General features: G+C 54.4%; 1 protein-coding gene and 3 pseudogenes across 1 annotated transcript; 1 reads left to right on the top strand and 3 right to left on the bottom strand.

The window, feature by feature from the left end:
- Positions 1-31,122: 31,122 nt before the first annotated feature.
- On the bottom strand, positions 31,123-54,794 carry LOC137465771 (zinc finger protein 420-like; annotated as a pseudogene).
- LOC137465773 (olfactory receptor 14I1-like) lies at positions 39,033-40,014 on the bottom strand (annotated as a pseudogene).
- Positions 48,044-49,934, top strand: LOC137465766 (olfactory receptor 14I1-like; annotated as a pseudogene).
- Positions 54,795-66,743: 11,949 nt separating the features above from the next.
- Positions 66,744-68,451, bottom strand: LOC137465770 (zinc finger protein 391-like). The gene is given in 2 exon segments (XM_068177796.1): positions 66,744-67,724; positions 67,726-68,451. Coding segments are annotated over 2 exon segments (549 nt in total). The 5' UTR covers positions 67,936-68,451; the 3' UTR covers positions 66,744-67,385.
- Positions 68,452-70,581: the final 2,130 nt, after the last annotated feature.

Here is a 70,581-nt window from a genome sequence, read left to right as displayed (position 1 = left end):
CCTTGGCACACTGCAAGGCACATCTCTTACAAAAACACTAATGATCATCCAATTCTCTTCTTAACCTATTTTCAGCCTTCCAGCTTCCATGTCTTCTCTGTTAAAGTGTTCAGAGCAGTTCTATCGCTGTACTAGACAGAACTGCACGATACCTATTTCTAACAATCTCTCTTCACCAGTTCTCTTCTGACTTTATAACCAAGTGCCCTTAATACCAAAATTGTCCTATTAAACACAGGTCACTGCTGAATTCTCCCCAGCTCCTCTTCACAGGGATATTCCTGCTTTCCTTTCTGCCTGTTTTAATGTAATTTCTGCATTTCTACTAAAACTTAACAACAAAAGCAGAATCAGCTCTAAACTTAGATTTATTTTACTGGTAACACACCTACTTTACTCGTCTTAGGCATTTGTTGAAAGTGTTCACATTCCCCAGCTGTATTTCCTTTTGCTTATCCCATCTTTGCTACAAAAGCTTTGTCCCCAGTCCATCTGGCTGCTGTCTCTCTCTTCACTACAGGTTATACAGAAAAACATATGACCTGCTTCTCCTTATCAAAGGAAAACATCAGTCTCCAGTACTTTAATCATAATTCTCTCCAGGACTCCTCAGCCTTCTGATATACTCATCCAAAAGCAGAGAATACCAGGTTCTCTAATCCCAGTGAGAGCTCAGAGCCTTCCATGCCTCCCACAAGGCAGCATCTCCACCTCACAACCCAAGAGGAAACGAAGGCATCACTCACCTTGCATTTGCTCATCTCCAGGGCCTGTGTTCGCAGACCCAGCTCCTTCTCTCCCGTTCCAATGCTGCTCTGCAGTGAGTGTTCCTTCTCCTCCAGTTTACGCACAACCTGCAGCTGGGCATCCACCTTGGGAAGGGAGACAGAGGGAACAGAAGGAATTAATGTATGCTCTGTGGGTCTTCAGAGCTGCCATTCAAGCTGCAGGCTAAAACTACCCCTGCTTCCCCATCACCAGGGAGCACACATTCAGCTTGCCTTTTTCTCCCTGAACAGCTGTGCCTGTATCCAAAGAGCTGTACCCAGATCTCTATGCTCAACACTTTAAAGCTTAGCAGCCAAATATTTGCAACAAAGATTTCTTAATTTTTGGACAGCGGCTTAAAGACTTGCTGCAAGGCAGCGAACGGTTCCAAAGTGGTTCCAAGGACGACAGGATACAGAGTCACAGAATGGCCTGGATTGGAAGGGACCTTAAAGATCATCTAGTCCCAGCCTCCCTGGGATAACTTCCTCTAGGGCATGTGTTGTAGATGTCGGCGAACCCAATGGGAAGAATGATGATGTCTGACTTAGTTCAGCAGGCTGAATGATTTCTTTATTATAATTATGCTATGATACATTAATATACTATCTAAAAGAGGATACTAAAAACTACATGCTACTCTCTCTAACCATCATATCTCACTCCCTCACAACTCGTGACCCTGTTCTCCAGAGTCCAGACACAGGTGGATCTGATTGGCTATCAGGCCCAAACAATCCACCATGATCCAACCAGGCATTCACTCTAGGTAAACAATTCTGCAAACACATTCCACAAGAGAAAAACAAGGAGCAGAAATATAAACTGTTTTCTCTTTCACTTCTCTCTGTGCACCTTCATAAAAATCCTGAGAGAGAGAGAAATGTGCTTGCCCCATTTTGGGGTCTCTGCTGAGGTGTGCAGTGATCCCTCATGAGGCACACAGGGATGTTTTGGGGTCTCTACTGAGGTGTGCAGTGATCCCTCATGAGGCACACAGGGATGTTTTGGGGTCTCTACTGAGGTGAGCAGGGATCCCTCACGAGGCACACAGGGATATTTCTGGCCTCTCCTAGGGTGTGCAGGGATCCCTCATGAGCTGTGCGTCAGGGTAAATGTGAGGGTTTTTTTTTACTCTTCTCAACACAGCAAAGGGACACTTGGCCAAGGTTTTGCAGGGCTGGGAGAAAGCCTCTTGCAAACCCTTGGGCCCAGAAGGCTGCGGGCACAGCGGGCGGGCAGAGCCCGTCCCCTGGGGCCAGGCCGGGCTGCTCAGGCCGGGCCGGACCAGGCGAGGGCCCCGGCAGGGAAGGGCCGCTTCCCCGGGCTCTGATGAGGCTGCTGAGCTCCGCCCTGGCCCTGAGCAGCAGCCCAAGACATTTACAGCCAGGGCCGTGCCCTGGGGCACAGGAGGCACCGGGGCTGCAGCTGAGGCCGCGCCCTCTCACACTGAAGGGGGCTGGCTCTGTTCCTTGGGAGGATGCAGAGCCTTGTGCCTCGGCCTGATGGTGCAAAAATCCCCCCAACATCCCTCTGTTTGCAAAAAGAAAGGCTTAGTGCTCATTAATAGGAAAAGCTGTGTGGGTGGCCTGCAGCTCCTGTTCTTTTGTTGCCTGGGCCCCAGTCAATGTCAGCAGGCAAAAGAAAGGATTTGCTGAGGAATGATCTTGGATCAAGCCAAACATTTACAGGCAGGGCAGTCCATTTGTATAGATGGGGGCACACTCTGGGGTGCAGCTAAGGCCATGAGGTCACAGCAGGCTCTGGGGTCACAGCAGGCTGAGGTCACAGCAGGCTCTGAGGTCCCAGAGGTGCCAGAGCCCCGTGCTTGCACAGCACCCCTTTTAGTTTTGTTGTTGTTGTTGACCCCCTGGGAGCGCTTGTAGTTCTCCACCCGGCTATTTTTAAATTCATCCAATTGCTTTCTCAGGGGACACGGGTTAACCCAGTGCCCAAGGTTCTTACAAAGCAGGCATGGCTTTGTGGGGTCAACCATTGCTGGTCCTCGCTGCTGCCCAGTGTGCCACTGTGCTGATGGAATGGGCGCTGGGCTGGCAACGGCGACTCTCTGTGGTGGTCTTGGCAGCAGCTTTGGTCTGGTGTCCTGAGCCACACTCCTCAGAGGCACTTTCCTGTTCCAGACTAGAAGCACATCTTTTAGTGTAGGGGGGGTTCTAAAGGTAAGCTCAGAATTGCAGCTGACCCTGTTCATTCACATTTGCAAATGCCATTTCCTCTAAAACTTCTTCCCTTGCATTTTCTTTCCTATCTTTGATTCCAAGACCTCTAGTTAACCTTTCCACTACTTTCAAAAAAGGCTCTGATGGTAGCTGTGTGATCTTACTATATGGCTCGAGAAGGCCGTCAGGTTGAAGGGCAAAGAAGGCTTTTCCAGCTGCATCTTTGACTCTCTCAAGGACTTCCACAGGGATTACTGCAGCTTGGACTGGGGCCAGAGACCCTTGGCCCTCACCGGGGAGATGCTCAGTGGTAATTGGCACGCCACTGGCATCCTTTGCTGTGTTTGGATCAGCATGCAAGTCTGGGAGGGCCTCTTTCAGCAGTTGTTTCCATGCCACTTCCCACAGTTTGGATTCTGTAGAGGTCATGAGGCACGAAAAAAGCTGTTTTAAATCATGTGGGACGAGTACAGTCCTCCCCAGTTCGGCCTTTAAAAGGCCACGGAAGCGTGGGCTCTGTGGGCCATACTGTTGGTGTGTTTTGCACATCTCTCTTATTATTTGCTGTGCAAAAGCTTTCCAATTAGCAGTTGTGGCTCCTGCCCCTTGCCCTGCATGCTGATATGTGACAGGGGCGAGTGAGAAATCGGGACCCTGCATTGGGTCTGCAGTTCCCTGCTGCTTTTCCCTTGAGCGGGAAGCATTGGGATCACTGGTGTGGCTACAGGGACGAGCAGTGGGCGAGCCCCCACCGTGGGAACCCGGGCAGGGGGCGGGGCCACCGTGGGAACAGGGGGCGGGGCCGCCTGGTGACCTCACGTCGTCAGACGCCCCCTGGGGGAGAGGGGCGGAGCTGAGGGAGTGCCAGGTAAGGTGGGGGGAGGGAAGGTGTCACGAGGATCGGGGGGGGGGGGTGAGGGGAAAGAAAGGATTTTTGGGATGCTGAGGGGAACCGTGGGAAGAAGGAGACCAGGTAGGGCGCGGTGCCACCTGGCATCCTCCATTTTCTTGGCTCTCTGGGGACTGGGAGCTTTTTTGGTGGTCACTGTTCTCCAAAAAACCAACACGTGCTCGGGTTTTCTGAGCTGGAGAGACAGGGGAGGGAGAATTCCACGCGGTCTGGCCAGGACTTTGTGGACAGTGGGACTCGGGCACTTCAAGATGCTCAGGGAGCTGGCTTCCCTGGGTGTGAGCAGAGTCTGCTCTCCTTAAAATACCGAGTTTTGGGGAAGAGGGTTCAGAACTGGGGTGGGGAGAAATTAGGAAGAGCAGAGGTACATTCCTTGTTATTTGGCTTTTCCTTCACTTCCCTTTGCTTGAGTAAAGTTGATTGAACTTGCAAACTCCAAAACACAAATTCGGCTGAAGACATGTCCCCAGACCTTCCCAAGGTTCTCAATTTGTGACCCACTGTGTCCCAAAAGTGGGTATTGTGGACTTGTTCAGGAGAAACTTGCGGGAAGTGTAGGAAAAGCCACCTTAAAAACTGTTTCAATTTTCCCTTAGAAAACTATACATCTCCACTAACTAGCATTCCTATAATCTGATAATACACGCCTTTCTGTGCTGTGCTTAGTTTAGCCCCCATTTTAGATGTAAAAGGCACAGCCCAACCTCACACCGACAAAAAACAAACCCAAATTCGGTACCGATTTCCAAACACCGCGGTTAAGAAGCGAAAACACCCAGCTTTTAGCCCTGCCCAGCGCAGCAGCCTGTGCGGCTTTTAAAACTGCCGCCGGCAGCAGCAGGGATCCCCCGCGCCATGCGGAGGAGCCGCGGCTCAGCGCCGCCCACGCCCAGCGAGAAAGCCCGAGCCATGGTTCTGCCCCCGCTGCCCGCGCCCTCCCGCCGCTCCCGGGAGCCACCGCCGCCGCCCGCTGTGCCGCGGGAGAATCCGAACGCCCCGCACTGCGCTGAGGGGGCGGGCAGAGCCCCCCGCTCCCCCTGAGCCAGCGGCGCTGCCGCTGCCACGCGGGTTTTAAAAACGGCAGAGCCGCGCCGTCCGGGGCTATCGCTCCCGACCCCGCGGGGCTGCGCAGCCTTGCCGTGCTCGAAAGAAGAGCGAAAAAGAACAAGTCCCTCGTCAGGGACGGTTTCTGAGCTCCCCACCCCGCTATGGAGCGGGGATACTCACCCAAATCGGTGTCCTGGTCCGGCGGGGTCTTCTCTTCACCTCAACAGGACTCCTCGGGGCAGGAGGAGCTGCCCTGTTCTTCCTCTGGGAAGGTCTGGCTCACCAAAAAGGAGGTGCGCTTCCCAGAGGTGCAGGACATCCACAAGTATTCTGTGGATAAAGCCCAAAGTCTCTCCTGGAGAGCTATGTCCTCAAAGCTCTGCCAGTGGACGCCAAGCTGCCTTAAAGTCTCTTCGTGGTCTTGTGAGGCTCGGAGAGCTCCGGAGTGTCCCATCGGTGCGGCAGGGTCGGGCCAGCCTCCACGTCAGGTTGCCAAAATATTGGTGTTACCGATATCGAGGACAGGATGTGCCTTGGCTTGTCTGGCCCTGCTGCTGAACCGAATAGCAGCCACCGCGCTGTTTCACCCCAGAGACACTTTTGCCCGGCTGGATGTTGCAGCTGGGAGCATGGAGACAAGTCCAGACATGCCAGAGCTCCGGTGGCGGCGGGATGGAGTGAGTGGAAGCACACTGGGGGCAACTGGGATTTACTGGGAGAGACCAAGAGTGACTGGGATCACAGAGGAATCATAAAGGAAGTTACTGGAATAATACTGAGAGTATCTGGGAGTGACTGGAATCATACTGGGTGACTTGGAGTGACTGGGACCATACTGGAGGCAAATGGTAGCATAATGAGAGTGACTGGATTCATACTGGGATCATACTGGGAAGGACTGGAACCATACTAGGAGTGCCTGGAACTATTATAGGGGTAAATGGAAACACCTGGGAACATGCTGGGACCATACTGGGATGATACTGGGATCACACTGAGTGTAACTGGAAATGACTGGGACCATACTGGGGGTGACTGGGAGCCACAGGGCCCATGCTGGGAGTGACCTGGGGGGAACTGGGGGAACTTGCCCAGCTGGGGCTCACAGTTGTTTTCCCCCAGGGCTGCCCCAGGTCCTGCTGCCACCCCTGGCCCCACAGAGCTTAGGGACAGGGACAGGGGACAGCCAAGGGACAGGGCACAGGGACAGGGGACAGGGACAGGGCACAGCTAAGGGACACGGGACAGCCAAGGGACAGGGCACAGGGACAGGGCACAGTTGAGGGACAGGGCACAGCCAGGGAACACGGCCTGGCCGAGGGACACTGAGCTCCAGCACTTTGGGCTGTTGTCCTTGGGCTCCCAGCGCAGGCCCAGGGGCAGAATCCCCTCCAGAAACTGTTGTTTGCTTTCAGCTCTGCTCTGGAACATTCCCCAGGAGCCCTGCAGTGGCTGCAGCCTGGCCGGGTGCCCGGGGCCACCAAAGCTGCTCCGGCAGTGCCCTCCTGCCCCGGGCAGGGCACACAACACCCAAGGAAAGGCTTGTGCTGGGCTCAGGGCAGGGACAGGGCACTCCCCTGGCACTGCCCTTCCACTCCCACACCCACCTTTGTGCTCCAGAGCCTCCCGACCATATCTGATGTATTTTGGGGGCCCTTCCACACAGGTGTGTCCCAGGTAATGCTTCATCTGCTCCACCATGATCCCTTTGGATTCCCAGCACCTCTGGGTGATCCAGGCGGCACCGTCGGACACTGCAAATCTCCTGGATCCCAGCTGGAAGCAGATGAAATCCCAGCCCTCGTAGCCATACCGGTGGGATCCATGGACACTCCGTTGGACAGGAGGAGGTCACAGCTGGAAACCACCTGCACCCTGTGCAGACCTGGGAACAAGGAGAGAACGGACCCATGGAGTCGTGTCCAAGCCACAGGGAGCCCCTTGAAGCTCCCTGGATCCCCATCCCAGCCCCAGAGATCCCCCCCATCGCCAGAGATCCCATCCCAGCCCCTCAGAGTCCTCCATTCCCATAGATCCCAGCCCAGCCCCTGGTTCCCCCCACTCCCCCTGCTCTGGTTTTACCAGCCCTGTCTCCAGGTCACTGTCGGCCACGGGCCGGTTCCTGTCTTTGAGCCGGATCTGGCTATCCCAATGTCCCACCTCTGTCTATCCCAATATCCCAGCTCTGGCTATCCCAATATCCCAGCTCTGGCTATCCCCATATCCCAGTTCTGGCTATCCCCATGTCCCTGCTCTGGCTATCCCAATATCCAGCTCTGCCTATCCCAATATCCCGGCTCTGGCTGTCCCAATATCCCAGCTCTGGCTGTCCCCATATCCCAGCTCTGGCTGTCCCCATATCCCAGCTCTGCCTATCCCAATGTGCCATCTCTGGCTGTCCCAATATCCTGGCTCTGGCTATCCCAATATCCCAGCTCTGGCTATCCCCATGTCCCTGCTCTGGCTGTCCCAATGTCCCGGCTCTGGCTGTCCCAATGTCCCGGCTCTGGCTGTCCCAATATCCCAGCTCTGGCTATCCCAATATCCAGCTCTGGCTATCCCAATGTCCCGGCTCTGGCTGTCCTAGTATCCCAGCTCTGGCTGTCCCAATATCCCAGCTCTGCCTATCCCATTGTCCCAGCTCTGGCTGTCCCAATATCCCGGCTCTGGCTATCTCAATATCCCGGCTCTGGCTATCTCAATATCCCGACTCTGGCTATCCCAATGTCTTGGCTGGCAGAGCTGGGAAGGAGGTTCAGAGGCTCAGAGCCAAGGAAAGGGGGTGCAGGGACTGGGAGAGCTGGGATGGTTGTCCAGGGAATCCTGTGCCCAGGAAAGGGGGTGCCAGGGCTCCTGAGTGTGAGGAAAGGAGGGGCTGGGGACTGGGAAAGGCAGGAATGGGGGCCCAGGGGTTCCAGGTCAGGGAAAAGGGTGGGGCTGGGGGCTGGGAGAGGCGGGGGGCCGGGAACAGGTTGGGTTTGTGCCGGATAAGGAGATGCAGGGGGTCTGAGTGCTGGGCAAAGGGGTAAAAGGGTGTGTCAGTTCTCAGGAATGGGGGTGCAGGGGGGTCTCAGGGTCACAGAAAGGGGGGGCAGGGACGTGGAGAGGTAGAAGGGAGTTCCAGGGGGTCCTTGAGCCCAGGAAAGGGGAGTCCAGGGTTTCCCAAAAAGGGGGTACCAGGTACTCCTTAACCCCAATGCAGCATTAAGAAGCAGTATTCTTTATTCAGCCGGGTGCACGGGGGATAGCTCCTCCCAAAGCCAATTTATCATCTGGTAGCATGAGTTCACAGAGTGGGCTATGGCATCATAGAGTGGTTTATGTGAGGTCATTGAGAAGCTATGGCATCATAGACTGTCTCTGTGACATCACAGAGCCAGCTGTGACATCATGGGACAGAGATCTGAAATCACAGAGCAGATTATGACATCACAGAGTTGGCTGTGACATCAGAGAACAGCTGTGTGACATTAGAGAATGGGCTATGACATCTCAGAGCAGTCTGTGGCATCACAGAGGGGCTGTGTGACATCCCAGGACAGCTGTGTGAGGTCACTGGGTTGGTCACTCCGCCCCAGCTCCCCCTCACAGGTTCTCCCAACAAGTCCAATGCTGTTCATGCCCTGCCAAGGTCCCTGTCCCCCGGTATCCCCCCGGTCCACCTGGAGCCACAGCCCCCACCAAAGGATGTTCCACAGGATCCACCCCTGAGCCTGACATGGGGAAAAGGGGCCAGGGCTGTGTGACCAGGACATCCAGGACGTGGATTATCCAGGTCCCTGTGGCCTGGGTTGGGTTCCTCAGGGCAGGAAAGATGTCTGGCAGGTGGAGCAGGGTTAGGGCCTGCAAGGTGGGGCTGGAGCTCTTGGGCTGTGAGCAGAGGCTGAGGGAGCTGGGCTTGTCCAGCCCCGAGCAGGGAAGGCTGAGGGGCTCCTCATCCCAGCCTGGCAGTGCCAGCGAGGAGGGGATGAAGAACACAGAGCCAGGCTCTTCACCGGGGGCCTGGTGGGAGACAGAAGCCAAAAGCAGCCTGACCTCCCTTCTCCATCCACCACTGACAGCTTTGCAAATCAGGAATTCTTTGAGCTGTTTTGCCTCCACTCCAGGATGAGCATCCTGATACAAGAACTTAATTGTGTTTATATCTATCACAGAACCACATTTGTCTAAAATTAGTTTTAGTATGCAAGTCACTTGTGGATGGTGGACTCATCAGACCCTGCTGGGATGTTGCACATAGCTCAGGGAAGAGCGTGATTGTTATTAAATTGTGTCCTGTTCAACCATGGTCTCTTGGCCATGAAGAGAAACTTTCTGTGCCTCTGACTTTCACCAGTTTCCAACCCCCAAAGGACACAAACCTGATGAATTGTGGTTCCCACTCCAGTGGCTGCACTTGGACATCCCTCCATCCCCAGAGCAGAGCTCCCTTGTCCCAGAAAGTCCCTGGCAATGCAGGGATGAAGGAAACAGGACAGGCTGTGGGGATCAGGGGCAGGGCAGAGCCAGAGAGAAGAATGACTTTTGCATTTGATGGAGCTGTGCCTTCCGTTGGCTTTGTTGGCTGAGAAGAAATGAACATCCCTCTGTGTCTTGGGCAGCTCCTTCTCCAAGGAAAGCAGGGGGGAGTTGGAGCCAAGGAGCTGAAACCTGCAGGTGCAGCCTGGGCTGGAGGGAGCTCAGATTTGCACAAGGCTGCTCTGAGTGCCAGGGCTTGGATGGGGGAAATGGTGGGGTGGGGGTAGGAACAGAGTCTGATTGATTGTCAGCCATGAAGGATCTTGATTTTCATATCTATCCAAACTGCATGAGGAGGTACTTGGATTCAGTGTCAATTGGAGATTGAATTTATCAAGGAATTAACAGAAAAAAAAAAACCCTACAGGACCTAAAGAACCTTTTTTCACTGTCTTTTTAAATATAGTGTATTCACTTGGAGTAGACTTCTGAAATGGGTCTAATTAACCACAAAATATTTGAACACTTACATTATTCCCAGAGGCTTGGCTTGTTAATCTGTTCTGAACGTTAATGAGCTCTGGGACACTGAATTGCTGAAGTGAAGAGCTGAAGGCTGAAGAAGCCTCTGGAGCAGTAAAATTCAGCAGCAGCCTCCAAGTTGCTGAGGATGTCAGCAGCCCCCACTGAGGCCATCCCTGCCCAGAGACCGTGGGGGAATGGGCAGACAAGGAGAGCGTCCCTGGGGCTGGGGCAGCAGAACTCAGAGGCACCAGCGGCTCCAGCTGGGAAATGGAGTGTGGAAAGGGGCTGTGAAAGCCCTGCCTGGGCTGTGCCAGCAGGACACACAAGCCCTGACTCCCATCCCCCAAACAACTCTCTCAAGGAGACAATTAAAAGGAATTACAATTCTTTGTGTCCTTTGAGTTGGATGCACTGGAGAAATACCAACAAGAGATTCTCAGGAGCTCCAAACAACAAAACAGCCTTTACTGGGAACTTTAGAAAATCAGGGAAACTTTGGCAAAAGGTTTAATTTGATAATCAGTCAACAAAAAACATTTCTCAAAGCATTACCTTGGCCCATTCAACATCACAAACTCTAAACCTGTTGAAATTTAAGGTAATCCAAATTTGGAAGAGGAAAGAAATAGAAGAAGACACAGAAAGAAAGACAAATATGATTTAGAGAAGCATACACAGAGCCACCAGCTCATGGATTCCAGCAGTGTTCTGACAGAAATTCCAAGAGGAGGTAGAGTCAAGATGTGTGCTTGCCTTGTGCTCAGCCTTAAATACCCCTTGGTGTTCCTGGGCCCTTCCCCCAGGTGGGACTTGGGGTCATTTGGTCACTCAGGAGCTGGGCTGGGGGCTCCAGAGGTGGCTGTGGAGCATTGCCTGTGCTGTGCCAGGGACTGGCAGACACTGCTGGGCTGGGATAGAGGCTCTGGGGGGATTGGGGTTCCAGGGCTGGGCAGGGCTGGGGTTCCAGGGCAGGGCAAGGCTGGACCTGCCCCTTCCTCCCCACACACGAAATGTTTCCAGCCAACAATCTCCTCCAGTCTGTCACAACAGGCAGTGTTGGAGGTGAAATCCCAATTCTGGCCATGAGCACCTGGCCAAGAAGGACAGTTCTTTTCCATAGGAAGGAAAGCCCCAGTTATCAGCTCATTTCTGGTTTGATTGCCTGGATTTTGTTTGGTTTTGTTGTTGCTTTGTTTCCTTGGTGTGCCTGAAGTGTCCAGTCAGGAGCAGAGTGACTCTTGCCAAGGAACTTTGTGGTGCTGTCGCTTAATATTAAATCTGGTTTTTGCTGATCCCTTGCTGGGGATTTTTTCAGTGCTCTCAAGCCCTCATTAGTAACAGGGTGAAGGAGCCCTGGCCCAGGCTCTGGCCCTGGGGGACACGGGGACACTGCCAGGGGGTCCCTGTCCCCCTGTTCCACCCCTCAAAGCCCCAGCCCCTGTCCCCGTGTCAGGCTCTGGGGTCGATCTTGTGGAACATCCTCTGGGGGAGGCTGCGGCACCGGGGGCGGGGGGACAGGGGACCCCGCTGTGCACGAGCAGCGTTGGACTTCTCTGGGGGAACTGGGAGGGGCGTCTGGGATGGAGTGACCTCCCCAGTGACCTCACACAGCCCTGGTGAGGTCACAGAGTCCCTGTAATGTCTCACAGCCACCTGTGGTGTCACACAGCCCACTCTGAGATGTAACAGGCCACCTGTGATTTCATACAGGTGTCCTGTGATATCACAGCCTGCTCTTTGAGGTCCCAGTCTGCTCTGTGATGTCACAAAATCTGCCCTGTGATGTCACAGCCCAGCCTCTGATGTCACAGACACACTATTATGTCACAGCCAGCCCTATGATGTCACAGCCACCTTTGTGATGTTATGCAGCCTCGCTGTGATGTCACAGCCTGCTATGTGATTTCACAGTCAGCTCTGTGATGTCACAACCCACTCTCTATTGTCTCAGCCTTCTCTGTGACATCACACAGCTGCTCTGTGATGTCACAGAGCCCTTTTCTATGATGGCAGAGTCTTCTCTGTGGCCTCACAGCCCATTCTGTGATGTCACACAGCCAGCCTGTAATGTCACAGCCAGCTTTGTGACATCACAACCTCCTCTGTGATGTCACAGCCTGCTCTGTGATGTCACAGCCTGCTCAGTGATGGCAGAACTCACTTAACATGTCACACAGCACCTCTGTGGGCTCACAGACCCACCCTGTGATGTCACAACACCTTCAGTGATGTAACACAGCCACCCTATAATGTCACAGCACACTCTTTGACCTCACAGCTTGCTCTGCTCTGTGATGTCATAAGGCATGCTCTGATGTCACAGCCTGCTCTGTGATGTCACATAATAAACCAGTGATGTCACAGCCAACTATATGATGTCACAACCTGGTCTGTGATGTCACACAATCACACAATCACAGAATTGCTGGGTTGGAAGAGACCTTCGAGATCATCGAGTCCAACCCATGCCCTAACACTACCTCAGCTAAACCATGGCACTGAGTGCCACATCCAGTCTTTTTTTAAACACATCCCAGGATGGTGACTCCAGCACCTCCCTGGACAGACAATTCCAGTACTTTATCACCCTTTCCATAAAAAAACTTTTTTCCTAACATCCAACCTAAATTTCCCTTGGTGCAGCTTAAGACACTGTCCTCTGGTCCTGTCAGTTGCTGTGAGGAGAGAGAGACCGACCCCCAGCTGACTGCAACCACCTTTCAGGAATCTGTAGAGTGATTATAAGGTCACCCCTGAGTCTTCTAGCTAAAAACCCCAGCTTCCTCAGTCATTCCTCACAGGACTTGTGTTCCAGACCCCTCACCCGCCTTGTTGCCCTTCTCTGGACATACTCCAGCCCCTCCATGTCCTTCCTAAATTGGAGGGCCCAGAACAGGAAGCAGCACTTGAGGAATGGTGCCAGTACAGGGGAAGAATGCCAAGCACACCAGTGCCAAGTACAGGGGAAGAATGACCTCCCTGCTCCTGCTGGCCACACCATTCCTGATCCAGGCCAGGAGCCATTGGCCTTCTTAGCCACCTGGGCACACTGCTGGCTCATGTCCAGCCTGCTGTCGACCAGTGCCCCCAGGTCCCTTTCTGCCTGGGCACTGTCCAGCCACGCCGTCCCCAGCCTAGAGCTGTGCAGGGGGTTAGTGTGGTCAAAATGCAGGACTGGGCACTTGGATTTATTAAACTTCATCTTATTGGACTCTGCCCATCCCTCCAACTGTTCCAGGTGTCCCTGCAGAGCCCTCCTACCTTCCAACAGATGGACACACGCTCCCAGCTTAGTGTCATCTGCTGATTTACTAATGAAGGACTCAATCCCCTCATCCATGTGGTCAATAAAAATATTGAACAGAGCTGGCCCAGCACAGAGCCCTGAGGGACAGCACTGGTGACTGTCCCCACCTGGATGCAGCACCGCTCACCACCACTCTCTGGCCCGGCCATCCAGCCAGTTCTGAACCCAGCACAGAGTGCTCCTGTCCCAGCTGTGGGCTGCAGCTTTTCCAGGAGTGTGCTGCGGGAGACAATGTGAAAGGCCTGGATGGAGTCCAAATACACAACATCCAAAGTCTTTCCTGCATCCACCAGGAGGGTCACCTGGTCATAGAAGGAGACCAGGTTGGTCAAACACGACCTAACCCTTCTAAACCCCTGCTGGCTGGGTCTGACACCCTGGCCATCCTGGAAGTGCTGTGTGATGACACTCAGTGTGAACTGTTCCATGACCTTACCGGGTACTGAGGTCAGGCTGACTGGCCTGTAATTACCAGGATACTCCTTCCCACCCTTGCTGTGAATAGACATCACATTGGGCAGCTTCCAGTCATCTGGGACTTCACCAGTGATCCAGGACTGCTGGTAAATGATGGAGAGCGGCTCTGCAAGCTCATCTGCCAGCTCCCTCATCACCCTAGGGTGGATCCTCTCTGGTCCCATGGATTTATGAACATCCAAGCAGCTCAGCAATTCTCTGACTGCCTCCTCTTGGGTAATGGGTGCACCATTCTGCTCCCTGGCACCATCAACCAGCCCAGGAGGACAGTTGTCCTGAAGGCAAATTGTCTTCTTACTAAAAACTGAGGCAAAAAATGGCATTAAGCACCTCTGCCTTCTCCTCATCTGCAGTTATTAAATTCCCTTCCACATCTAATAAAGAATAATGGTTGGTCTTACCATTCCTTTTACCATTGATGTATTTGTAAAAACATTTTTTATTATCCTTTAGAGAAGCTGCCATTTTAAGTTCAAACTGAGCTTTGGCTTCCCTAATTTCTTTCCTATATACCGTAGCAAGCCCTCCTAAATACTTCCTGAGAGACCTGACCCTCCTTCCAAACATGATACATCCTCCTTTTATTCCTACGTTCCTTCAAAACCTCCTTTCCCATCCAGACTGGACGTTTGCCTCGTCAACTCATCCTTGGGAACACAGGGACAGTTTGTTCCTGTGCCCTTGAGATCTCTGTTTTGAAGCATGCCCACCTTTCCTGAACTTCTTTGTTTTTAAGGGCTGCTTCCCAAGGAACTCTCTGAATAAGTCTCCTAAGCAGGCCAAAGTCTGCCCTCCAGAAGTCCAATGTAAAAGTCTTATTAGTGTTCCTCCTGACTTCACCAAATATTGAGAATTCTATAATTTCATGATCACTGTGCCCCAAGTGACCTCCAACCACCACATCTCCCACCAGCCCATCTCTATTTACAAACAACAGATCTAACATAGTCCCTCTCCTGGTGGGCTCACTCACCAGCTACGACAAAAAAGTTGTCCTCCACAAACTCTAAAAATTTCCTGGACTGGCTCTTTTCAGCTGTATTGAGTTCCCAGCAGATGTCCAGCAGGTTGACGTCGCCTACAAGAACAAGGGCTCATGATCCAGAAACATTCTCTAGCTGCTTATAGAATGAGTTGTCCACCTCTTCTTCCCGGTTGGGTGGATGATAACAAACTCCCAGTAGGATGTCAGCCTTGTCGGCCTTCCCCGTAATTCTCACCATAGAAATTCAGCTCCATCATCATTAGTTTCAACATCCGTAGCATCAAAAGCCTCCCTAATGTAAAGGGCCACCCCTCCACCTCTTCTCCCTTTCCTGTCTCTCCTAAAGAGCTTGCAGCCATCCAGTGCAGCGCTCCAGCCATGTGAGTTGTCCCACCCTGTTTCTGTGATGGCAATGACATCATAGCTCTGCTGCTGCACCATGGCCTCCAGCTCTTCTTGTTTGTTACCCATGCTGTGTGCATTGGTGTACATGCACCTCAGCTGGGCTGCTGATTTCACCCCTAGCTCAGGCTTACCGTCCACGAGCCTGCTTCCAGACAACCCAGCTGCATCCCCTTCCGCTTCAGACCTAGTTTAAAGCCCTCTCAACAAGTTCTGCCAGTTCATGAGCTAAAATTCTTCTGCCCTTCACAGAAAGATGGAGCCCACCTGGTCCAAGCAGGCCAGGTGCTGTAAAAGTTTCCTCATGATTAAAGAATCCCAAATTTTGTCGATGACACCAACCCTTGAGCCACTCGTTGATAATGTGAGCTCTCCTATTGCTTTCAGCGTTTTTCTCAGACTCCAAAGGGACTGAGGAAAAGACTGTCTGTGCCCCTGTCCTATTAACCACCTGACCCAATGCCCTAAGGTCCCTTTTAATTGCCCTGACACTCCTCTTTTCAATCTCATCTCTGCCAGCCTGGGGTACCAGCAGTGGGCAATAATCAGAGGGCTGAATCAGCCCAGGCAGTGTGTCAGTGATATCCCGTACCCGGGCCCCAGGGAGGCAGCAGACCTCTCTGTGGGGTGGGTCTGGTTGAAATATGGGGCCCTCTGTTCCCCTCAGGAGAGAGTCACCCACCACTATTACCCTTCTTTCCTTTTTGATGTTAGAGGTGCTGATCTGTCTCGCAGATGAATCATAATTGGGAGGCTCACTGGGCATATAATTTTCTTCTAAACCATCTGGCTGACTCTCCAGATCCAGGGGATCATACCGAATCTGAAGTGGCACCTGGCTTGGGAGATGGCTCTGGGAGGGATTTTTATTATTACCTCCTCAAGTAGGTACCCACTCCCACTCCCCTTCATCGGCCAGGTGTCCTTCTATAGCCTGACAGTGGGAGGTGTGGGAGACACCTGGAACCAAGGAGAGCATTGATGCCCTGCCAGACCTCATGGAACCAAGGATCCATTGTGACACTGCAGGGCCCTGGGGCACCATGGTGCCATTGTGACACTGCAGGGCCCAAGGATCCAAGGGACTTTGTGACACCAGAGGGACACTGTGACACTGGGAGGCCTCATGGAATCATGGAGACGATTGGGACACTCTGCAGCCTCATGGAACCGTGGTGACACCAAGCTGGCGGGGACGGTGGATATGCTGGAGCTTAGGAGATCTCTGCAGAGGGACCTGGACAGGCTGGATCCAGGAACCAAATCCAACAACGTGAGGTTTAACAAGTCCAAGTGCCAGGTCCTGCACTTTGGCCACAACAACCCCTGCAGCGCTACAGGCTGGGGACAGAGGGGCTGGACAGCAGCCAGGCAGAAAAGGACCTGCAGGGACTGATGGACAGCAGGCTGGACATGAGCCAGCAGTGTGCCCAGGTGGCCAAGAAGGCCAATGGCTCCTGGCCTGGATCAGGAATGGTGTGGCCAGCAGGAGCAAGGCAGTGATTCTTCCCCTGTGCTGGGCACTGGTTGGGCAGCACCTCGAATGCTGTGTCCAGTTCTGGGCCAACCAATTTAGGAAGGACCTGGAGGGGCTGGATCGTTTCCAGAGAAGGGCAACAAGGCTGGTGAGGTGTGTGGAGCACAAGTCCTGTGAGGAGCGGCTGAGGGAGCTGGGGTTGCTTATCCTAAGGAAGAGAAGGCTCAGGGGACACAAGGCGGTGTCAGGGCACAGGTTGGACTTGATGATCTCCAAGGTCTTTTCCAGCCTTGCTGATCCTGTGATTCTCTGAAACCACCCTGGGAGCAGTTGCAGGAGGAGCCCTGGGCCTCCTCTTCAGAAGCTCCAGCAGCCCAGGTCCCTCAGCTTCTCCTCACAGCCCCAAAGCCCATCCTGTCAGTCCTGCAGAGCCTCTGCAGCCTCTCCTCATTGCCCCGAACAGGCAGCCCCACAGCCAGACACAGCAGCCCAGATTAGCCCCCCTGGCCTGGGGTGCCTCTGGCAAGGGAGCAGCACGAGGCACTGCAGGAGCCTGCAGACAATTCCTGCAGCACTTGTGGGATGATCCTGCTCTCCAGGGGACGTTCCCATGGTGCCAAGTCAGGAACTGCAACAGGGAGTGGGGCCAGAGAGGAAAGGGCAACCACGGATGGGCTGTTTGCAGGGGAGGGAAGAGGGGTGGGCAATGGGAAAAAATCTGGACCAGGGAAGAGTAAAGAAAGCAAAGGAGAAGCCAAGGAAATGTTCAGGACAGTTTGGGGGTGGCTGCCAGGCAGTGCTGGCTCTGAGCAACAGCATCTGCAGTGGGAAAGGAAACTCCCAGCTGATAGGAACAAACTTTGTGGCTGACTGCAGAGGCCAGGACAAAGCTGAGTGGTTTCCCTGGCGTCCCCCAGCCCTTCCTGGCCCCAGGGGCTGCTGGCATTTGTGCTCACTCAGGTTCATGTCCCCACAGCAGCAGCATGGGGGTACTCCCGCCTGCTGTGTGCAATGCAAACAGGGGCTCCTAAGCCAGTGCTGCCGTGGCTGTGCCTGCAAGGATGGGGCACCTGTGTGAGCTGGGGGAGAGGCCAGGGCTGCAGAGGGGGGATGTTGTTGGCAGCTCCATGAGGACGCTCTGGGACGCTGCCCTGGGCTGTCCAGCGCACTGGGGAGGGATCAGCCCCTGCTCTGCTGCTCCTTCCCGTCTCCCCCAGGGCCCTTGCAGAGCACCAGCCATGCTGTCTGCCCCCAGCCTGCCCACGGCCAGCCTGGGGCTGCTCACGGGGGTTTTCTGTGCTGAGCATTGGCCTGGCCGTGTTCTTGAGAGAGCCTGGGCAAGGAGCCTGCAGCCCCCAGGCCCTGCTTGAGGCGTCAGCGCTGCCCCAGCAGTGCCCATGGGCTGTCCCTGCTGCAGCCCCGGCACTGCCACCCCCAGGACTGTGCCCGGCCCCGAGAGCACTCAGGCCCTGCAGCAACACCAGGGCCACCAGGGCAGCGGGGCAGGGCCACGGGAGCAGCACTGGCAACACCAAGTGCTGCTGCTGCTGGGTACAGCTGCTGTGCCAGCACTGATCTGCCCCAGCTCTGCACACAGACATTGCTGCTGCCGCTCCAGAGAAGGCAACAAAAGGGCATCTCTGCAGAAAACTTTGCTGGGACATCATGTAGTTCCTTTAAAGCCACCAAGAGCACAGCCCTTCATTGACACAGTCTGTGGGCACAGGTAAGGTGGAGAGAAACAAAATGAGAAATGGCACAAAAATGACATTTATTGTGGACAATATGAAAAAAGTAAAACAAAGGAAAAAAATCCCCAGAACTAAACCAACAAGAAGTATCAAAAATGACTTATATTTCAATTGATTCTCAGAAATTGCCCAGTTTAATGTTCCTGAAGGCATCCAGTCATCAGTCTCCACAGTGCAGCCTTGAGCTCCTGGTTCCTCAGGCTGTAGATGAGGGGGTTCAGGGCTGGAGGCACCACCGAGTGCAGAACTGACAGGGCCAGATCCAGGGATGGGGAGAGGATGGAGGGGGGCTTCAGGTGAGCAAATGTTGCAGTGCTGAGGAACAGAGAGACCACGGCCAGGTGAGGGAGGCAGGTGGAAAAGGCTTTATGCCATCCCTGCTCAGAGGGGATCCTCAGCACAGCCCTGAAGATCGGCACCTAGGAGAAAACAATGAACACAAAACAGCCAAATACCAAACACACTAGCCACAATGAGCCCAAGTTACCTAAGGTAGGATTTGGAGCAGGAGAGCTTGAGGATCTGTGGGATTTCACAGAAGAACTGGCCCAGGGCATTGCCATGGCACAGGGGCAGGGAAAATGTATTGGCCGTGTGCAGCAGAGCATTGAGAAAGCCACTGGCCCAGGCAGCTGCTGCCATGTGTGCACAAGCTCTGCTGCCCAGGAGGGTCCTGTAGTGCAGGGGATTGCAGATGGACACGTAGCACATGATGGTCAGGACGGATGGTCAGGAGCTGGCGTAGCACATGATGGTCAGGATGGAAAACTCTGCTGAGATGAAGAGCATAAAGAAAATGAGCTGTGCAGCACATTCTGTGTAGGAGATGGTGCTGGTGTCCCAGAGGGAATTGTGCATGGCTTTGGGGACAGCGGTGCAGATGGAGCCCAGGTCGCTGAAGGCCAGGTTGAGCAGGAAGAAGAACATGGGCGTGTGCAGGTGGTGGCCACAGGCTACGGCGCTGATGATGAGGCCGTTGCCCAGGAGGGCAGCCAGGGAGATGCCCAGGAAGAGGCAGAAGTGCAGGAGCTGCAGCTGCCGCGTGTGGGCCAGTGCCAGCAGGAGGAAGTGGCTGATGGAGCTGCTGTTGGACATTTGTGGTGCCTTGGCATCGGGATCTGCAAAAAAAGTGATCATGGAATAGTTGGGTTTGGAGAGGACTTCAAATATCCCAGCACAGCCTGGGGGCACCTTCCCCCCAGTGCCTGCCCAGGCTCTGCTGCCTGGAGCTGGCCCTGCCAGCAGCTGCTTCCCTGTGCCCAGGGCTGGGCCCTGCCAGTGCTGCCAGAGCCCAGCCCAGCCCTGGGGGCTCAGCTCTGCCCTGCAGACCCCTCCCAGCTCTGGCTCTGCAGGCTCTGATGGCAACACCAGAACAACCCTGAGGAGGCTGGAAAAGCGACACTGATGCTGCCTGTGAGGGGCCCTGTGCTGATTTCTGTCATTGCCTGGTTTATTCAGATCTGAGAGAATTTTTTTTTTATTTTTCTCAGCCTGAACTGAGAGATGAATATCTGTGTGCAATTTCCCATCCAGGCAACACAGAGCAGTAAATTATAAAAAACAGGATTTTCCCTTTTCTGCAGCCCCTGACTTCCTGTGCTCCCGGTATAATCTGCTTGGAAATGTTCTGGAGTTCAATGCCATGCTGGGAGCAGTCCTGAACAAGGCAGCATCCTCACCACACAAGGAGAATATTTCCAAGCCTTATCAGCTGTCTCCTTCCACCCACATCTTGTCCCCCAGCGCTGGGAGCAGCTCCCCGGGCCGGCTGAGAGCTGTCCCTGGCAGGCAGCAGAGTCCCAGCCCCAGCACAGCGCCCTGGGCTGCAGGACTCTGCTCTGCAGGACAGCCCTGGGCGGCTTTCAGGTGTTCCGCGGCGCGGGCGGGCGGGCTCTGCCTGGCCCCTCGGCGTGGCGGCGGCTGCTTCCAGCAGCGGGGGAAGAACCGCAGCTCTGGCTCTCTCGCCACGCGCTTTCTAAGGGAAAATTGAAACAGTTTATAAGGTGCCTTTTTCTACACTTCCCGCAAGTTTCTCCTGACCATGTCCACAATACCCAATCTTAAAATGCCCGAGTCCCACTGTCCACAAAAGTCCTGGCCAGACCGCGTGGAATTCTCCCTCCCCTGTCTCCCCAGCCCAGAAACCCCGAGCACGTGTTGGTTTTTCGGAGAGCAGTGACCACCAAAATAGCTCCCAGTCCCCAGAGAGCCAAGAAAATGGAGGATGCCACGTGGCACCGTTCCCTACCTGGTCTCCTTCTTCCCATGGTTCCCCTCAGCATCCCAAAAATCCTTTCTTTCCCCTCACCCCCCCCCCGATCCTCGTGACACCTTCCCTCCCCCCACCTTACCTGGCACTCCCTCAGCTCCGCCCCTCCCCCCAGGGGGCGTCTGACGACGTGAGGTCACCAGGCGGCCCCACCCCCTGCCGCCCCTTGTCCCCGCGGCCTGTTTCCCACGGTGGCCCCGCCCCCTGCCCGGGTTCCCACGGTGGGGGCTCGCCCACTGCTCGTCCCTGTAGCCACACCAGTGATCCCAATGCTTCCCGCTCAAGGGAAAAGCAGCAGGGAACTGCAGACCCAATGCAGGGTCCCGATTTCTCACTCGCCCCTGTCACATATCAGCATGCAGGGCAAGGGGCAGGAGCCACAACTGCTAATTGGAAAGCTTTTGTACAGCAAATAATAAGAGAGATTTGCAAAACACACCAACAGTATGGCCCACAGAGCCCACGCTTCCGTGGCCTTTTAAAGGCCGAACTGGGTGGGACTGTACTCGTCCCATATGATTTAAAACAGCTTTTTTCGTGCCTCATGACCTCTACAGAATTCAAACTGTGGGAAGTGGCATGGAAACAACTGCTGAGAGAGGCCCTCCCAGACTTGCATGCTGATCCAAACACAGCAAAGGATGCCAGTGGCGTGCCAATTACCACTGAGCATCTCCCCGGTGAGGGCCAAGGGTCTCTGGCCCCAGTCCAAGCTGCAGTAATCCCTGTGGAAGTCCTTGAGAGAGTCAAAGATGCAGCTGAAAAAGCCTTCTTTGCCCTTCAACCTGACGGCCTTCTCAAGCCATATAGTAAGATCACACAGCTACCATCAGAGCCTTTTTTGAAAGTAGTGGAAAGGTTAACTAGAGCTCTTGGAATCAAAGATAGGAAAGAAAATGCAAGGGAAGAAGTTTTAGAGGAAATGGCATTTGCAAATTTGAATGAACAGGGTCAGCTCCAATTCTGAACTTACCTTTAGAACCCCCCTACACTAAAAGATATGCTTTCAGTCTGGAACAGGAAAGTGCCTCTGAGGAGTGTGGCTCAGGACACCAGACCAAAGCCGCTGCCAAGACCACCACAGAGAGTCGCCGTTGCCAGCCCAGCGCCCATTCCATCAGCACAGCGGCACACTGGGCAGCAGCGAGGACCAGCAATGGTTGACCCCACAAAGCCATGCCTGCTTTGTAAGAACCTTGGGCACTGGGTTAACCCGTGTCCCCTGAGAAAGCAATTGGATGAATTTAAAAATAGCCGGGTGGAGAACTACAAGCGCTCCCAGGGGGTCAACAACAACAACAAAAAAACTAAATGGGGTGCTGTGCAAGCACGGGGCTCTGGCACCTCTGGGACCTCAGAGCCTGCTGTGACCTCAGCCTGCTGTGACCCCAGAGCCTGCTGTGACCTCATGGCCTTAGCTGCACCCCAGAGTGTGCCCCCATCTATACAAATGGACTGCCCTGCCTGTAAATGTTTGGCTTGATCCAAGATCATTCCTCAGCAAATCCTTTCTTTTGCCTGCTGACATTGACTGGGGCCCAGGCAACAAAAGAACAGGAGCTGCAGGCCACCCACACAGCTTTTCCTATTAATGAGCACTAAGCCTTTCTTTTTGCAAACAGAGGGATGTTGGGGGGATTTTTGCACCATCAGGCCGAGGCACAAGGCTCTGCATCCTCCCAAGGAACAGAGCCAGCCCCCTTCAGTGTGAGAGGGCGCGGCCTCAGCTGCAGCCCTGGTGCCTCCTGTGCCCCAGGGCACGGCCCTGGCTGTAAATGTCTTGGGCTGCAGCTCAGGGCCAGGGCAGAGCTCAGCAGCCTCATCAGAGCCTGGGGCCGCGGCCCTTCCCTGCCGGGGCCCTCGCCTGGTCCGGCCCGGCCTGAGCAGCCCGGCCTGGCCCCAGGGGACGGGCTCTGCCCACCCGCTGTGCCCGCAGCCTTCTGGGCCCAAGGGTTTGCAAGAGGCTTTCTCCCAGCCCTGCAAAACCTTGGCCAAGTGTCCCTTTGCTGTGCTGAGAAGAGTAAAAAAAAACCCTCACATTTACCCTGACGCACAGCTCATGAGGGATCCCTGCACACCTCAGCAGAGATCCCAAAACATCCCTGTGTGCCTCATCAAGTCCAGGCACAGATGATCCCACTGGAGGAAATGTGCCCTCAGCCCAGGGACGTTCAGCATGGGCTCCCCCAGCCCCTCGGGGCCCCACTGCTGCTCACAGCGGCCCCTGCCTGGCTCCTGCCTGCCCTCACCGTGGGCATCCACGGCTGCTCCTGGCCATGGAGCTCAGCCAGTGCTGCTGCCGGGTGGGCTTTGCTGCTGGTACCACCTGGACATATCTCTGACAACTCTACTTCTTTATTTGAAGGGAAAATGTGGGCCAAGCCCTGCCCTGGCAGACAGGGCCTGCCCACCTTCAGTCGTGGTTGGGGAACAGGACCAGGGGGCTCCGGGGCAGAGGGTCTTGTTGTGGAGGGTGAGTTTTGGGAAGGGCTCAAGATGGTGCTGCAGCTGTGGCAGGGCAGATGGGGACAGAAGTGAAGAGCTGGGAACACGGCTTGAGTTCTCTCTGCCTGAGTTGTTAGGCTCGTCTTCTGAAGATGGGCAGGAGAACCGTTGGAGAGAGGAGTGGCTGAAGCCCCAGCTGCCAGTGGCACGCTGGGACCCTCCTGCGCAGCAGGGCCCAGAGCTGGCAAGGCTCCCCAGCACAGCTGGAGCTGCTGGCACACCTCAGCCCATCTGGACAGCTGCCCCTCAAGGCCCTGGCGAGCAGGGGACGGCTCTGGGCCGGCTCCCTGGCCAGGAGCGGGCCCCAGAGCGCCTCTGCCTTTCAAGGGCAATCTCGTCCCCGCTCTTTCTCCTCCCCACCTTGCTTTGCCTCTGCCCTGTGCTCCTGGGGCTGCTCAGAACCCCGAACAGCAAAGGGGAGGGAGCAGGGACGGGGAACTCCTGGGAGGCTTTTTCAGGGCTGAATCTTGGTGTTTGGGAGGTTTTTATGGAGCCCAGGTGGCCAGGGACTTCTAGAGATGGACTTGGGCAGAGGGACCTTCAAACTCACTGTGCTCAGCCCTTGTTTTCCCCAAACCAGGATTTCCCATTCCCAGCCCCTGGGAGGCTGCGAGGAAGAGGAAGACCCTGTCCTTGTCCTTCCTCCCCCAGAGCAGGAGCTGAGGATGGAGAGCAGGGAGGACAAATCCTCGGCAGAACCTAGTGGAAGAGGCTGTTTTGAGCAGCTCCACGGCGCAGGAACCCAACGGGGAGGAAAAGCCCCGGAGATGCCACATGAGGAGGAGCTGCAAATGCAGAATGCGGGGGTCTGAGGAGGAAAACCCACCCTGGGCTGGGAGGCAGCCGGAGATGTTGTCAGAGCTCGCAACTGGTGGTCAATGAGCAGGTTGATGATGGGGAGAAGCTCAACAAGTTCTCGGAATGTGGGAAGAGCTTCAGGTGGATCTACCAGCTGATCCAGCACCAGAGGATCCACACTGGGGAAAGGGAAGGGCTTCAGTGATAGGTCCGACCTGGTTGTCCACCTGAGGATCCACACCGGGGAGAAGCCCTATGTGTGTGCCAAGTTTGGGAAGGCCTTTAGATACAGGTTGATTACCCACCTGAGGATCCGCACTGGCAAGAAGCCCTGTGAGTGTCCCAAGTGTCAAAAGAGGTTTCAGACCAGCTGCAGTCTCCTCAAGCATAAGCGGATTCACACCGAGGAGAGGCCCTTCCACTGCCCCGACTGCGGGATGGGCTTCAAGCTCAACTCCCACCTCGTCAGGCACTGGCGCATCCACACCGGGGAGAGGCCCTACGAGTGTCCCCAGTGTGGGAAGAACTTCTCCAGGAGCTCTCACTTGACCAGACACCAACGGAGGCACAGGTAAGGAAGCCCTGCGAGTGCCCCAGCTGCAGTAAGAGCTTTTTGCACTGCTCCAACTACATTCCCCCATCAGAGGACCCACATTGTTCAGAGCCCTAGTGACCCACATTCCCAGTGATCCCTGCTGAGAAGACAGCTGGCTGGTGGTCTCCACGTCCTCCTTGATCTCTATAGGCACCTGGATGAACGCAGGGGCAGGAACATCCATCAGGACTCTGATCTATACCGGTAATTCATTGGGAAGAAGTGATTTGTTGACTTTACACCCCATAAAATCTCACCTGCTCTGTCCAGTTATTTCTTCTGGTGGCATCAACGAAAACTGGGGTGAAAATAAAGAAACTAAACAAAGAGATCGAAAGCTGCACCCTTTACTGGGATTTGGGGGGTGAATTTGGGGTTGGTTCAAGGCAATATTTGGGTGAATTTGGGTGTTCTGAGGTTGTCAAAGCCAGAGGACATGGCCATCATCTCATAGGTGTGTAAGAGGGCGTCTCAAGCCCCCACATTTGCCTACCGATTGCCACGAGGAGAAACCCCTTCCCACTGCAGTTCCAGCTTGGAGAGAGCAGCAGTGCAGGTGCAGCTGCTGCACCGTTATATTAGCTGTTCCGAACAAGGACTTGGCAAGGAATCGGCAAGGACTTGGCAAGGAATCGGCAAGGACCTGGCATGTACCCAGCAAGGAACAGCCTACTGCATCTTTGCCCACTCTCCTCCTTTAAGCCAAATGAACTTTTGGGGTGACTCCCGTGGTCCTTCATTGAAGACCCCTCACCTGCCTCGTTACCACCGTGACAAATGGACAAATACTGGGAACCCTCCTCCCAAGGACTGAGACTGAGACCCCTACTACAGGGAGGAGGGGGAGAAAAAGGTGGTCTGACCACTACTGACATGACCTGCTTCCCTTCAGTGATTTCAATTGACTTATTCTTCATTGTGTTCGCCTTGCTTTGGTGGTTTCAGTGGACTCACCTGTTCCCCCACAGCAATCACAATGGACTCTCATTGTCCTGCATGTTCCCCCCTCTTTCCTCTGTGGACTAGAACTGGACCCCTGAGTTGACCAGAACTTTGAAGACTTCCCCGACACGATAGACGGATCCCCATCGTCCGGACCACTGAGGATCTCGCCTGTGTTGGTAGCTATTCCCATCCCCCTCTTCTCTCTCTCTCTGTATCCTTTTATCTCCTTTCAGATCCCCACTATCGCATTTACTGTTTTGCCCCTAATAAAGGTGCATTCTTTGTGATTCACTGATAGTCCCTTGTTGTTTGCCTTTTTGCACTTTCAGGATCGGTGAAAAGAACCATCACAACACCCCGCACAAGCGGATCATGACAACAGGGTGCAGTAACACCACTGCTTTTTAAACTGCAAAAGAAAGCAGAAGGGAAGAACATTAGGTGCTTTGGGTGCAGTAAAATCGGACATGCCAGGAGTCAGTGCCGCTCTGCAGCAATGAAAAAGTTTTGTTCCATCTGCAGAAAAGATAATCACAATACTAAAGAATGTCGGTTCCAGGGAAACGGACAGTGGAGTGCGGCCCCGCGTGCGAAGACACAGGCTCGGGGAGCTGCATGGATAGCTCAGCAACCACAGGAGGACTTTACTCGCTCCAGTCAGCAACTTCTGGAAGTGCCAGAGTGGACATGGAACCTGCAGTAGATGTCACCATCACAGACTCTGCCATACATCTGATAAAGACTAATGTAAAGGGACCCTTGGGGAATGGGCTTAGTGCTTTCCTGTTAGGGAGATCATCTGCTAGCTAAAAAGGACTGGATATAATTCCTGAGGTTATTGATGCAGACTATCAAGGGGTTATCAAAATTATGGTTAGGACATTTTTCCCTCCTGTATCTATTCCTAAAGGATCACAAATTGCCCAACTTGTTCCTTTTAAGCCTTGTGTCCCCTGTACAGGATTAAAGGAGTGGGGAACAGGTGGCTTTGGTTCTACAGGTAACCCGAAGTATATTGGGCCATGGACATCACAAGAGGTAAACCAGACAAACAGGTAACTTTGACACATCCCAGTGGTAATTCCATTACTAAGAAGCTCACAATCGATACCGGAGCAGACGTAACCATGATTTCAAACACAATATGGCCTAAGAATTGGCCAGTGGTTAATCCTGTTCTAGGCATTGCAGGAATCGGAGGGAGCCAGGCAACTCAGCTGAGCAGAGAAGTAATTACCTTTACCTTCCCAGATGGAGTAAGTGTCTCCACAAGGCCTTGTGTCATGCAAACTCCAGGTAACTTGTTGGGTTTACTTGGTAGGGATTTGCTAAGTCGATTAAAAGCTACCATTGTTACACAGCCTTTTTAGCAGCGGCCACTGGTGGGCAGCCAATCCTCAAAATTAGCTGGACCACTGATACATCCATGTGGGTTGATCAGTGGCCGCTGGCAAAGGAAAAGCTGCATAACGTCCAACAATTAGTACAGGAACAACTTGATGCAGGACACATAAAGCCATCACCTAGCCCATGGAACACACCAATTTTTATCATCCCAAAAAAGAATGGGAAATGGAGCTTGCTACATGATTTACGTGCTGTTAACGCAGTAATGCCAAGTATGGGTGCATTGCAACCTGGCCTTCCGTCTCCTACAATGATACCCGAGTCATGGGATCTATTGATCATTGATCTTAAGGATTGTTTTTTCACCATTCCCCTGCATCCAGAAGATACTGATCATTTCGCATTTTCTGTTCCTTCCATTAACAAAGCAGCGCTGTACAAAAGGTATGAATGGACAGTTTTGCCCCAGGAGATGCATAACTCACCCACTATTTGTCAGATTTACGTTGCCTGGGCATTAGAACCAGTTAGGCAATGATTTCCTGAGTGTATCAGCTATCATTATATGGATGATATCCTAGTGGCTGGGAAACAATTGGACTCCGTAACTGTGTTGGCAACCATGACAGCTTTGTTAGAGAAAAGGGGATTAAAAACTGCCCCTGAAAAGGTACAAAATTCTGCTTCTTGGAAGTATCTTGGGTGGCAGATTGATCAGTCTTTAGTGAGACCACAGAAAATCACCATTACTTCTGCAATTAAAACTCTACATGATGTCCAGGAATTGGTGGGAGATATCCAATGGATTAGAACTATTTGTGGAATAACTAATGGAGAACTTGAACCTTTAATACAGTTATTAGGTACTTCATCTCGGGCAGATGAACGCCGGACCCTAGAGAAGAGACAACAGCAAGCCTTGGATCACATAGCCTCAAAGGCTGCTCCAGCACACGCACATCACCTGATCGAGGATGTTCCGGTCCAATTGATGATCATCAATCAGAGTAAAGACGGTGACCAATATGCTAAGCATCCTTTTGCCTTGATTTGTCAGTGGACACAGACACGGGCTAACCCTTTAACTATTTTGGAATGGGTATTTTTACCTGTGAAACAGCCTAGAACTATTAGCACTCGCCTAGAACTATTTGCTCAATTAATCATGAAAGGCCGGGGAAGGGTCTTAGAAATTTGGGGTCAGGAACCAAATACAATTGTAGTACCGTTAGCTAATTGGTATTTGGAATGGGGAATTAGGCATTCTGTACCCTTACAAATAGCTCTCACTGATTATGGGGGAAAGGTTCACAATATGTATCCATGGCACTGGATGTTATCCTGGTTGGAGCATCAAAGTCTGGAAGACAGACCATGGAAATCTGAGAGTCCAGTGTCTGGACTGACAGTGCTTACTGCTGCAGGTAAAGGGTCAAAAACTACCCGCCCACGTAGGATGAGGGAGGAAAGAAATGCTGGAGGAGTTGCCGTGACACTGGCAGCATGGTGGGGGCAGGTTGTGAAAACAAAGACCCTGCCCCCCCCCACCACCACAGGGTCTGGGCTCCTTGGTCCACCCACCCGGACTGGGTCCCTCGCCCCGCCCAGCACCGCAGGGTCCTAAGATCTGCCACTGCTGCTGCTGGCCATTCTGAAAAACAAAATAGAAAGGTGGAAAGAGCTACCACCTCAAAGTACTGGAAAGCCACGAGCTAGCCTCAGCCCAAGTGGTTGAATTAAAGGCTGTGGCCATGGCATTCCAGAGATTTTCTCAGTTCTTCTGAATCTGGTGGTGGCTTTTGCACAGAAAAGGTATTTCTGCAAACCATCCAATTAGAGCTGGGGCTGTGGCCAGGTCCTGACTCCATCTGGGTGGGGGATGGTTGATGATGAACCCAGATGTTTTCTGCATCCAAATCAATGGGAGTTTGAGAATGATGATCTGGAGGTGATTTTCCAACTCTGCTGATTTGAGGTTTATCAGCAGTTTGTTCTGGTTTGAAAGCAAAACCAGTGAGAGTTGACAAGTCAGAAATACAACTTATTGGAAAAAGGGAAAGGAAACAAAATACATGCAATTAATACAAAAGGGAGACCACTGACAAAGTCAGAATACAACCTGACACCCCTTTGGCAAGTGTGTTGGTAGCAGACCAAACTGGAGTGGCTGCAGTCCTCTTGGAGTGGCAGATGTGGTTTCTGTTGGAGCAGTGGTCCTGTAAAAAAAGTGTAGTCGTCCAGTGGAAATCCCAGCTGTGTCTTCTTGGAAACCTTTGGGAAGTCTGCCTGCCTGTCCAAAAATCCCAGAATATATCCAGGTGGGAATGCTTAGCTCCTCCCCCCTGGGCGGAGCATCTCACAGTGAGCTGATGTCATTCCCAGTCATGCAGTGGGTCCTTGATCACCTGTTAAACAGAAACTGCTCCTGGAGGGAGTTATCTCTGAGTCGTGTGGCAAGACGTTGATGGACCATTAACAGGAGATAAGGAAAACTGCCCAGAAGACAACTGCTGCACAGATGGCAATAGAAAACATCCTGCTTCTCAATCCTGGACACTGTTGCAGACTCTGGGATGACAGTCAGTGTTTTAGTGCTTGATAATTATATGATGTCACCTCAGATTGATTTCTAATAGTTGTTGGACTTTCTTAAGCAGTTCTCTGTTTCAGGATTTAACCGTTCTCTGTTTCAGGACTGAGAAGGACCTTCAAGGATGTCAAAGATCAACATCTCCAGTCAATGGACCTTCTCCTGAGACTCAGCTGTTTGGACTTTGAAACATGAGCATTCTTTGCATTGTTGTTTGGGTTTCTTATACTGTAAGCCTTGTTTTAGAGATTTGATAGAAGTAGATGTTCTACAGGTAAACTATCTCCTTGATCATTCTACATCAGCACTTGATTGAGGTTCTGATTGACAACCAGCAAATTGCTAAGGGAACCTCTGGAGATGTGTTTGCTCTCTCTTCTGCAAGGGCCCTGCAGAAGAATTGCAAACGCAGCTCCTTCCTTTTTTTAATATAATAAACAAAGGGAGATGTGGCAATCACATTCTCTGAACAGAGAGACATAATTCTCTCTCTCAGGATTTTTCCTGGAGAAGCACAGAGAGAACAAGAGGGAACAATTCTTATCCGCTCCGTTTGTTTGTGCTCATATGGAATGTGGCATGGAGATTGTATGCCCAGGGTGATTGCTTGATTGGATTCTGGTGATGGTTGTTTGGATTCATGGACCAATTGGATCCAACAGCTGTGTCCAGACTCTCGGCAGGGAGTCACGGGTTTTTTGTATTTAGTGATAGCTCCTGTCAGTGTAATATAGTTATGGTATATTATAGCATAATAAAGTACTTAATTAGCCTTCTGAAATCATTGGAGTCAGATGCCAATCATTCTTCCCAGATGGGGATCGCCTTTTTACTGATGGGGGGGTCACACATGCTCTGGGGGGGACACACACATCCCCTGGGGATCCCCCTCACCTTCTCCTGCAGCACCAGGAGGATGAACATCAACATGGGGACCCCAACCCCTGGCAGTATCTTGGGGGAGTGGGGTCTGGTGGCTGCTTTGGGGTTCTGGGGGGTCACAACCACCCAAAAAACCCCTCCCAGCCCCACAGCTACTCCCAGACACCTCAACCATCCCACAGCTCCCAGCCAGGACACCCTCAACCACTCCCTGCAAGATAAATGACCCCAAGAACCAGCCAAACCCCTTTCCCCAAAGACCCACCCAAATTCTCTCCAAGCCACACAGCCTTGTCAGGGACCCAAACCTCCCTCACAGACCCTGCCAAGCCCCTTCCCAGCACCACAAATGCCCACAAGATTGACAGAAGCCTTTCCCAGTCCCCCCAGGAGCCCCTAAACCCCCTCCCACCCCCCATGGCACTGACCAGGAGAGGTTGGTGGACAGGAACATCCACAGCCCACAGCAGCTCAGGCACTTGAGCAGCAGTTTGGGCACTTTGGGAGGGCATCTCAAATGGAGAGACCCAGGCCAGACACTGGGACAGACAACCAGAATTCCTGGAGAACAGCTGGTCTCAGGTGGGCATGTTCTGCTGGCACACCTATGAGATGATGGCCATGTCCTCTGGCTTTGACAACCTCAGAACACCCAAATTCACCCAAATATTGCCTTGAACCAACCCCAAATTCACCCCCCAAATCCCAGTAAAGGGTGCAGCTTTCGATCTCTTTGTTTAGTTTCTTTATTTTCACCCCAGTTTTCGTTGATGCCACCAGAAGAAATAACTGGACAGAGCAGGTGAGATTTTATGGGGTGTAAAGTCAACAAATCACTTCTTCCCAATGAATTACCGGTATAGATCATAGTCCTGACGGATGTTCAGGAGGACATGGAGACCACCAGCCAGCTGTCTTCTCAGCAGGGATCAGTGGGAATGTGAGTCACCAGGGCTCTGAACAACGTGGGTCCTGCAGTGGGGGATGGAGCTGGAGCAGCGCACGAAGCTCTTCCCACACTCGGGGCACTCGCAGGGCTTCCCTTACCGGTGCCTCCGTTGGTGTCTGGTCAAGTGAGAGCTGCTGGAGAAGCTCTTCCCACACTGGGGACACTGACAGGGTCTCTCCCTGGTGTGGATGTGCCGGTGCCTGACGAGGTGGGAGTTGCGCTTGAATCCCTTCCCGCAGTCGGGGCAGCGGAAGGGCCTCTCCTCGGTGTGAATCCACTGGTGATTAAGGAGAATGGAGCTGGTCTGAAACCTCTTTTGACACTTGGGACACTCGTAGGGCCTCTCCCCGCTGTGCATCTTCAGGTGGGCAATCAGGCTGGACCTGTAACTGAAGGCCTTCCCACACTTGCCACACTCGTAGGGCTTCTCCCCGGTGTGGATCCTCTGGTGGACAATCAGGTCGGACCTATCTCTGAAGCCCTTCCCACACTCCTCACACTCATAGAGCCATTCCCCAGTGTGGATCATCTGGTGACGGACCAGGTTGTAGCTCCTCCTGAAGTTCTTCCCACACTCCAAGCACTCGTAGAGTGTCTTCCCGTCATGAACCTGCTCACGGACCACCAGCTCTGAGCTCTGGCTGGAGCTCTGTCCACCTGCCTGCCCCAGGGTGGGTCTTTCCTCCTCAGATCCCAGCGATCTGCGTTTGCAACTCCTCCTCGTGCGGCATCTCCAGGGCTTTTCCTCCCCGTTGGGTTCCTGCGCTGTGGAGCCGCTCAAAACGGCCTCTTCCACGAGGTTCTGCTCCGGGGATTTGTCCTCCCTGCTCTCCATCCTCAGCTCCTGCTCTGGGGGAGGAAGGACAAGGAGAGGATGGGATTTGCCTCCGTGCCACAGGGAAGGGCAAGGAGATCCCCCCAGTACGTCCCCGGCAGGATGGCACTGGCAGCGGGGCTCTTCTGCAGCCGGGGGTCATGCTGGGCTGGGAGATGGAGCAGGAGAGATGGGGAAAGGGGCACTGACTTCCTCCTCACCTGCCTGGGTGTCCCAGGGCTCCTTCCTCTTCCTCGCAGCCTCCTCCTCCATGTGGGGAAGGTCTGGGGATGGGACATTTTCTTTTCGGAAGAAAACAAGGGGTGAGCACATTGAGTTTTGTACTGGTTTGGGGCAAACCAGGGGGGGAATTTATGCCAGAATTACAATTTAATAAGAAAATCAAGGTCAAGGCAATGATACAGAAATACTGACTTAATCTGGCAGTCAGGATATAACCTGACACCCCTTTGGTCAGGGTGGTAGTAGCAGTCTGATGAAATGGTGGCTGCAGTCCTGTTGGAATGATTACGTGATTCTGTCGAAGCAGGGATCCTGTGGAAGGGTCTGGTCTTTCTCTGAATGTCCAGTGGTTGTTATGGAGCTCTTGTCCTCTGGGAATCCAGTAGGCAAGGTGATCCTGGTGTTGCAAGGGTGAGATTTTATCCAGGTAGGAATGCTTGGTTCCTCCCCCTGGGCGGAGCATCCCACAATGGGATGATGTAATTTTATCAGTCCTGCAGTGGCACTCAATGGCCCATTAACAGAAGATAGCCCCTGGAGGGCGTTATCAGGGCTGAGTCATGGAAGAGATAAAGAACACTGCCCCACGTGTTTATCACAGTTTATGAAGATGGTGACTGAAAACATACTTTTGGTTACATCTTACATTGCACCCTGAAACAGTGAGGCAATCCCAGCTCGGGGTGGGGGGTGAACACCACCCCCCTTTCCAAACTGGCTCAGGTGTAAAACCCCCACCCTGGGAAGTCCCCACACACAGGGGACAATGTCACACTTGCCCACCTCAGGGGAGGTCTCTGTCCCTGTCACTCTCTTGCTCTCCCCTCTTTTCTCTTTCTTCCATCTCTCCCCCTGCCTCACATTTACTGTTCAATAAAATCCACTTTGGATTTGGTCTCATTAGCCTTAACCCTAATTGGGGCAGAGGCATCTCTCTAACAATTTTATTAACCAGATTGTGACATTATTTCAGTGCAGAGAGTTCAGGGCACTGTTCTCTGACTCCAAGTGCCTTTGACAACAGCATGGTTCCCTCCTCTGAGGAGGTTCTAGCTCTTTCTGGAGGAACTCTTGGAAACTTGGACACAGTTTCCTCTGAGGGACTTATGGGAGAACTTATGAGGAAAATGGCTGTTGTGGGTGGCCAGTGTAAAGAAAATATTTTGTTGTCCTTCCTTGAAAAGTTTGTTAAAATCACTGGAGGAAAGGGAGCAAATGATACCAGCGAAACTGAAAAGGTTCATTCACCCCAGGGCAAGGAACACAAGGCTGCTAAAAGTCCTACAAGAAGCCCAGCTCAAGTAGCTAAATTCCCAATTAAGTCCCGAATTCACAGGCTTGAGGGCCTTGCCAAATGTGAGAATCATAATTCTCTTTGTGCCTGTCGCCTTTGTGACAGCTACACAGAGCTTTCCCTTCCTTTTAATAACCTCTGTTGGGCTGAACTTCCACTTTTCTTTTTTCAGAACCTGCCAGCAGCTGAGCTGGAGCTGTGCAGGAACCAATGAAACTTGGAATTGCCACAGAATTGCTTCTATTGTCAGTTCATTCATGTTTGGGACTTGTTTGTGTTTTCATCCCACGTGACCTGTGGGAAGAGCAGGGCTGGTGACCAGGGGCTCTGTGTCCCTCCCACCACTGAGTGTACTCGGGGCTGGGGGGGCTCTCCAACCTTCTCATCCCTGGGGAGGCCGGGGGGGTCTCTGTCCCTCTCATCCCTTGTGTGACCTCACCCAAGCATCATCGGGCTCCGAGGGACAGAGACACCCCCAAACCCCCAGAAGGGCTGAACCTGGGATTTGGTTTGGGCCTGAGGGTTTAGGAAGGGGCTGGAACTGGGGCTGGGGTTGGAGTTGGGGCTGAGATTTGGATTAGAGCTGGGATTGGGGTTACGGCTAGACGTGGGATTGGCTATAGGGCTGGAGTTGGGATTGGGTCTGGAGCTAGACGAGTCTGGCACTGGAATGAGATTAAATACAGAACTGTGAGTGTGTCTGAACGTGGAGTGAGATTGAGACCAGGATCAGGGTCAGATTTGGGACTGAGCGCACGCAGGGCAGGACAGGGGGGATGTCACTGCAGGATGTCCCTGGAATCATCCCAACCCTCCTCAGGCACCTCCAAACACGGGGGGCAGCTGGTTGCTCCAAGATCCAGGTGTTCCCACACTGCCTCTCAATACCAGGTGAGCATTCCCTGAGGGCAGCCCGGACTGTGACCCTTGGGGGTCAGGGATCAGACTTCACATCCCTGTGGGAGCAGCTACAGATGTGACAAGAGATTTTTCCCCCCCCCCTTCTTCCCTGTGGAAGGGTGAAGCCCAGCTGCCCTTTCCTTCTGCTGCCTCCTCCTCTCCTCGGCGAGGATGTCAAACTCCCCAGGAGCAGGAAAATCCCCATTCCCTGTTGCCTTGTGGCTGCAGCCTGGAACATCCACTCAGAACAAAGAACTTTCTGACAGCCCTGCTGAATGACACCAGGAGGAGGTTTTGAGAAAGGGAGGAAATTGTATTTTGATAGGAAATAAAGTTACACAATTATTTCTTTCTGTCCCATTCATTTTCAGTCAGCTGCAGTTCTGTTTGCAGAGTGCCACCTTCTCAGCTGATTGTGTTTGTGTCCTCCTTTCTCTCCTGCCTCTCTTTGCCTGCTCTGTTTCTCTCTCCCTGTCTCTGTCCTGGCTGGTAAGATAAGCATATATTCTAATTGCCATCTGTTGGAGGTGGGGCAGGTATCTTCTGTTCAGCTGGGCAGTTTTCTTATCTCTTCCAAGAACAATGTCTGCCTCCAGGGAGATATCTTCTGTTCATGGGCCATTGAATGACTCACAGTGTGACTGATGGGGTTACATCATCCCATTGTGAGATGCTCCACCCAGAGGGAAGAGCCAAGCATCCCTACCTGCAAAAAATCAGCATTTCTGGGACATCAGAACAGCCTCTTCGCTGGATTCCCAAAGGAGCAGCTTCTTCTCCGCTGGATTCCCAGAGGAAGACCAGGCCCATCTACTCTATCACCAGACCTTCAGAGAAAACTACACCCTTCTACAGGACCACCGCTAATTATCTTTTATCTTCCTCTCTTCAAAACACAGAAAATTGGAGTAAAAATGAACAAATTCACCAAAGGCATCTAAAGCCTCACATTTTACTTGCGTTTTGGGGAATCTTCGATACTGGGAGATATCTGGGAGGATCTGGGGGTGGGGGAGGGGGGTATTTGGTTTAGTTGTCCTTATTTCTTGGCACTACAAATGACAAGAAGGTCATCTGTCATGTCAAAACCACTCAATGCCACTGAAAACTACTGAATCCCACCCCAAAATGACTCAATTCCACCACTTCTCAGGGTGAAATTGGATTGGAAGGGGATTGGGCAAAGTGGGATGCAAATCAGGAGGGGTGAGATGGGCATTGGGTGAGGCAGGATGGGTGGGATCGGGTTTGGGAGGTGTGAAATGGGGGAATCCAGCTTGGGAAGGGGGTCTTGATGTCCAGCAGGGGTGGGATGGGTTGGGACTGGGGAGGTGGACTGGAGTCTGGAATGAGACAGCCAAAGTTTGGGGATGATTAAGATAGGGGGAGCCCATTACTGAGTGAGTTTTTGAATAGTCTACATTCATGAAGAGATCCCGGGGTATCTCACACTCCTGAGGCAGTTTTGGGGCACTCCCCAACTCTTGGGGGGTTTCCTGAGAGCAGCTCCATGGAGCCCCATTGCCAGGGGTGGCTGCCACAGGCACGAGCTCAGTGCTGTGCCAGAGTCCATTGCCTCGGTGCTGGAGAGCAGAGAAATGATGAACGGCCCCAGACATCTCCAGTGTGTGTTTGTGGAGGCCTGCGAGCTTACTGGGGAGAGGGCAACAGCAATCCCCTGGAGAAATGCACCTTAGGCTCCGGGCATCCCTCACAGCTCAGGGTGAGGACAGAAGATTCCCCCAAGGTGCTCTGCAGCACTATGTTAATTTGTCCCAGTTCTGTCCTCCCCATTGACCCGTTGGCCTTTCCTACCCCTTTTACCCTCATATGTTCATGTTCTAGCAAGTTCTCTCTTCCCTGTCTTCCCCTTGGTTTATGTCCCCGCCTATCCACCCTGGCATTCCCTATCAGTCCCTTTCCCTGTGTACCACCCCTAAACCCTCAGATCCCTGATGCTCTCCTCCACCCCCTCTTTCCCTGTATTTATACCCTAAACCCTCCTTTGTCTTTGTCTTTAACCCCTGGACCACTGAGCATCAGACCCTCACAAACCCTCGCTGGAGCTCCATGCCTGGACCCTCCCGTGTCTTCACTGCCGAGCTGCTCCGTGTGTGTGTGTCTGTGTGTGTGTGTGTGTGTGCGTGTGTGTGTGTGTGCTGGGGCTCTCGTGGCTCCTGCCCGTTAACACAAAACACTCTCAGGGAAAGTTGTGCCCGCCAACACCCCAGACCACAACAGTGACCCTTGGGACCAAGAGGCCATTGTGACACCGTGGGACCAAGGAGAGCATTGCTGCCCTGCCAGACCTCATGGAACCAAGGATCCATGGGGACACTGCCAGGCCCAAGGATCCAAGGGACTTTGTGACACCAAGGGGTCCCATGGAAGCAAAGGGACATTGTGACACTGGGAGGCCTCATGGAACCATGGAGACCATTGGGACAATTTGGGGCCTCATGGAACCGTGGTGACACCAAGTTGGCTGGGAGTGTTGATCTGCTGGAGGGTAGGAGGGCTCTGCTCAGGGCCCTGGACAGGCTGGATCCAGGGCCCAAACCCAACAAGGTGAGGTTTAACAAGTCCAAGTGCTAGGTCCTGCACTTTAGCCACAACAACCCCTGCAGAGTTACAGGCTGGGGACAGAGGGGCTGGACAGCAGCCAGGCAGAAAGGGACCCGCAGGGACTGATGGACAGCAGGCTGGACATGAGCCAGCCGTGTGCCCAGGTGGCCCAGAAGGCCAATGGCTCCTGGCCTGGATCAGGAATGGTGTGGCCAGCAGGAGCAGGGCAGTGATTCTTCCCCTGTGCTGGGCACTGGTTGGGCAGCAGCTCGAGTGCTGTGTCCAGTTCTGAGCCCCCCAGTTTTGAAAGGACATGGAGGGGCTGGAGTGTGTCCAGAGAAGCGCAACAAGTCTGGTGAGGGGTGTGGAGCACAAGTGCTGTGAGGAGTGGCTGAGGGAGCTGGGGTTGCTTATCCTGGAGAAGAGGAGGCTCAGGGGAGACAAGGCGGTGTCAGGGCACAGGTTGGACTTGATGATCTCCAAGGCCTTTTCCAGCCTTGCTGATCCTGTGATTCTCCGAAACCACCCTGGGAGCAGTTGCAGGAGGAGCCCTGGGCCTCCTCTTCAGAAGCTCCAGCAGCCCAGGTCCCTCAGCTTCTCCTCACAGCCCCAAAGCCCATCCTGTCAGTCCTGCAGAGCCTCTGCAGCCCCTCCTCACTGCCCAGAACAGGGAGCCCCACAGCCAGACACAGCAGCCCAGATTAGCCCCCCTGGCCTGGGGTGCCTCTGGCAAGGGAGCAGCACGAGGCACTGCAGGAGCCTGCAGACAATTCCTGCAGCACCTGTGGGATGATCCTGCTCCCCAAGGGCCGTTCCCATGGTGCCAAGTCAGGAACTGCAACAGGGAGTGGGGCCAGAGAGGAAAGGGCAAACAGGGATGGGCTGTTTGCAGGGGAGGGAACAGGGGTGGGCAAGAGGAAGACATCTGGACCAGGGAAGAGTAAAGAAAGCAAAGGAGAAGCCAAGGAAATGCTCAGGGCAGTTTGGGGGTGGCTGCCAGGCAGTGCTGGCTCTGAGCAACAGCGTCTGCAGTGGGACAGGAAACTCCCAGCTGATGGGAACAAACGCTGTGGCTGACTGCAGAGACCAGGACAAAGCTGAGTGGTTTCCCTGGCGTCCCCCAGCCCTTCCTGGCCCCAGGGGCTGCTGGCATTTGTGCTCCCTCAGGTTCATGTCCCCACAGCAGCAGCATGGGGGGCTCCTGCCTGCTGTGTGCAATGCAAACAGGGGCTCCTGAGCTGGTGCTGCCGTAGCTGTGCCTGCAAGGATGGGGCACCTGTGTGAGCTGGGGGAGAGGCCAGGGCTGCAGAGGGGGGATGTTGTTGGCAGCTCCATGAGGACGCTCTGGGACGCTGCCCTGGGCTGTCCAGCGCACTGGGGAGGGATCAGCCCCTGCTCTGCTGCTCCTTCCCGTCTCCCCCAGGGCCCTTGCAGAGCACCAGCCATGCTGTCTGCCCCCAGCCTGCCCACGGCCAGCCTGGGGCTGCTCACGGGGGTTTTCTGTGCTGAGCCTTGGCCTGGCCATGTTCTTGAGAGAGCCTGGGCAAGGAGCCTGGAGCCCCCAGGCCCTGGCCTGAGGTGTCAGCGCTGCCCCAGCAGTGCCCATGGCCTGTCCCTGCTGCAGCCCCGGCACTGCCACCCCCAGGACTGTGCCCGGCCCCGAGAGCACTCAGGCCCTGCAGCAACACCAGGGCCACCAGGGCAGCGGGGCAGGGCCACGGGAGCAGCACTGGCAACACCAAGTGCTGCTGCTGCTGGGCACAGCTGCTGTGCCAGCACTGATCTGCCCCCAGCTCTGCACACAGACATTGCTGCTGCCGCTCCAGGGAAAGCAACAAATGGCATCTCTGCAGAAAACTCTGCTGGCAGATCCTTTAGTTTGTTAAAAGCCACTGAGAGTGCAGCCCCTCACTGACACAGTCTGTGGCCACAGGGAAGGGCGAGAGAAACAAAATGCGAAATGGCACAAAGAATGGCTTTTCTTTGTGGACAAGATTTAAAAAGTAAAACAAAGGAAAAGGATCTCCAAAATGAAAGCAACAAGAAGTCTCAAAGATGGCTTCTATTACAAGTGATTTGCAGAAAGTGGCCAGCAGTTGAATGCTTCCAAAACCATCCAGTCATCAGTGTCCACAGTGCAGCCGTGAGCTCCTGGTTCCTCAGGCTGTAGATGAGGGGGTTCAGGGCTGGAGGCACCACCGAGTACAGAACTGACAGGGCCAGATCCAGGGATGGGGAGAGGATGGAGGGGGGCTTCAGGTGAGCAAATGTTGCAGTGCTGAGGAACTGAGAGACCACGGCCAGGCGAGGGAGGCAGGTGGAAAAGGCTTTGTGCCATCCCTGCTCAGAGGGGATCCTCAGCACGGCCCTGGAGATCTGCACATAGGAGAAAACAATGAGCACAAAACATCCAAATAACAGAAAAGCACTACCCATAACAAGTCCACGTTCCCTAATGTAGGAAACTGAGCAGGAGAGCTTGAGGATCTGGGGGATTTCACAGAAGAACTGGCCCAGGCCATTGCCCTGGGGCAGGGGGCCGGGAAAATGTATTGGCCGTAAGCAGCAGTGAATAGAGAAAGGCACTGGCCCAGGCAGCTGCTGCCATGTGGGCACAAGCTCTGCTGCCCAGGAGGGTCCCGTAGTGCAGGGGATTGCAGATGGACACGTAGCGGTCACAGCACATGATGGTGAGCAGGAAATATTCTGCTGAGAGGAAGAACAGAAAGAAGAAGAACTGAGCAGCACATCCTGAGTAGGAGATGGTGCTGGTGTCCCAGAGGGAATTGCGCATGGCTTTGGGGACAGCGGTGCAGATGGAGCCCAGGTCGCTGAGGGCCGGGCTGGGCAGGAAGAAGAACATGGGCCTGTGCAGGTGGTGGCCGCAGGCTACGGCGCTGATGATGAGGCCGTTGCCCAGGAGGGCAGCCAGGGAGATGCCCAGCAAGAGGCAGAAGTGCAGGAGCTGCAGCTGCCGCATGTGTGCCAGTGCCAGCAGGAGGAAGTGGCTAATGGAGCTGCTGTTGGACATTTGTGGTGCCTTGGCATCGGGATCTGCAAAAAAAGTGATCATGGAATAGCTGGGTTTGGAGAGGACTTCAAATATCCCAGCACAGCCTGGGGGCACCTTCCCCCCAGTGCCTGCCCAGGCTCTGCTGCCTGGAGCTGGCCCTGCCAGCAGCTGCTTCCCTGTGCCCAGGGCTGGGCCCTGCCAGTGCTGCCAGAGCCCAGCCCAGCCCTGGGGGCTCAGCTCTGCCCTGCAGACCCCTCCCAGCTCTGGCTCTGCAGGCTCTGATGGCAACACCAGAACAACCCTGAGGAGGCTGGAAAAGCGACACTGATGCTGCCTGTGAGGGGCCCTGTGCTGATTTCTGTCATTGCCTGGTTTATTCAGATCTGAGAGAATTTTTTTTTATTTTTCTCAGCCTGAACTGAGAGTTGAATATCTGTGTGCAATTTCCCATCCAGGCAACCCAGAGCAGTAAATTATAAAAACCAGGATTTTCCCTTTTATGCAGCCCTTGACTTCCTGTGCTCCCGGTATAATCTGCTTGGAAATGTTCTGGAGTTCAATGCCATGCTGGGAGCAGTCCTGAACAATGCAGCATTGTGACTGGGAATCCAGTCTGCACACCATCCCAAATAATTCCCCATAAACTTGAAACAAAATCCTCCAAAGCCCAAAAAAGCACCCAAAGCCCCCCAGAACCCCCCAGACTCACTGGGGGCCGTCCTGGGTATGTCCCGATGGTGTCAGGGTACACTGCGCTCCAGTGTCAGCTAAGGTTTCATATTTCTGTGGCTCTGATGTGCCAGGACATCGGATCCACACTGACCAAAGATCCGGTTTTCCCGTGCCTCTCCCTGGCTCGAGGCAGGGCCCCTCTAGCCCTGGTTATCCTTTCTTCCCTGGGCATTCATACTAGAGGTTCCTTCAAGGGCATCTGACAGATCATACCTGGCAGCTCGGTCACGGGAGGCTGAGACTACCTTCACCTTACTGTAATCCTCTCGGTTAGTGTTTCTAATCAACTTCTATGAGCAAGACATGTAGCAAAATGGATAAGTTTGTTTATGTGATGATTAACCCAATTATTGTACAAAAAATTTCTAGTCCTCCTAGAATTGTGTATAAGCATGTGTAGCCCATGTGAAAAATACGTTCACTCTCCTGTGAAAATGTAAAAAGTTTAATAAAGGACAATGGGAGACAAGGACCATGGAGCAAAGGTCATTTATGGCTGGGTGCATCTTGGCACTCAGCCAAGACCACCCTGTTACCTTCGGGGATCCCCCTTAAATACCTTTTCCCTTACACCAGCCTGTTGCATATTCATAGCCCCTTATGCATATCCATAAACGAGTTCACATTTTCCAGGAGCTATTTCACATGGCCCCTCCTTGGGTCTGCCTTTTCAGAGCATGCGTGTTCCTTGGCTGGGGTTTGGCTCCTTCTCTTTATCACTTCCAGTTCGGGCCTTGGTCCGCACTGCCTTCAGACGGTGAGTGCTGATGGTTGGCAGATCTGTACAGGTGTGCTCATCCTGTGTTCATTGGATGTTATCCCATCCCAGCAGGCATTTTAACACAGGCATACTTCTATCAGCTATTGCACTGTTATGTCTAAGCTTAATTAACAACAAAATTAGAAACTATGTCTTTGGAACAAAGTTACTTGAACATCACACATATAAAATCCATTTTAATATTTGCAAAAAGCCAATATTATAATATGTGTCTATAACAGGGTGAAGGAGCCCTGGCCCAGGCTCTGGCCCTGGGGGACACGGTGACGCTGCTGGGGGGTCCCTGTCCTCCTGTCCCACCCCCCACGGCCCCGACCCCGTCCCCGTGTCAGGCTCTGGGGTCGATCTCGTGGAACATCCTCTGGGGGAGGCTGCGGCAGTGGGGGCCAGGGGACCCCGGGGGACAAGGGCACCCACTGTGCACGAGCAGCGTTGGACTTCTCTGGGGGAACTGTGAGGGGGGCAGGGGCAGCGTGACCTCCCCAGTGACCTCACACAGCCCCTGTGATGTCACACAGCCCCTGTGATGTCACACAGCCCCTGTGATGTCACAGCCGCTGTGACACAGCCCCCTCTGGGACATTCCACAGCCCCTGCCGGTGCTGAGCCCCTGTGAGCTCGGTCTGTGCCCTGCTTGTGTCCCTGGGGTGCCCTGGCAGTGCCCCAGCCCTGCTGGGCTGTGCACAGGAGCTGCTCCTGGCCAGAGCTGTCCCTCTGCAGCGCTGCCCTTGCCAGGAGCTGCCTCTGGGCCAGGAGCCCGGCCCAGCTCAGCAGCACAGACACAGCACCAGGACTTTAATGACCTCTGGGGCCGTGGTGCTGTTTGCATCAGACACACACCCTCAGAGTGTGCTCAAAACACTTCTCAGGAACTCAAAGTGAGATTAAAATACTGAAGTTTCTTGTACTGGAAATAGATCCCTGTGAGGGACACAACTGAGAAAGTGTCCCCAGGTTCCAGCTAGAGCAGAACACAGGAGGCACTGATGACAGGTGGGGACAAACAAGGCAAAGGTGTCTCTGGTGCTGAGCAAACCTGGATGTGTTTCAGGAAAGCAAAGGGCCAAGGCCTGAGCCCCAGCCCCTGGCAAGGCAGATCCTGTCCCTCCCTCATTGCTCAGGGCTCTTCCCGGGATGGGCACTGGGATGAGAGGATGTGCAATGCCAAGGGCAGGACCATGGGGCGGCCCCTGCCAGGCTGCTGAGCAGGGACAAGGAGGCAATGAGGCCCCAGGGCTGCAAGGGTCACTTGTCCCCTCGTGGCCTCAGGCCCAGGGCCAGCAGCCACGGCCAAAGGGCTGCACAGGTTGGCTCTGTCAGGGCCTTGCAGCTGCTGCACATCCCTGTGCCCTGTGCAGCCCAGGCTGTCCTACGGTGTCCCTGCCCTGGCCTCTGTCCCTGCAGGCTGTCGTCATCCCCTGGCTGCCCCACCTCGCTGGCCCCTTCCTTTGCTGACAGCTCTGCCTCCTGCCTGCCCCTGCCTGGCCACACAAAGCCTTGGGCTGGTCCAGGCTCCTTCTGGGGACGTGTTGCACCACAGCCCTGCCCTGGGAGGGAAATTCCTTTCTCCTGGTGCCAAGTCTGGGTCTCCCCAGCTGCCCTTGGCATTAATTCTTTCTTTCTCAGGCTGTTTTCCACTATGTCAAAAGGATCCACCATCTCTGAAACTGCTCTTTAAACACTCTCGTGGCTCTCCTCCACTGTCCTCAGTCTCCACCCCACTGAGCACAGGGCTCCTTTGTCCCTATACAGTGTCATGTGCCCGAGGCCTCCAAACACCACCTTGGGAGATCTCTGGACCCCTCTCCGAGGTGTTTGCAATTGAAAACTTTCAGCCTATAGTCTCAGAAAATCACCAGAGGACAGGGCCAGTCTGACCTGTCTGCCCTGGCTATTTTTGTTTGGAGTAATCCTTGGATATATGGAATTTGGGAGGTGTAGTGGTTTTGGTTTGCCAGTTTAAGATTTCCCCAATTTTGAGATTTTCCTGGCCAACGCACCAAAGGCGTTTGGCGGGTTTGGTGTTGGCCAATCACCAATACACTCACTTCCTGCTGTGAGATAGGATTAGGAGAAAGGCAAAGCAGGCTCAAAACTTTAAAAGGGTATAAAGAAAATTGTATTTAAAGTAACTAAAAGAAAATGTAAGAATCAAAACAAACCCTTCAGAACACTTCTCCTCCCCCACCTCTTATCTCCCACTGACAATGTAAAGAAACCTAACCTAAGATTTCCAGTCCGTTTACCACCTCTAAAATGGTCTTCCTTCAGTTCACTGAGGGAGAGAAGTCCCTCTTGTTGAGGTTATGGAGACTTCTCCACAAGAGGAAAAAATAGTTCTCTCGTGGCTCTCAGTTTCGTCACAAAGAGCAGCTGCCTGGGGAACCCTGCCATCGTGAAATCCTTCCCATTTCCACAAGCCTTCCCACAGCTTGTCGATGGGCCATGTCCACTTATGGGGTATTGTTTTAAAGATGAGCTGTTCAAAGGCAGAAGTTCTCATTATCTATCTCTAAAATCCTCTTCATCCCTGGGAACAGAAATCTTCTTCTTCTCCGGAAAATACAGGACTACTCTTCTCTCTTCCTCTGTTCAAACTTTTCATGGGATCACAACTATTTCAACATCTGCTTATCTTAGCATGGAGGCCCTTGCTCAATATCAATTTGAACACTTTCCTCTCCCCGTAGTTTCATGTGTTATAAGGAAAAAAAAAGAATCTTTTCTCCATAGCTTACAAGAGGATTTCAGCTCCAAAAACAACTCTCCTCACCCCTCCCATCTGGGACTTAACTTCTTCCTCACTGACCTCGATGTCTTCATGCTGTTCCTTTACATGCTTGCATCTTGTTCTTTTCTCTCACTCGAGGGAGGATTGAAGCACGGAAAGGCTTAACATCCTGCCTGAGGCCCACCTGACCCGCTGGTAACCTGTGGCGGTAACTGCGGCTGGGCTGTCTCAGGATCGGCCTCATGGCTGGTCTTTGGTTTTCTGCACGGCCGCAGGGGTCTCTGCTCCCAGACGCGCTGGGGGCAGTGGGCCTGACGGCAAGATCTTCACAGCCGCGCCGGCCCTGCAGCCTCCCTCGCCTTCCTGCCCGGCAGCTGCTGGAGCCCGGCCCGGCAGGACCGGAGCCGATGGGGGGCCGGCGAGCGGCCCAGGGAGGGGGAAAGGGGCCCGGCCCGCAGCAGGACCACCCGGCCCGGCCTGGCCGAGACGGGGCCGGGACCAGGGCCCGCCACCTCCTCACCGACCAGGAGAGACAGTTCCCAGATTTTTTAGCCTTTAACATGTGTGTTTCACAGAGGCGTGTCCATCTTCTCAGTGGTTCAACAGACTGTCCGTTACACAAAAAGCTTTGCATCACTTCCCTGAATTTCCTCCCATTCCGAACCAAGACAACACTTATCCTGCAATCCAGGACGTGTCCTCACTGGCTGCCCCCATTCTCCAGAGTTCATGGTGTCCAGGGAGGGTGCAGCTGCCGGTGCCAGGAACAAACGAGAGAGGTCTTGGTTCCAGAAAGCTCCAGAATCCATTTCTTACCTCCAAAAGACAGGGCAAAGGCAGGGCCGTGGGGTTTGTACAGGGTATCCCAGGGGTGGAGTTAGGGTTTGGGTCAAGGGAGGAGTTATCAGCAACACAAGAAGGGTGAGATCAAACTCCTGCCTCTTAGCAACAGGGGCACCCCACACAGAATGTGTCCCCAAACCCTAAATTTCCCCTCAAACACCTGTGAAATGGTGGGACTTCAGATATTTTTGATCAATTTCCTTCATTTAACACTGTTTTAGCTATTTCTAAGAGATAAAGATGAATCAGAAAAAAAATAAGGCCAAAGCAAAAGGAAAAGCAGCCAGGTGTGTTCCCAACATGGATCACAGGGAATGTGGGTCACCAGGGCTGTGCCCAGCGTGGGTCCTGCAGTGGGGATGGAGCTGGAGCAGTGCACGAAGCTCTTCCCGCACTCGGGGCACTCGCAGGGCTTCCCTTACCGGTGCCTCCGTTGGTGTCTGGTCAAGGTAGAGCTGCTGGACAAGCTCTTCCCACACTGGGGACACTCATAGGGCCTCTCCCCGGTGTGGATGTGCTGGTGGATGATGAGGGTGGAGTTGTGCTTGAATCCCTTCCCGCAGTCGGGGCAGCAGAAGGGTCTCTCCTCCGTGTGAACCAGATAGTGCCGGAGGAGACAGGAGATGGTCTGAAACCCCTTCCCACATTTGGAACACTCATAGGGCCTCTCCCCAGTGTGGATCTTTTGGTGACTGATCAGGGCACCCTGCTGCCTGAAGCTCATCCCACACTCCCCACATTCGTAGGGCCGTTCCCCAGTGTGAATCCTCTCATGGCTGCTCAGGTGGGGGCTCTGCCTGAAGCTCTTCCCACACTCCTGACAATCATAAGGCCATTCCCCAGTGTGGATGTTCTGGTGCTTGATCAGGTTGGAGCTCCATCGGAAGCTCTTCCCACACTCTCCACACTCATAGGGCCTCTCCCCAGTGTGGGTCCTCCGGTGCAGGATCAGTTGGGAGCTCCTCCTGAAGCTCTTCCCACATTCCAAGCATTAGTGAGGTTTCATCCCATCATGAACCTGCTCAGGGACCACCAGCTCTAAGCCATAGCGGAAACTCTGTCCACCTGCCTGCCCCAGGATGGGTCTTTCCTCCTCAGATCCCCGTGATCTGCGTTTGCAGCCCCTCCTCATGCGGCATCTCCGGGGCTTTTCCTCCCCGTTGGGTTCCTGCGCTGTGGAGCCGCTCAAAACGGCCTCTTCCACGAGGTTCTGCCACAGGGATTTGTCCTCCCTGCTCTCCATCCTCAGCTCCTGCTCTGGGGGAGGAAGGACAAGGACAGGGTCTTCCTCTTCCTCGCAGCCTCCCAGGGGCTGGGAATGGGAAATCCTGCCTTGGGAAAAACAAGGGATGAGCACAGTGAGTTTGAAGGTCCCTCTGCCCAAGTCCATCTCTAGAAGTCCCCGGCCACCTGGGCTCCATAAAAACCTCCCAAACACCAAGATTCAGCCCTGAAAAAGCCTCCCAGGAGTTCCCCGTCCCTGCTCCCTCCCCTTTGCTGTTCGGGGCTCCCCCCTGTCCCAGCTGCTGGGGTCACGCTTGGATTGGGGTTCCCCCTTCTCCTCGCTGCCCGCCCTCCCCAGGCTGCTGGCAGTCCCAGCAATCCCAAAAGCTCCCCCCCTTGGCTCTCCCCATTTAGGGCTGCCGGGGCTTTTTGGGCTCCCGGGCTCCCTTCTCCCCTTCCTCTCTGCTTGGGGCTGCAGGGGCTCCAAGGAGTCCCCCCTGCCCCTCTCCAGGCTCTTGAGGGTCCCACTGATGGCGGCGCTCCCCCCTCGCTGGGCTCCCCACTTTGGGCTCCTGGGGGACACAGGGCTCTGCTCCTCCAGGCTGCCTCTGCCGACAGCCGCCACCGGGACCCCCAATGTCCCCCCAAGGGGCCTTTTCCGCTCGGCTTTGCAGTTCTTCATTCTCCAAACATCCCCCCAAAAAACCCGACCCAGGGACCCCCCAGGATATCTGGGCCGAGCTCCCCCTCCCCGCTCACCTGCGGGATGGGGGGCGATGATCCCACAGGTGGGAGCTGCGAGTTCAGGGAGGGCTGGACCGCGTGCTTCCTCCTGCTGTCCTTGATCCGCCTTTGTCCCTCCTCTTCCTCTTCCTGCCGCTCCTCCTCTTCCATCCCCCCTCCTCCTCCTCCCTAACCCCACCTCCTTCTCATCTTCCATCCATCCCCTTCCATCCCTCCTCTTTTATCCCCCCTTCTCTTTGTCCATTGCCCCAGTTCCTTCTCCTATTTCCATCCGCCCTCCTCCTCCTCCCTAAGCCCACCTCCTTCTCCTCCTTCATCCCTGCCCTTCCCTCCTCCTCCTCCTCCCCCAGGAGCAGCGACACCCTCGGTGCCCCGTTCCCGCAGCCCTGGCAGCCCGCGGCAGGAGCGGGGATGGAGCCGGGACAGGTCGGGATGGGCAGCGCGGGGCTCTCAGCTGCTCCCACCCACTGTTCCAGGGGGGAACCCGGCCCGGGCAAAAGGATAGGCAAACTGGGAAAACTGGGGGCTGCACATCCAAACTGGGCCTTGCTGGGGACCCTGCCTGGGCACTGCCAGCCCTTGGGGCACCTCTGGGGACATCCGGGAGGGGGGAACGCACAGAGGGCTGGGGGATGCCAGGAGTGGCAGCACTGGCAGGGACTGCATTGTACTGGGCTCTACTGGGATCATACTGGGACCATACTGGAAGTGACTGGACTCATACTGGGAGTGTCTGAGAGTGACTGGGAACACAGCCTGCACACCATCCCCCATACTAGGGGTGAGTGGCAGCAACTGGGAGCATGCTGGGAGCCAATGGCATCGTACTGGGACTGACTGGGTTGATCTAGCTGGAGGCAACTGGGGTCCTGGGAGCCCCAAACCCCTCCATCCCTAAATGGGGAGATGGAAAAGGGCGGAACTTTTCATATTCCTGGGACTCCTGGGGAGGGTGGAGATTGAGTAGACAGGGAGCCCCAGAATCACAGAATCACTGCCAGCCCCTGGCACAGGAACCTCTGGCTGCAGGACAATGCAGCTGCAGCTCCTGGAGCCATCTCCTAAAGCTGGAACATCCCAATGCCCACAGACCCTGTGAGTACATTCTCTGATCCTCTCTTGTGCAGAGCAGCCAGGGCTGCCCAGGGCTGTCCTGCAGAGCAGGGTCCTGCAGCCCAGGGCACTGTGCTGGGGCTGGGACTCTGCTGCCTGCCAGGGACAGCTCTCAGCCGGCCCAGGGAGCTGCTCCCAGCGCTGGGGGACAAGATGTGGGTGGAAGGAGACAGCTGATAAGGCTTGGAAATATTCTCCTTGTGTGGTGAGGATGCTGCCTTGTTCAGGACTGCTCCCAGCATGGCATTGAACTCCAGAACATTTCCAAGCAGATTATACCGGGAGCACAGGAAGTCAAGGGCTGCATAAAAGGGAAAATCCTGGTTTTTATAATTTACTGCTCTGGGTTGCCTGGATGGGAAATTGCACACAGATATTCAACTCTCAGTTCAGGCTGAGAAAAATAAAAAAAAATTCTCTCAGATCTGAATAAACCAGGCAATGACAGAAATCAGCACAGGGCCCCTCACAGGCAGCATCAGTGTCGCTTTTCCAGCCTCCTCAGGGTTGTTCTGGTGTTGCCATCAGAGCCTGCAGAGCCAGAGCTGGGAGGGGTCTGCAGGGCAGAGCTGAGCCCCCAGGGCTGGGCTGGGCTCTGGCAGCACTGGCAGGGCCCAGCCCTGGGCACAGGGAAGCAGCTGCTGGCAGGGCCAGCTCCAGGCAGCAGAGCCTGGGCAGGCACTGGGGGGAAGGTGCCCCCAGGCTGTGCTGGGATATTTGAAGTCCTCTCCAAACCCAGCTATTCCATGATCACTTTTTTTGCAGATCCCGATGCCAAGGCACCACAAATGTCCAACAGCAGCTCCATTAGCCACTTCCTCCTGCTGGCACTGGCACACATGCGGCAGCTGCAGCTCCTGCACTTCTGCCTCTTGCTGGGCATCTCCCTGGCTGCCCTCCTGGGCAACGGCCTCATCATCAGCGCCGTAGCCTGCGGCCACCACCTGCACAGGCCCATGTTCTTCTTCCTGCCCAGCCCGGCCCTCAGCGACCTGGGCTCCATCTGCACCGCTGTCCCCAAAGCCATGCGCAATTCCCTCTGGGACACCAGCACCATCTCCTACTCAGGATGTGCTGCTCAGTTCTTCTTCTTTCTGTTCTTCCTCTCAGCAGAATATTTCCTGCTCACCATCATGTGCTGTGACCGCTACGTGTCCATCTGCAATCCCCTGCACTACGGGACCCTCCTGGGCAGCAGAGCTTGTGCCCACATGGCAGCAGCTGCCTGGGCCAGTGCCTTTCTCTATTCACTGCTGCTTACGGCCAATACATTTTCCCGGCCCCCTGCCCCAGGGCAATGGCCTGGGCCAGTTCTTCTGTGAAATCCCCCAGATCCTCAAGCTCTCCTGCTCAGTTTCCTACATTAGGGAACGTGGACTTGTTATGGGTAGTGCTTTTCTGTTATTTGGATGTTTTGTGCTCATTGTTTTCTCCTATGTGCAGATCTCCAGGGCCGTGCTGAGGATCCCCTCTGAGCAGGGATGGCACAAAGCCTTTTCCACCTGCCTCCCTCGCCTGGCCGTGGTCTCTCAGTTCCTCAGCACTGCAACATTTGCTCACCTGAAGCCCCCCTCCATCCTCTCCCCATCCCTGGATCTGGCCCTGTCAGTTCTGTACTCGGTGGTGCCTCCAGCCCTGAACCCCCTCATCTACAGCCTGAGGAACCAGGAGCTCACGGCTGCACTGTGGACACTGATGACTGGATGGTTTTGGAAGCATTCAACTGCTGGCCACTTTCTGCAAATCACTTGTAATAGAAGCCATCTTTGAGACTTCTTGTTGCTTTCATTTTGGAGATCCTTTTCCTTTGTTTTACTTTTTAAATCTTGTCCACAAAGAAAAGCCATTCTTTGTGCCATTTCGCATTTTGTTTCTCTCGCCCTTCCCTGTGGCCACAGACTGTGTCAGTGAGGGGCTGCACTCTCAGTGGCTTTTAACAAACTAAAGGATCTGCCAGCAGAGTTTTCTGCAGAGATGCCATTTGTTGCTTTCCCTGGAGCGGCAGCAGCAATGTCTGTGTGCAGAGCTGGGGGCAGATCAGTGCTGGCACAGCAGCTGTGCCCAGCAGCAGCAGCACTTGGTGTTGCCAGTGCTGCTCCCGTGGCCCTGCCCCGCTGCCCTGGTGGCCCTGGTGTTGCTGCAGGGCCTGAGTGCTCTCGGGGCCGGGCACAGTCCTGGGGGTGGCAGTGCCGGGGCTGCAGCAGGGACAGGCCATGGGCACTGCTGGGGCAGCGCTGACACCTCAGGCCAGGGCCTGGGGGCTCCAGGCTCCTTGCCCAGGCTCTCTCAAGAACATGGCCAGGCCAAGGCTCAGCACAGAAAACCCCCGTGAGCAGCCCCAGGCTGGCCGTGGGCAGGCTGGGGGCAGACAGCATGGCTGGTGCTCTGCAAGGGCCCTGGGGGAGACGGGAAGGAGCAGCAGAGCAGGGGCTGATCCCTCCCCAGTGCACTGGACAGCCCAGGGCAGCGTCCCAGAGCATCCTCATGGAGCTGCCAACAACATCCCCCCTCTGCAGCCCTGGCCTCTCCCCCAGCTCACACAGGTGCCCCATCCTTGCAGGCACAGCCACGGCAGCACTGGCTCAGGAGCCCCTGTTTGCATTGCACACAGCAGGCGGGAGCACCCCCATGCTGCTGCTGTGGGGACATGAACCTGAGCGAGCACAAATGCCAGCAGCCCCTGGGGCCAGGAAGGGCTGGGGGACGCCAGGGAAACCACTCAGCTTTGTCCTGGCCTCTGCAGTCAGCCACAGCATTTGTTCCCATCAGCTGGGAGTTTCCTGTCCCACTGCAGATGCTGTTGCTCAGAGCCAGCACTGCCTGGCAGCCACCCCCAAACTGCCCTGAGCATTTCCTTGGCTTCTCCTTTGCTTTCTTTACTCTTCCCTGGTCCAGATGTCTTCCTCTTGCCCACCCCTGTTCCCTCCCCTGCAAACAGCCCATCCCTGTTTGCCCTTTCCTCTCTGGCCCCACTCCCCGTTGCAGTTCCTGACTTGGCACCATGGGAACGGCCCTTGGGGAGCAGGATCATCCCACAGGTGCTGCAGGAATTGTCTGCAGGCTCCTGTAGTGCCTCGTGCTGCTTCCTTGCCAGAGGCACCCCAGGCCAGGGGGGCACATCTGGGCTGCTGTGTCTGGCTGTGGGGCTCCCTGTTCTGGGCAGTGAGGAGGGGCTGCAGAGGCTCTGCAGGACTGACAGGATGGGCTTTGGGGCTGTGAGGAGAAGCTGAGGGACCTGGGCTGCTGGAGCTTCTGAAGAGGAGGCCCAGGGCTCCTCCTGCAACTGCTTCAAGGGTGGTTTCGGAGAATCACAGAATCAGCATGGCTGGAAAAGACCTTGGAGATCATCAAGTCCAACCTGTGCCCTGACACCGCCTTGTGTCTCCTGAGCCTCCTCTTCTCCAGGATAAGCAACCCCAGCTCCCTCAGCCACTCCTCACAGCACTTGTGCTCCACACCCCTCACCAGACTTGTTGCGCTTCTCTGGACACACTCCAGCCCCTCCACGTCCTTCCAAAATTGGGGGGCTCAGAACTGGACACAGCACTCGAGCTGCTGCCCAACCAGTGCCCAGCACAGGGGAAGAATCACTGCCCTGCTCCTGCTGGCCACACCATTCCTGATCCAGGCCAGGAGCCATTGGCCTTCTGGGCCACCTGGGCACACGGCTGGCTCATGTCCAGCCTGCTGTCCATCAGTCCCTGCGGGTCCCTTTCTGCCTGGCTGCTGTCCAGCCCCTCTGTCCCCAGCCTGTAGCGCTGCAGGGGTTGTTGTGGCTAAAGTGCAGGACCCAGCACTTGGACTTGTTAAACCTCACCTTGTTGGGTTTGGGCCCTGGATCCAGCCTGTCCAGGGCCCTGTGCAGAGCCCTCCTACCTTCCAGCAGATCAGCACTCCCAGCCAACTTGGTGTCACCACGGTTCTATGAGGCCCCAGAGTGTCCCAATGATCTCCATGGTTCCATGAGGCCTCCCAGTGTCACAATGTCCCTTTGCTTCCATGGGACCCCTTAATGTAACAAAGTCCCTTGGATCCTCGGGCCTGGCAGTGTCACCATGGATCCTTGGTTCCATGAGGTCTGGCAGGGCAGCAATGCTCTCCTTGGTCCCACGGTGTCACAAGGTGTCACAATGGCCTCTAGGTCCCAAGGGACACTGTTGTGGTCTGGGGTGGTGGCGGGCACAACTTTCCCTGAGAGTGTTTTGTGCTAACGGGCAGGAGCCACGAGAGCCCCAGCACACACACACACACACACACACGGAGCAGCTCGGCAGTGAAGACACGGGAGGGTCCAGGCATGGAGCTCCAGCGAGGGTTTGTGAGGGTCTGACGCTCAGTGGTCCAGGGTTTAAAGACAAAGACAAAGACAAAGGAGGGTTTAGGGTATAAATACAGGGAAAGAGGGGGTGGAGGAGAGCATCAGGGATCTGAGGGTTTAGGGGTGGTGCACAGGGAAAGGGACTGATAGGGAATGCCAGGGTGGATAGGCAGGGACATAAACCAAGGGGAAGACAGGGAAGGGAGAACTTGCTAGAACATGAACATATGAGGGTAAAAGGGGTAGGAAAGGCCAGCGAGTCAATGGGGAGGACAGAACTGGGACAAATTAACATAGTGCTGCAGAGCACCTTGGGGGAAGCTTCTGTCCCCACCCTGAGCTGTGAGGGATGCCCAGAGCCTAAGGTGCATTTCTCCAGGGGATTGCTGTTGCCCTCTCCCCAGTAAGCTCGCAGGCCTCCACAAACACACACTGGAGATGTCTGGGGCCGTTCATCATTTCTCTGCTCTCCAGCACCGAGGCAATGGACTCTGGCACAGCACTGAGCTCGTGCCTGTGGCAGCCACCCCTGGCAATGGGGCTCCATGGAGCTGCTCTCAGGAAACCCCCCAAGAGTTGGGGAGTGCCCCAAAACTGCCTCAGGAATGTGAGATACCCCAGGATCTCTTCATGAATGTAGACTATTCAAAAACTCACTCAGTAATGGGCTCCCCCTATCTTAATCATCCCCAAACTTTGGCTGTCTCATTCCAGACTCCAGTCCACCTCCCCAGTCCCAACCCATCCCACCCCTGCTGGACATCAAGATCCCCTTTGGCTGTCTCATTCCAGACTCCAGTCCACCTCCCCAGTCCCAACCCATCCCACCCCTGCTGGACATCAAGATCCCCTTCCCAAGCTGGATTTCCCCCATTTCACACCTCCCAAACCCCATCCCACCCATCCTGCCTCACCCAATGCCCATCTCACCCCTCCTGATTTGCATCCCACTTTGCCCAATCCCCTTCCAATCCAATTTCACCCAGAGAAGTTGTGGAATCCAGTAATTTTGGGGTAGGATTCAGTAGATTTCAGTGGTATTGAGTGGTTTTGAGGTGACAGATCAATACTTCTCATCATTTGGAGTGCAAAGAAATAAAGACCACTTAACCAAATACCTCCAACCGCCCCCATATCCTCCCAGATATCTCCCAGAATCCAAGATTCCCCAAAACACAAGTTAAATATGAGACTTTAGATGCCTTTGATGAATTTGTTGATTTTTACCCCAAATTTCTGTGTTTTGAAGAGAGGAAGAGAAAAGATAATTAGAGACAAAATAATAGGAATACAAGCCACTTCCCTCTGTGTATCAGAGGAAATGTGGGTCACCAGGGCTCTGCCCCACGTGGGTCCTCTGATGGGGATGGAGCTGGAGCAGCGCACGAAGCTCTTCCCGCACTCGGGGCACTCGCAGGACTTCCCTTACCGGTGCCTCCGCTGGTGTCGGGTAAAGAACGAGCGGTCTGAGAAGCTCTTCCCACACTGGGGACACTTGTAGGGCCTCTCCCCGGTGTGGATGCGCCGGTGAGTGACGAGGGTGGAGTTGTGCTTGAAGCCCATCCCGCAGTGGGGGCAGTGGAACGGCCTCTCCTCGGTGTGAATCCGCTGATGCACAAGGAGATGGGAGCTGGTGTGGAACCTCTTCCCACACTGGGGACACTCGTAGGGCCTCTCCCCAGTGTGGAACCTCTGGTGGACAATCAGGTCGGACCTGTGGCTGAAGCCCTTCCCACATTCCAAGCACTCGTAGGGCCGTTCCCCAGTGTGGATCCTCTGGTGGCAGATCAGGTTGAAACTCCTCCTGAAGCTCTTCCCACACTCCAAGCACTCGTAGGGCCTCTCCCTGTCATGAGGCTGCTCAGGGACCACCAGCTCTGAGCTCTGGCTGAAACTCTGTCCACCTGCCTGCCCCAGGGTGGGTCTTTCCTCCTCAGATCCCCGTGATCTGCGTTTGCAGCCCCTCCTCATGCGGCATCTCCGGGGCTTTTCCTCCCCGTTGGGTTCCTGCGCCGTGGAGCCGCTCAAAACGGCCTCTTCCACGAGGTTCTGCTCCGGGGATTTGTCCTCCCTGCTCTCCATCCTCAGCTCCTGCTCTGGGGGAGGAAGGACAAGGAGAGGATGGGATTTGCCTCCGTGCCACAGGGAAGGGCAAGGAGATCCCCCCAGTGCATCCCCGGCAGGACGGCACTGGCAGCAGGGCTGTCCTGCAGCCGGTGCCGTGCTGGGCTGGGAGATGGAGCAGGAGAGAGGGGGAAAGGGGCACTGACTTCCTCCTCACCTGCCTGAGGGTCCCAAGGCATCTTCCTTGCAGCCTCCTCCTCCTCCTCCTCCATCCAGCCAAAGTTTGGGAATGGGAAATCCTGGTTTGGGGAAAAACAAGGTGTGAACGCCTTGGGCTGGGGATTCCTCCTGCCCAAATCCATCTCCAGATGTCTCCAGGTGTCCATAAAAACCTCCAGAAATCAAGAGTGAATAAAAAAACCCAAAAAAACAGGGGTGTCCCATTTGCAGTCTGATCCCTCTGGGGTTCTCTTGGTTCCCCGTCTCAGGGCTGCAGGGGAACCCGTGGGTCCTGGGGATTCCCCCTTCTCCAGGGTCCTGCTTAGGGATGCTGGGGGGTTTTGGGGTACAAGGGTCCCCCTCTCCACCCTCTCCCCGGTCCAGGCACTTGGGGCTCCCCCCTCTCCCCACCACCCTGTCCTGCTTTAGGGCAAATTTGGGAGAAAACGCCCAAAGGGGGTTTTCGAGAAAGCAGATTCAAGCAGCCCCTCCCCCAACCGGTTTGGGAAAAGATTTCCTTGGAGAAAAGTAGAAAAAACCTGTTTATTTAACAGGCAAAGCATTCACCAGCACAGAAAATGAACAATAGTAAACCATACAACCTGTTGCCACTCCAAAAGAGATGACAAACTCAGAAAGTCCCTCCGTGGGCTGCAGCTCGGCTCACTCCATCCCTGATCAGTCCCTCCGTGGCCCAGGCCCGGCCCGGTGGGCCACAGGTGTGAGCTGCCAGTGCTCTTCTGGTGTTCAGTCCAGAGCAGGTTTAAACAGCTCCAAAGAAAAAGAAAAACCACTGTCCAGGGAACTTCCCTGCCCCAGCGAGCTAAAAACTAACTAAAAGCAAAGGAGAGCTCTGTCCTGCTGCCTGTCTGCTAGCAGACAACTGATACCTTAGGTTTAAGTTTTTCTGTTCTGTTTTGCTGTGCAGCTTTAGCTTTCTATTAAGTGTTACTGGGATCTTTTCACAGGGTGGTGAAGACAAAACAATCCTGTTCTAGCTGGAGAGTCAAGGACAATCTCTTCAAACTTCAGGCCCAAAGCACAAACAACGGGAAAAGAGGAGGGCAGGCAAGCAAGCCAGCAAGGAGGATGAAACATCATAATTTGAAGCTATTAATTGGGCAGTTAAATCCTGCATGCAAATGGACTAAAACTTATAAAAATGTGAGATCTCATGAACAAGCCCTCTTTTGCTTCCATCTTGGAGCCATCCGGGCAGAGCCACGACTGTGGCTCCGGCACTGCCAGGGTGTGGCCTTTGAAGGCACTTCAATAAATATCCACTGTGAAAAATGCATATTATATGGCTCTATGCAGATATTTACTATTTGTATTATGCTAGGTTGGAAAGTTATGTTGTATTAACATTTTAATAATATAGTAAATGTAGTTTTGTAATTAAAATTAAGCTTTAGTAGTTAAAATATAAATTATGTGTGTAAGGTATTCATTTATTAGCTCAAGAAAAGGAGAAGATAATCAAGAAATTCTTCGCACAGCGATAACAATTACAGAAACCCATAAATTTTCCAGAGGAGAGGAATTTATGGTTTTCCTTATCAGCAGAAACAAACTTCTTCAAGCCTGACTTAGACTGGAAGGCGCCTGAAGATTACAGAAAATTTCTTGACAAGTACCAGATGGATTTCTTGTTTTAAATAAAATATATGCATAAAGTGTTTTGTACATGCAACAGATTACCCTTCTTAAGGAGTAAATTTTCTTTTAACGGGGTCCTTTTCCTGGCTCACTTTTGTCCAGAAAGAGGTACCCAGCCCGGGCTGTAACTCTTTGCTGCTATTGTCTCATTAATTGTCCTAACTCTAATTGTGTAACCTTTATTACTACACTTGTATTATTTTTATAACCATTTTATTTTTATTTTTATTAAACTTTTCTAAATTTTTGAAACAAGTGATTGGCGTTTATTACATCCACTTTATTCCTCTTGGCTCCGTCTGGCCTCTGCTCCAGCTCCTTAAGGCATCACAGCAGTCCAGGAGCCTGAATGTGGAGGAGCGAGTGCAGCTCATGGAAACAAACTGCGCGCTTCTTCCTGCCCCTCTTCGCTCTCAGAACCAGCCTTAAAGGTGCAGAACTCATTTCGGGCTACACGGACCAATGGGGGCACGGGCACCGCGAGGTCACCCCAGCACACGGCCCTGTCAGGGTCAGGGGGTCCCGTCCCCGCCTCATCTCCGGGCTGCCGGGGGTCCCCCAGCTCCGCTATCGCCCCTTCCCCTCTCCCCGCCCCGGGGGTCCCACGCTCCGCAGCCCCGGCTCTCACGGGGATCCCCAAAACCAATGTCCCGCCCTGTCAGTATCGGGCCAGCCCAGCGTGGACCCCCCGGGACCCTCCCGAGGGGCTATCACAGCTCCCCTCCCCCGGAAAAAGCTCCTCTTAGGGACGCCCGGAGGGATCTGGGGCCGGGGCCGGAATCTGCCGGCTCCGAACACTCTCCAGAAAAATCCTCCCGGAGACCCCTCGATAGAGGCGGGGTGAGCTCGGCCTCCCCCTCACCTGCGGCTCGGGGCTGGGGGCGATGCTCCCGGGGCAGGGGGTGCTGCAGACCCAGCGTGCGAGCGCTGCGAGCGGCGGGATCCTCCCGCTCCTGCTCCTGCTGCTCCTCCTCCTCCTGTCCCTCCTCTTCCTCCCGCATCCCCTCCGCTCCCAGCCCGGAGCTCCCTTTCCCACCCCTCTGTCCCGGGCCGCCGCAGCACCGGCTGCTGCGTGGGGGCAGCCCCCGATCGGCCCCAGGGGTGGGCAGGGGGCTCGGGGACCCCCCCGGTGCGGATCCGTCCCCCCGGCCCGAGCCCGAAATTCCGCTCCCGGGCCCGCGGGGCTCTGCGGGTCCGCCCGGCAACCGGTGAGTCATCGGCGAGGAAAGCGCTGGTTGGCGGAAATTGTCCAGCGCCTTCTCGGATTGGCTGGAATTGTGAAAGGCGCTGCGCCCCGCGGGTGTCCCGGGGAGCTGCGGAGTCCGGGCCGGAGCCTTTCCCTGTTTCTTTCTGTCTCTCTGAGACCTTTTCCCGATTGCTTTCTCTCTCTCTGAGATCTCTTTACTATTTCTGTCTCTCCCTTTCTCCTTCCCATTTCTTGTTCCGTCCAATCTATGTTCAGTCGAATCCGAACGTTGCGCTCCCATGCTCTCATTTGCACCTTCACTGGGGCAGAGGCGTCTCTCCCTCACGGGATCGTAACCCGCGGGCAGGGTCCGTTCCCACCCCAATCGTTCCGGGATTCTGTCGGGGACTCGCTTTCCTTTCCTCCCTCCCTCTGTCTACAGCCGGGAATGTGCTGGGAAATGTCCAGCACAGCCACCTTTGCTGCGTGCTGCAGGAGCCCACGGAGCTGCTTCACCTTGTCCCCTGGCCCTGCACAGCTCCTTGGGAGGCAGGGCAGGAGCAGCACCCTGGGAGCCTCGGGAATGTCCCTCTGGGATCCGTGGCACACACTCCCAGGGGCTGGAATTCCAGTTCCCAGCAGGGAAAAGATGTTCCTGCCCTTGAAGGCAAAGCTCTTAAGAAGGGGCCAAAAGCCAAGTGCAGCAAGATCCTGCAGTGACATTTCACTGCCAGCCTTCCTAACTTCACCCATGGTTGTTGTAGCTCCTGCACCGGGAATTAAATCAGGGCAGGGTCTTTGGTGGCAGCTGCCCTGGCTCAAGGGAGACACGGAGAGAGAAACAGAGCAGGCAAAGAGAGGCAGGAGAGAGAGGAGGACACAAACACAATCAGCTGAGAAGGTGGCACTCTGAAAAACAGAACTGCAACGGACTGAAAATGAATGGGACAGAAATAAATAAATTTTAAACTTTATTTCCTATCAAAATACAATTTCCTCTCTTTCTCAAAACCTCCTCCTGCTGTCATTCAGCAGGGCTGTCAGAAAGTTCTTTGTTCTGAGTGGATGTTCCAGGCTGCAGCCACAAGGAAACAGGGAATGGGGACTTTCCTGCTCCTGGGGAGTTTGACATCCTCGCTGAGGAGAGGAGGAGGCAGCAGAAGGAAAGGGCAGCTGGGCTTCACCTTTCCTCAGGGAAGAGGGGATTTTTAAAAGTGTTAAGTTTTCTTTTATAGATCTTTTGAAAGTTTTAAAGTTCTCATAAAACTTCTTTAGCCTTCAGATAATGTTTACATCTTTGAGAGTCAGAGTTCCCACACAATTTCATGTATAAAAATAGTTTACATCTTTCTCTGTGTGTGGAGAGAAATGATTGATTCATCTTTGGACCAGTGTGGTTGGAGAGGTGGTAATTCCATCCTCCAATCCACGGTCACCTTTGGAATTCTGTAAATACCAGATGTTCGAATAAAACTCTCTCTTTTTCTCCTTTGAACTTACCAAGCTTCTGTGTACTCATTTTGTGTCCAGCAGCGACATCAGTGGGCCTGGCTGAGCTGGCAGGACTCTGAGGCTGCTGAACTTCCAGTTCCCCTTCTCACACAATGGGCATTGTGTGGTTTCATAGGCCTGGGGTTTTGGAGAAAAAGCTCCAGGTGTCAGCTCAGCCGGTGGAGACAATTTATCATCTGGTAACGTGAGGTCACAGGGTGGGCTATGACATAACAGAGTGGGTTATGTGAGGTCATCTAGCAGCCATGACATCATAGACTGCCTCTGTGACATCACAGAGAAGGTTGTGACATCACAGGGCAGAGGTCTGATATCACAGAGCAGACTATGACATCACAGACTCTGCCGTGACATCACAGACTGCTGTGACATCACAGAGGTGCTCTGTGACATCACAGAGGGGCTGTGTGACATCCCAGGAGGGCTGTGTGAGGTCACTGGGTTGGTCACTCCGCCCCAGCTCCCCCTCACAGGTTCTCCCAACAAGTCCAATGCTGTTCATGCCCAGCAGGGGCCCTGTGCCCTGGTATCCCCCCGGTCCACCTGGAGCCACAGCCTCCAGCAAAGGATGTTCCACAGGATCCCCCCCAGAGCCTGACATGGGGACATGGGGCTGGGCTGTGTGACCAGGACATCCAGGACGTGGATTATCCAGGTCCCTGTGGCCTAGGTTGGGTTCCCAGGGCAGGAAAGATGTCTGGCAGCTGGAGCAGGGTTAGGGAAGGGCCTCCAAGGTGGGGCTGGAGCTCTTGGGCTGTGAGCAGAGGCTGAGGGAGCTGGGCTTGTCCAGCCCGGAGCAGGGAAGGCTGAGGGGCTCCTCATCCCAGCCTGGCAATGCCAGCAAGAAGGGGATGGAGAACACAGAGCCAGGCTCTTCACTGGGGGCCTGGTGGGAGACAGAAGCCAATGGGTGGAAAGGGAAAGAGGGGAGATCAGCCAGGTCAGGAGGAGATGAAATGAGTCAGGCTGGTTTCAGCATTTCCTCAACACCAAAAGCAGCCTGACCTCCCTTCTCCATCCACCACTGACAGCTTTGCAAATCAGGAATTGTTCTGAGCTGTTTTGCCCCCGCTCCAGGACGAGCATTCTGATACAAGAACTTAATTGTGGTTATATCTATCACAGAACCACATTTGTCTAAAATTAATTTACTATGGAAATCACCTGTGGATGGTGGACTCATCAGACACTGCTGGGACGTTGCACATAGATCAGGGATGAGTGTGATTGTTATTAAATTGTGTCCTGTTCAACCGTGGTCTGTTGGCCATGAAGAGAAACTTTCTGTGCCTCTGAGTCTCACCAGGTCCTGACCCCCAAAGGACACAAACCTGATGAGTTGTGGCTCCCACTCCAGCGGTGGCACTTGGACCTCCTTCCATCCCCAGAGCAGAGCTCCCTTGTCCCAGAAAGTCCCTGGCAATGCAGGGATGAAGGAAACAGGACAGGCTGTGGGGATCAGGGGCAGGGCACGGCCAGGGATTTGGTGTGGTTGTGAGCCCAGGGCAGGACCCGGCCCTTGGCCTCGGTGAACCTCATCCAATTGTCCTGGGCCATGGCTCCAGCCTGTCCAGATCCCTCTGCAGAGCTTCCTGCCCTCCCGCACAGCCACACTCCCACCCAGCCTGGGGTCAGCTGGGAACTGACTGAGGGTGCCCTCGATGGCCTCGACCAGATCAGCACTAAAGAGATTTCACTGACCTGGCCCCAGTCCTGAGCCCTGGGGACACCCCTGGGTGTGACTCCATTCCTCAGCTGCTCTGAGTGCCAGGGGTTGGATGGGGGAAATCGTGGGGATGTGTTTCAGGAATGCAAAGGGCCAAGGCCTGAGCCCCAGCCCCTGGCAAGGCAGATCCTGTCCCTCCCTCGTTGCTCAGGGCTCTTCCCGGGATGGGCACTGGGATGAGAGGATGTGCAATGCCAAGGGCAGGACCATGGGGCGGCCCCTGCCAGGCTGCTGAGCAGGGACAAGGAGGCAATGAGGCCCCAGGGCTGCAAGGGTCACTTGTCCCCTCGTGGCCTCAGGCCCAGGGCCAGCAGCCACGGCCAAAGTGCTGCACAGGTTGGCTCTGTCAGGGCCTTGCAGCTGCTGCACATCCCTGTGCCCTCTGCAGCCCAGGCTGTCCTACGGTGTCCCTGCCCTGGCCTCTGTCCCTGCAGGCTGTCATCAACCCCCGGCTGCCCCACCTCGCTGGCCTCTTCCTTTGCTGACAGCTCTGCCTCCTGCCTGCCCCTGCCTGGCCACACAAAGCCTTGGGCTGGTCCAGGCTCCTTCTGGGGACGTGTTGCACCACAGCCCTGCCCTGGGAGGGAAATTCCTTTCTCCTGGTGCCAAGTCTGGGTCTCCCCAGCTGCCCTTGGCATTAATTCTTTCTTTCTCAGGCTGTTTTCCACTATGTCAAAAGGATCCACCATCTCTGAAACTGCTCTTTAAACACTCTCGTGGCTCTCCTCCACTGTCCTCAGTCTCCACCCCACTGAGCACAGAGCTCCTTTGTCCCTATACAGTGGTCCTGTGCCCGAGGCCTCCAAACACCACCTTGGGAGATCTCTGGGCCCTCTCCGAGGTGTTTGCAATTGAAAACATTCAGCCCATAGTCTCAGAAAATCACCAGAGGACAGGGCCAGCCTGACCTGTCTGCCCTGGCTACTTTTGTTTGGAGTAATCCTTGGGCATACAGAATTTGGGAGGCCAAATTCTAATTTTGGCCATGGTCCCTGGACAAGGAGGCCAGTTCTTTTCCATAGGAAGGAAGGAAGGCACAGAGCCCCAGTGTTTCAGCGGCAAATGAGAGGTGACCACCGGAGGTCAAGGCCAGCCACAGCTGGTAGGTTTCTTTCTGTGAGATACCCTTGCATGAAGGAAACCTTTTAGGGAGAGTACCAATTTTGGCAATGGGCATCTGAAATGAGGGATGGTTCTTTTCATAGCAAGGAAAGCAGAGAGCCCCAGTGCTCCAGGAGCTGATGAGAGGCAGCCCTTGATATCCCAAGATCAGCCAGACCTGTCAGGGGGCCCCTGGGAGGCCAAGCCAGCCAGACCTGTTCCATCTTCCCTCGGTTCCATGGGGCCCCACAGTGTCCCAAAGGTCCCTTGCTTTTAGGAGGCCCTGGGGTGTCACAATGCCCCCTTGGTGACACGAGGCCCTGAAGGGTCCTCATGGTCTCCATGATTCCATCAGGCCCCACAGAGTCATAATGGTCTCTGAGTCCATGAAGCCCCGCTGTGTCACCATGGCCTCTTGGTTCCATGGGCTCCAGTGGTGCCACAATGATCCCCTTGGTTCCATGAGGTCCCCACCGTGTCACAGTGATCTCCATGGGAAGGAAAGAACCGAGCCCCAGTGTGGCAGGGGCAGCCACCAGAGGCCAAGGCCAGCCAGACGTGACGGTACTGGCAGATTTTTCCTGGGAGCAACCCTTGGATATACAGAATTTTAGAGATGGAATCCCAATTTCAGACATGGACACCCGGAGGAGGACGGTTCTTTTCCATAGGAAGGAAAGCACAGAACACTGGTGTTTCAGGGCTAGATGAAAGCCGGCCATCAGAGGCCTGGGCCAGCCAGACCTCTCTGTCCTGGTAGCTTTTATCTGAAAGCAACCCTTGGATATAGGGAATTTGGGAGGTGGAACCCCTGTTTTGCCGTTTCTGCCTAGATAAGAAGGACGGTTCTTTTTCATAGGAAGGAAAGCACAGAGCCCCGGTGTTTCAACAGCAGGGGAGAGGCAGCCCCCAAGAGGCCAAGGGCAGCCAGACTTATCAGTCCTGGCAGCTTTTGTCTGGGAACTATCCTTGGATATAGGGAATTCTGAAGGCAGTTGCCCAGTTTTGGCCATGGGTGCCTAGTTGAGATGGATGGTTTTTTCCCATAAGAAAGAAAAGCATGTGGACCCAGTGTCTCAAGGCAGATGAGAGGTGGCCCCCAGGTAGCCAAGGCAGCCAGATCTGTGTCTCCTTGCAGATTTCATCTGGGAACAATCTTTGCAGTTAAGGAAATTTGGAGAAGGAATCCCAGTTTTGGCCATAGGCCCCTGGAGGAACAGGACAGTTCTCTCCCATAGGAAGGAAAGCCCAGAGCCCCAGTGCTTCAGAGGCGCATGAGAAGCAGCCCTCGACATGCCAAGGTCAGCCAGACCTGTCCAGCAGCCCCCAGGAGGCCAAACCAGCCTCACCTGTTCCCTGTCCCCGTGGTCCCACAGTGTCCCAAAGTTCTCCATGATTCCATGAGTCCCTGTAGTGTCACAATGTTCTCCTTTCTTCTGTAGTGTCACAATGGCCCCTGGCTTCCCTGAGGCCTTGCAATGTCACCATGGCCCCTTGGCTCCCTGCGGCCCTGCTGTGTCACAATGGCTCCTTGGTTCTACGGGCCCCACAGCTTCATCCTTGACCCTTGGTTCCATAGGGGTCCTGAGTTTCACAATGGTTCCCCTGATTCTGTGAGGCACCAGAGTGTCACAATGGCCTCTTTGCTTCCATGAGGTTCCATAGTGTCACCATGGTGTCCTCGGATCTGCATTGTCCCAATGGCCCCTTGGTTCCATGAGTTTCTGGACTGTCAGCAATGGTTTCTTTGTTCCAACAGGGCCTTGATGTGTCACAAAGGCTCCTTGGTTCTGCATTGTCACAACTCACCCACGGCTCCATGAGGTTCCCCAGTGCCACCATGGTGTCCTTGGGCCGCAGTGTCACAACTCATCCACGGCTGCATGAGGTTCCATAGGGTCACCATGGTGTCCTTGGGCCGCAGTGTCACAACTCACCCACAGCTCCATGAGGTTCCATAGTGTCACCATGGTCACTGTCAGAGGCTGGATGAGATCGATGTCCTGAGACACCTCGGGATGAGCTGTCAATCAGTCCCAGAGCAGGCAGAGCTAACCCAGGCTCTGACTGCCCGAGCCATCAAAGTCCCACTTGGTGGGAGGCCCACGAAGGCGCAGGGGCTTAAAACACGGAGCACATGCTCAGGCTACGGTCCGTACCCTGCCTTCTCCTGGGGTTTGTGTCTCACCCACACTGGAACCCCAGCAGTTGGTAGCCATATGCATTTCTTTCTGTGGAGCTTCTGTCTTCCTGTCTCTCTGTCTTCTCCTTCTAATGCTCTTGATATGGAACAACTTTGGTACCTCAACAACTTCAGTGCTTCAAGGTTTCCAGGTGTAATGGGCTGAGGTAATGACATTACTGCTATGGTAGGTGTTTTATGTTGACTTGGACGTTTTATTAAATCTTTTTCCAAAGTTTCTTGATTTTCTGTACTTTGCCAGTAAAATTCTGTGTCATTTTGACCTCTTCAGAAGATACAGTTGGTGTTTCTCCTGTGCACCAAACTCCAGTAAAGGAACCCTTGGTTACTGTGAGAAACGACCGCCCACTTTAAAATTTTTAAAAGGCTTATTCAACCTTAACAAAAATTACAACAAAAGGACTAAATAAGGACAAACAGGCCTGGGAGCTTCCCCCGTGGCTGCCTACCACGTGGCTGGCTCGTCTTCAAGATGGAAGCTTCACCTTTTATACCCCGGGGTTGCCTCAGCCAACCCTGGCCCCTCCCACAGGCTGTCAGTCAACTCTTCTCTGCTGTTCATTGGTGGAGTCTGCTTTCCTGCAACTCGATTGGAGAGTCAGGTGCCGTCATGCCACACCCCCTCCCCCTAGGAACAAGTTTTTGTGCACGCCTTCTTTCTGCCTGTGCTGGATGACTCGGGCTGTCTGACGGTAACAGTACGAGGGAAAGGGACTGTGGGGAGAACAGAGGGCATCGAAACAACAGACTACAGCAACATAATTATACATCAATAAAGCTTCTCTTAGTATTCACACAGTATTCATCCCTTCATTGTGAGAGCAAATCATCTCATTATCCATCTATAACACAAAGGGACCCAAAGTCACCGTGAAAGGGCTTGCTTTGACCTAAAATTACCCAAACAGGCCTCAAATCCACCCATATGGGCCTAAAATCATCCAAAGAGGTCTAAAATCCACCCTACAACTGCCCAAAAATCAGCCAAAGGGGTCTAAAATCCACCCTAAAAGGCATGAAATCACTTCAAGGGATCTGAAAGCCACCCTAAACCTGCCCAGTTTGGCCTAAAATCACCCAAATGGGCTTAAATTCTCCAGGATCGAGACCAAAGCCAGCAGCAGAACCAGCACCAGCAGCAAGACTGAGACCGACACTGGAACTGAGATCAGCTCCACTACAGGACTGGCACCAGGACTAGGACCGAGAACCAGACCAAAACCGCACCAGAACTGGCACTGGGACCAAGACTGACACTGGGAGCAGCACCAGGAGCGCTTCGGAACTGGGACTGGCACCGGCAGTGCTCCAGGACTGGGATCGGGATGGAGACTGGAACCTGGCACCTGCACTGGGATTGCTCTGGGACCGGGACCAGGACCAAGACCAGGAGCCCTCCAGGACTGAGACCAAGACCCGAACCAGCACCGAGACTGGCAGTGCTCTGGGACCGGGACCGAGACTCAGATTGGCACGGGAAGCACTCTGGGACCAAGACCAGCACCAGTAGCAGCACTAGGTCCAGAACCACTCCGAGACCAAGACTGAGACCAGCACTGAAACCGGCACCAGCACTGGCACCGAGAACGGCACCGCTCCGGGGCCCAGACTGAGACAGGGACTGGCACCACTCCGGGGCCCAGACTGAGACAGGGACTGGCACCGCTCTGGGGCCCAGACTGAGACAGGGACTGGCACCGCTCCAGGGCCCAGACTGGGACTGGCACCGCCCTGGGATCAAGAGTGACACCAGGACTGGAATCAGCACCAGGAGTGCTCAAGGACCAAGACGGACACTGAGGCTGGCACCAGAACCGGTATCAGCACTGGGGTCTCTCTGGGACCGGCAGCAGGATTGCAAACGGGACCGGAAATGTGATTGGCACTGGGATCCCTCTGGGACCTCTGCGTTCCCTCCGGGGAGTTTTGGCTGCATCCCTGGGTGGAACTGGGAGGGACCCCTGGGCAGGGCAGGACCGCCTTGGTTCGCATCATTCTGGTACAGCCATCCTGGTCCATATGGGCCTGGTTTGGATGGTGCCAGCCTATAGTCCTAATCCATATGGTCCCAGCCTGTGAAATCCCAGTCCATGGGATCTCAGGCTGTACAATCCCAGTCCATATGATCCCAACCCTTACAATCCCAGTCTACAAGGTCCCAGTCCACATGATCCCAGTCTGTATGGTCCTGATCCATATGGTCCCAGTCTGTAGGATCCCAGCCTGTATGGTCCTGCACGGCACACACTCCCAGGGTCTGGAATTCCAGTTCCCAGCAGGGAAAAGATGTTCCTGCCCTTGAAGGCAAAGTTCTTAAGAAGGAGCCAAAAGCCAAGTGCAGCAAGATCCTACAGTGACATTTCACTGCCAGCCTTCCTAACTTCACCCATGGCTGTTGCAGCTCCTCCACTGGGAATTAAATCAGGGCAGGGTCTTTGGTGGCAGCTGCCCTGGCTCAAGGGAGACACGGAGAGAGAAACAGAGTAGGCAAAGAGAGGCAGGAGAGAGAGGAGGACACAAACACAATCAGCTGAGAAGGTGGCACTCTGAAAAACAGAACTGCAACAGACTGAAAATGAATGGGACAGAAATCAGTAACTCTGAAAGTTTTATTTGCTATCAAATACATCCCATCCAAACAGCCCCACACAATCCCAATCCCACCATTCCAAATTTGGATCCCACTTCACCCAATCTCCTTCCAACCCCATCACACCCTGGCAGCTGTGGAATCGAGTGAGTTTGGTATGGCATTGAGTTTTTTTGAGGTGGGAACAAGCCATTGTGAGGTGGGATTAAGCCCTTATGGGACAAAATTCAGTTGTTTCCAGTGGGATTTGAGTGGTTTTGAGGTGACAGATTGATCCCTCTTGACATTTGGAGTGCAAAGATGAGAAGAACATTGCCCAGAATCACCCCAGAATGCACAAATCCTCCAGAATATATCTCCAAATGCTAAATTCCCCTTCAAAACCATATGAAACGATGAGACTTTTGACATTTTTGATAAATTTCTTTGTTTTATCCGTGTTTTAGCTGCTTTTAAGGGATGAAGATGAATCAAAAGAAAATTAAGGCCAAAGCAAAAGGAAAAGCAGCCAGGTGTGTTCCCAGCATGGATCACAGGGAATGTGGGTCACCAGGGCTGTGCCCAGCGTGGTTCCTGCAGTGGGGATGGAGCTGGAGCAGTGCACAAAGCTCTTCCCGCACTCGGGGCACTCGCAGGGCTTCCCTTACTGGTGCCTCCGTTGGTGTCTGGTCAAGGGAGAGCTGCTGGAGAAGCTCTTCCCACACTGGGGACACTCGTAGGGCCTCTCCCCAGTGTGGATGCGCTGGTGGGTGATGAGGGTGGAATTGTGCTTGAATCCCTTCCCGCAGTCGGGGCAGCAGAAGGGGCTCTCCTCCGTGTGAACCTGATAGTGCTGGAGGAGATGGAAGCTGGTCTTAAATCTCTTCCCACACTCGGAATACTCACAGGGCCTCTCCCTAGTGAGGATATTCTGGTGGCTGATCAGGTGGGAGCTCTGGCTGAAGCTCTTCCCACACTCCCCACACTCGTAGGGCCTCTCCCCAAGTGTGGGTTCTCTGGTGCCTGATCAGGTTGGTGTTTGACCTAAAGCTCTTCCCACACTCCAAGCACTTGTGGGGCTTCTCCCCATCATGGAGATAAGTGGTTGGGAATGGGAAATCCTGGTTTGGGGAAAACAAGGGATGAGCACAGTGAGTTTGAAGGTCCCTCTGCCCAAGTCCATCTCTAGAAGTCCCCGGCCACCTGGGCTCCATAAAAACCTCCCAAACACCAAGATTCAGCCCTGAAAAAGCCTCCCAGGAGTTCCCCGTCCCTTCTCCCTCGCCTTTGGTGTTCGGGGCTCCCCCCTGTCCCAGCTGATGGGGGTCACGCTTGGATTGGGGGTCCCCCTTCTCCTCGCTGCCCGCCCTCCCCAGGCTGCTGGCAGTCCCAGCAATCCCAAAAGCTCCCCCTTCTTGGCTCTCCCCATTTAGGGCTGCCGGGGCTTTTTGGGCTCCCGGGCTCACTTCTCCCCTTCCTCTCTGCTTGGGGCTGCAGGGGCTCCAAGGAGTCCCCCCTGCCCCTCTCCAGGCTCTTGAGGGTCCCGCCGATGGCGGCGCTCCCCCCTCGCTGGGCTCCCCACTTTGGGCTCCTGGGGGACACAGGGCTCTGCTCCTCCAGGCTGCCTCTGCCGGCAGCCGCCACCAGGACCCCCAATGTCCCCCCAAGGGGCCTTTTCCGCTCGGCTTTGCAGTTCTTCATTCTCCAAACATCCCCCCCAAAAAAACCCGACCCAGGGACCCCCCAGGATATCTGGGCCGAGCTCCCCCTCCCCGCTCACCTGCGGGATGGGAGGCGATGATCCCACAGGTGGGAGCTGCGAGTTCAGGGAGGGCTGGACCGCGTGTTTCCTCCTACTTGCCTTGATCTGCCTTTGTCCCTCCTCATCCTCTTCCTGCTGCTACTCCTCTTCCATCTCCCCTTCTTCTCCTCCTCCTCCTCCCTAACCCCACGTCCTTCTCAGCTTCCATCCCTCCCCTTCTATCCCCCCTTCTCCTCCTCCCTAAGCCCACCTCCTTCTCCTCCTTCATCCCTACCCTTCCCTCCTCCTCCTCCTCCCCCAGGAGCAGCGACACCCTCGGTGCCCCGTTCCCGCAGCCCTGGCAGCCTGCGGCAGCAGCGGGGATGGAGCCGGGACAGGTCGGGATGGGCAGCGCGGGGCTCTCAGCTGCTCCCACCCACTGTTCCAGGGGGGAACCCGGCCCGGGCAAAAGGAGAGGCAAACTGGGAAAACTGGGGGCTGCACATCCAAACTGGGCCTTGCTAGGGATCCTGCCTGGGCACTGCCAGCCCTTGGGGCTCCTCTGGGGACATCCGGGAGGGGGGAATGCACAGAGGGCTGGGGGATGCCCGGAGTGGCAGCACTGGCAGGGACTGGGCTCTACTGGGATTACACTGGGAGTGACTAGGACTGTGCTAGGGGCAACTGGGAGAACTGAGAACAAACTGGATGACAGTGGGAGGAACTGGGAGCAAATGGGATCTTGCTGGAAGGAAATTGCATCATCACAGGGAATGACTGGGAGGGACTGAGCTCATACTGGGAGAAGCCACTCCTGGCCCCAGGACCCTCGATGTCCCCCCGAGGGCCAGCTGCGGCTCGGCTTTGGAGCCCTGCCAGCTCCAAACATCCCCCCAAAAAACCCCAAACCCAGGCACCCCCCGGGATATTTGGGCCGAGCTCCCCCTCCCCGGGCACCTGCGGGATGGGGGCGATTCTCCCGGGGCTGCGGCGACTTCAGGCAGCGCCAGGGCCCTGCGATTCCTTCTCTGATCTTCTCCGGCTGCTCCCGGCTGCCGCTGCGCCTCTTCCTCCCTCCCTCCTCCTCCTTCCCCGTTCCCGAAGGCCGAACCATGAGGGGAAAGGGGCGGGGAAAGGGCGGGAACCGTGAGGGGAAAGGGGCGGGGAAAGGGCGGGAACCGTGAGGGGAAAGGGGCGGGGAAAGGGCGGGAACCGTGAGGGGAAAGGAGTGTGGTCAAGGGGACACGCAGTCCGCAAAGGGCCTGGTTTGGCCTAAAATAACCCAAAAGGGCCTCAAATGCAATCGAAATCCACCAGGTTTGCCCTAAAATCAGCCAAAGGGGCCCTAAAATCCACCCTAAATCCACATGGTTTGGCCTAAAATCAACCAAACGGGATTAAAATTATCTAAAGAGGTCTAAAATTGCCCCAAATGTTTTAAAACCCACAAGAAATGGCTTAAAATCACCTGTAAATCTCTCCAATATGCCTAAAATCCACCCTGAAAGTACCTGGTTTCACCTACAATCACACAAAGGTACCTAAAATCACCCAAACGTGCCTGAAACCAACACAAGAAGTCCTAAAACCACCCTAAAAAGGATTGGTTTGACATAAAATTGCCCAAAGAAGCAAAAAACCTACTCAAATGGAGTCAAAATACCCAAAAAATGGGGGAATTATGGGGGCATTGTTGGGTTTTTTTGAGAATTATTGGGTTTGAGGGAGTTGTGCAATTTTGGGGAGTTTGGATTTTGGGGGATTTATTGGAGACTTAAGATTGGGGTGCTTTTCTGGGGGTGTTCGGGGATTTCTTGAAGTTTTTTAGGGGTTTTTTAATTTTGTGGGGTTTTACAGGGAATTCATAGGATTCTCTGGAATTTTGGGGGGTTTTATTGGGATAGTTGGGGAATTTTATTGGAATTTTGGGAGCATTATGGGGATTCTTTGAAGATTCAGGTATTTTGAGGAATTTTTTTGGTGGGATTTGAGGGGTTTTGTTGGTTTTTTTGGTTGTTGCCAGGATTTCTTTGGGTCTTGAGGGGGATTTTGTGAGACTTTTTATGGTTTTGAGAATGTTTTTTTGGGGGGATTTGTGCCTTTTAATTGGGATTTTGGG

Source organism: Anomalospiza imberbis, unplaced genomic scaffold (assembly GCF_031753505.1).
Source record: "Anomalospiza imberbis isolate Cuckoo-Finch-1a 21T00152 unplaced genomic scaffold, ASM3175350v1 scaffold_108, whole genome shotgun sequence".
In the NCBI taxonomy this organism is placed as follows: Eukaryota; Metazoa; Chordata; class Aves; order Passeriformes; family Viduidae; genus Anomalospiza; species Anomalospiza imberbis.
This window is presented reverse-complemented; position numbering and strand designations above follow the sequence as displayed.